Here is a 72089-nt window from a genome sequence, read left to right as displayed (position 1 = left end):
GCTCAACGGGCTTATGCGTAAGGAAGATATCACCTAGAACATATACAACACCTTATAAATCTAAGATGATAACTGTTGAAATCCTGCTTTCCTGTATCACAATCCACACTTTTACAAGTTTTAATACAACTAATCAGATACTGAGTTTTGACTTATCAGATAAGGTATAGTTAATGCTAAATTGCGACCATTCTTTAACAACAATCTTGGTAGGACTTTTAAAACTGCTATGTCTTTAATCTAGTTACTCCTAGAGGCATTCTGTACCAAACATTCAAATTCTGTGCACAACATTTTAAAATTCTGCCAAACAGAGCATATTTTCTTAGTCAAAATAACACAGAACAACCACACTCGTATTGCTTGTCCTGGGTGATGGGGGATGGCCGTGGGAGCCCCAGCTAGCATGTGGGCAGAACTGCTGGGAGAAAGTCTCCTCTTTTCTAAACTAAACAAACCCAGTTATTTCAGTCTTCCCTCAGAGCTCATGTTTTCTAGACTTTTAATTATTCTTGTTGCTCTTCTCTGGACCTTCTCCATTTCTCCATATCTGCATTGAAATGTGGTGCCCCAAACTGGATACAATACTCCGATGGAGGCCTCATCAGCACAGAGTAAAGCAGAAAAATGATTTCTCCTGTCTTGCTCACAACAATCTTGATAATGAAGCCCTGATAATAAAGCCCAGGATCACACTGTTTACTCATATTTAGTTTGTGGTCCACTATGACACCTAAATCCCTTTCTGCAGTACTCCTTGCTAGAGTTGCTTCCCATTCTGTATGTGTGAGACTGATTATTCCTTCCTAAGTGGAGTACTTTACAGTTGTTCTTATTAAACTTCATCCTATTTACTTCAGACCATTTCTTCAGTTTGTTGAGAAAATTTTAAATTATGACCCTATCCCCCAAAGCGGTTGCAACCCTTCCCAACTTAGTATCATCTGCAAACATACTAAGAGTATTCTCTATGCCAATATCTAAATAATTGATGAAGATATTGAATAGAATGGATCCCAAAACAGACCCTTGAGGAATCCCACTTGTTATGTCCTTCCAGCATGATTGTGAACCATTAATAACTGCTCTCTGAGAATGGTTATCCAGCCAATTATGTACGCACCTTATAGTAGCTTCATTGTACAATATACCAACAGTAGGTGACTGAGCAATGTACTTATTTTCAGGACACCACCATACATTCCCAGCTCCTTTATGGAAGAGCCATTACCTGATCCTTGACTAATTAGGATTTAGTTTGCTATTACTGGAAATGGAAATTGGGGGAAAAAAACGAATGAATTAATTGCACACAAATAGAAAGGTACAGACATGAACAATGAAAAATAGGCTCCTGGAGAGCTCAGGAGGGGGTCAGGGCCCTCACCGGAGCACAGGGAGCCCTTTCTTTAGTCCTTGATGTTTGTGTTTGGTCCCCTCACTCTGCAGGCCATGACAGGCATCAACACCATTCTGCATGGATGGTCATCCATATGAGAGTTATGGATCGAGTTTTGTCCAGATTCACTGTCCTAAGGTTCCAGAACTGCATTGGGGCTATCAATGGTACCCACATCCCAATCTGTGCCCTGGAGCATAGTGTGGTCAAGTATATCAACAGGAAGGGATACTTCTCCATGGTGCTGCAGGCCCTGGCCCACCACCAGGGACAATTCACAGACATTTATGACAGGTGGTCAGGCCAGGCACAGGACACCTATGTGTTCCACAGCTCTGGCCTGAGCTGGAGGATGGAGGTGGGCACATTCATCTCCAGCCATGAGTGGGAGGTTGGGGACATTCAGATGTCACTGTGCATTATGGGGGACACAGTGTATCACCTCTAGACTGGTTCTTCTTCAGTCAGACATCCCAGTCAACAGTCCTACCACTGCATTATAAGAACATAAGAACATAAGAACATAAGAATGGCCATACTGGGTCAGACCAAAGGTCCATCCAGCCCAGCATCCCATCTGCCGACGGTGGCCAATGCCAGGTGCCCCAGAGAAGGAGAACAGAAGACAAGTGATTTATCTCCTGCCATCCATCTCCTGCCCTTGTTATGAAGGCTAGGGCACCATACTTTATCCCTGGCTAATAGCCATTTATGGACCTGACCTGCAAAAATTTATCAAGCTCTTTTTTAAACCCTAATAGAGTCCTGGCCTTCACAGCCTCCTCCAGCAAGGAGTTCCACAGGTTGACTGTGCGCTGTGTGAAGAAAAATTTCCTTTTATTAGTTTTGAACCTACTACCCATCAATTTTATTTGGTGTCCCCTAGTTCTTGTATTATGGGAAAAGGTAAATAATTTTTCTATATTCACTTTCTCCACACCATTCATGATTTTATATACCTCTATCATATCGCCCCTCAATCGCCTCTTTTCCAAACTGAAAAGTCCCAGTCTCTCTAGCCTCTCCCCATATGGGACCCTTTCCAAGCCCCTAATCATCTTAGTCGCCCTTTTCTGAACCTTTTCTAATGCCAATATATCTTTTTTGAGGTGAGGAGACCACATCTGCACGCAGTACTCGAGATGTGGGCGTACCATAGTTTTATATAGGGGAAGTATGATATCTTTTGTCTTATTATCGATCCCTTTTTTAATAATTCCTAACATCCTATTTGCCTTACTAACTGCCGCTGCACACTGCGTGGATGTCTTCAGAGAACTATCCACTATAACTCCAAGATCCCTTTCCTGATCTGTCGTAGCTAAATTTGACCCCATCATGTAGTACGTGTAATTTGGGTTATTTTTTCCAACATGCATTACCTTACACTTACCCACATTAAATTTCATTTGCCATTTTGCTGCCCAATCACTCAGTTTGCTGAGATCTTTTTGTAGTTCTTCACAATCCCTTTTGCTTTTGACTGTCCTGAACAACTTGGTGTCATCTGCAAACTTTGCCACCTCACTGCTTACCTCATTTTCTAGATCATTGATGAACAAGTTGAACAGGATCGGTCCCAGGACTGAGCCCTGGGGAACACCACTAGTTACCCCCCTCCATTGTGAAAATTTACCATTTATTCCAACCCTTTGTTTTCTGTCTTTTAACCAATTCCCGATCCATGAAAGGACCTTTCCTCCTATCCCATGACCACCTAATTTACATAAAAGCCTTTGGTGTGGGACCGTGTCAAAGGCTTTCTGGAAATCTAGGTATATTATGTCCACTGGGTGCCCCTTGTCCGCATGTTTATTAACCCCTTCAAAGAATTCTAATAGATTAGACAGACACGACTTCCCTCTGCAGAAACCATGCTGACTTTTGCCCAACAATTCGTGCTCTTCTATGTGCCTTGCAATTTTACTCTTTACTAGTGTTTCTACTAATTTACCTGGTACTGATGTTAAACTTATCGGCCTATAATTGCCAGGATCTCCTCTAGAGCCTTTTTTAAATATTGGTGTTATATTGGTGTTATTATCCCAAAAGAGTTTAAAAACAGTTATGATCTTGAACATATAAATTGCTTAGAGTGTTGATATCCCCAGGAGGAATGATCACCTGCCATTTTAGATCCTGAAGTCCACCCATAACTTTTAGTTAGTCTGTATAATGCTTCATGATGGCCATGTAAATGATAATGTGTGTGTGTGTGTGTGTGTGTGTGTAGAGTTTTTTAAAGCAGAGTGGAAGATTGTGATGTCCTGTACATTACAATCATGTACAATGTTCATGAAATGCTGTACTGTCCTCTTCCCTTCCAATGAAAAGTCTCACTCACTTTCTTGTTCAGTTTCAGTTTTGTAGCCAGAATAACAAAGGCACCACAGCAGACAGTGTTTCTATCAGCTCAGTCTGTGCCTTTCTATGTCCTTCACTGAAGGCTTCAGAAAAGTAACAGAGAGGTAGCCGTGTTAGTCTGTACTCCAACAAAACAAACCAGCAGAAATGTAGCACTTTAAAGATTAACAAAATGATTTATTCGGTGATATGCTTTCGTGGGACAGACCCAGTTCTTCAGATCAATTTTATTTCCAATACAGACTGACTTATATATGTACAGGGGATGAAAAAGAAAAAAAAATTGCAATAAAAACTCAAATCAAATAGGATAGAAGGAAGGGAGTGAGAGGTGGGGGGATGTTAATTGTCCTGTCTGAGCTAATTACGAGCATCAAAGAAAAGGAAGCAGTCCTTGTAATGTGTGAGGTAGTTGATGTCTCTGTTCATACCACGTGTTCGTGTGTTGAATTTGAATATGTAGTCTAACTCAGAAGCCTCACCCTCTAATGTGTTGTTAAATTTTCTGTAATGCAGGGCAGAGATTCTCAGGTCTTTAACAGAATGGCCCACTCCACTGAAGTGTTCACTGACAGGCTTATGTGTGTTGAGTTTTGTGCTGTCTGCTCTGTTTCCATTTATTCTTTGGCGAAGCTTTTGCCCAGTCTGTCCAATGTACATAGTGTCAGGACATTGTTGTCACATAATAACATATATAATGTTGCTGGAAGTGCACTAGAATGTGCCTTTGATCTTGTAACTAGCATAGTTAGGTCCAGTGACGGTATCCCCAGAATAAATACGTGGACAAAGTTGGCAGTGGGGTTTGTTGCAAGGAGAAGTTCCAGGATTCATATTCTTGTGCCGTAGGCTGTGACTGCTGGTGAGAATCTTTCTCAGGTTAGGAGGCTGTCTGTAGGAAAGGACAGGCCTGTCACCTAGAACCTTCTGGAGTGTTGCATACTGATCCAGAATAGGCTGTAGATTTTTAATGATGCATTGCAGAGGTTTGAGTTGGGAGCTATAGGTGATGGCAAGTGGTGTTCTGTTGTTGATCTTCTTGGGCCTATCTTGAAGTAGCTGGTTTCTGGGTATTTGTCTGGCCCTGTCAATTTATTTTTTTTACTTCTCCCGGTAGGTAATTCAGTTTTATAAATGCTTGGTAGAAGTCTTGTAGTTTTTGGTCTCTGTCTGTAGGATCAGAGCAGATGTGATTGTATCTTAGGGCTTGACTGTAAACAATGGATTGTGTGGTATGAGCTGGATGGAAGCTGGAGACATATAGGTAAGTGTAACACTCAGGCTACGTCTACACGTGAAGCCTACATTGAAATAGCTTATTTTGATGTAGCAACATTGAAATAAGCTATTTCAATGAGTAATGTCTACACGTCCTCCAGGGCTGGCAACGTCGATGTTCAACTTCGACATTGCACAGCACCACATCAAAATAGGCGCTGCGAGGGAACGTCGACATGCCAAAGTAGCACACATCGAAATAAGGGTGCCAGGCACAGCTGCAGACAGGGTCACAGGGTGGACTCAACAGCAAGCCGCTCCCTTAAAGGACCCCTCCCAGACACAGTTGCACTAAACAACACAAGATCCACAGAGCCGACAGCTGGTTGCAGACCCTGTGCCTGCAGCATGGATCCCCAGCTGCCGCAGCAGCAGCCAGAAGTCCTGAGCTAAGGGCTGCTGCCCACGGTGACCATAGAGCCCCGCAGGGGCTGGAGAGAGAGCGTCTGTCAACCCCTTAGCTGATGGCCGCCATGGCGGACCCAGCTATTTCGAAGTTGCAGGATGTGCAATGACTACACGGTCCCTACTTCGACGTTGAACGTCGAAGTAGGGCGCTATCCCCATCTCCTGATGAGGATAGCGACTTCAATGTCTCGCCGCCTAACGTCAAAGTTATCTTCGAAATAGCGCCCGACGCGTGTAGCCGTGACAGGCGCTATTTCAAAATTAGTGCCGCTACTTCAAAGTAGCGTGCACGTGTAGACACAGCTTCAGTGAGTTTCCTGTAGAGGGTGATGTCAATGTGTCCATCCATGATTTGTACTGTGGTATCCAGGAAATGTATTTCTCCACTTGCACATCTGTAGGCAGACAGAGTCAAGAGCCCTATCACCACATATCCACTGTATTCCTGCTGTGGCTGCCCCCCCGCCCCTCAGCGGTCACTCTGCAGTATCACTGTTCCCTATGCTGTCTGCCCATAGTGAAGAGTATAAAGTACACCATCCCTCCCATGGTGCCCCTTCCTTTCCACATTCTGGAAAACAGGGGATTTAATGCACTGTTCTGATACATCCAAACCCTGGCCCGGGTTTAAGTTAGAGTAAGAAGCTGCATACCAAATTGCTTGACTAAATATGGCACAGACAGCTAGATAGATAGATAGAATGAGAAACGTAGCTGGTGCACGGGACTTTGAAAAGCTGCATGTGTTCAATGAATATGACTAAATCCAGAACTGATCCAAATCCACTGGAAGATCTCTAATTGTCTTCACTGGACTTTGGATCAGATACTTTATGTTTGTGTCATCACTCTTACATAGGAGTGCAAGACCTTCCAACATGTCATATGTTATTGGTAAAAGGGAAGGAGTGTTACCATCTAACTCTACATGGCTACGTCTACACGTGAACCCTACATCGAAGTAGCCTATTTCGATGAATAACATCTACACGTCCTCCAGGGCTGGCAACGTCGATGTTCAGCATCGACGTTGCGCAGCACCACATCGAAATAGGCCCTGTGAGGGAACGTCTACACGCCACAGTAGCACACATCGAAATAAGGGTGCCAGGAACAGCTGCAGACAGGGTCACAGGGCGGACTTAACAGCAAGTCACTCCCTTAAAGGGCCCCTCCCATACACACTTTCACTAAACAGCGCAAGATACACAGAGCCGACAACTAGTTGCAGACCCTGTGCATGCAGCATGGATCCCCAGCTGCAGCAGCAGCAGCCAGAAGCCCTGGCCTACGGGCTGCTGCACACGGTGACCATAGAGCCCGCAAGGGCTGGAGAGAGAGCGTCTCTCAACCCCCCAGCTGATGGCCGCCATGGAGGACCCCGCTATTTCGATGTTGCGGGACGCGGATCGTCTACACTTTCCCTACTTCGATGTTGAACATTGAAGTACGGCGCTATTCCCATCCCCTCATGGGGTTAGCGACTTCGACATCTCGCTGCCTAACGTCGATTTCAACTTTGAAATAGCGCCCAACACGTGTAGCCGTGACAGGCGCTATTTCGAAGTTGGCGCCACTACTTCGAAATAGCGTGCATGTGTAGACACGGCTCATATGTGTATTTGTACTAATTTTCAAGCTATTTTCACATGCTTAGTGATAAAAGTGTTAACATATTATTGCTCATAAAACATGTTTCCAATTATCTCTCATGTTACCTGGCATGAACTGAACAACCCTGTTATTGAAGAAGCAGCTTGAAGAAGGTCATGCTACTATAGGGAGCTGTCAGTCCAGGGGTGGAGTGATGTCCACCGACCAGTTGAGGAACAGGGGAGGGAGATGGAGAAGCGAGCAATTTCCCCAGGGCCTGATGATTAAAAAAGGCCCAGGGCTCTGGTTTCCATCCTTGCTGTACTTGCAGAAGCTGGGCTATCTCAAACAATTCATATATTAATTTTCAGTGCTTAGCTGAAAAATACAGATGGTCTGAACCATTAAGACTCACCCATATTCATTTAGTACCAGGGATGCAATTCACTTTTATTTAATTTTTAATGAATTATGCAACTCCTTTATGATAATAAAGTATTTACTAGACACACAGGTGTCAGAACAAATATAGTTACTCATACAAATGCAAGGGCAAAATCAATAAAAAAAAGTGAAAAATATGTGCCCTTATTTCATAGATTAAAGAGTTCTGTGTACTGATGGTCTATCATTCCTTCCACTCTGATATGATCTTCATTTAGTGGTTGATTTCCTTTGAGGCATATGAATGGTTTTCATTATGCTCATGTTCATGTACATTAAAGGTAAGGATCTAATTAAGGAGACCAGATGTTCCATTTTTAAAGGGACAGTTTCATATTAAATCCTCCTGCAGGTGTCCCTATGTTTTTTTTTCTTTTAATGGGCATATTATCCCATATTTTCTCTCTGTCCCCTTCCATCAGTACTGGTCAGTCCTACTGTTGTCCAAATCCTTGTGCACATTTTTACATTGCACAGTTCTGTTCAATTTCCATTTAATATACTTGAATGTGAATAATTGTACCAGGTGTCTTGTGTTCAACATATGGAAATATGATGACCCTAGATCTGATAGGCTGTGGCTACACTAGCCCCCGGCTTTCAAAAGGGGAATGCTAATGAGCCACTTCAGCAGATGCTAATGAGGTGCTGCTATGAAAATGCAGAGCCTCATTAGCATAGTGGTGGCAGTGAGCGTTTCAAAAGTGCTGTTTTCAAAATGCACGCTGCCGGTGTAGACAGGGGCCTTTCAAAAGGACCCTCCGGATTTCAAAAGCCCCTTCTTCCCATTTGGTTTTGGGAACAGGGGGCTTTCGAAATCTGGGAAGTCCTTTTGAAAGCTCCCTGTCCACATTGGCAACATGCTTTTCAAAAGTGGCACCTTCAAAACGCGCTCAGCTGCCATTATACTGATGAGGCACTTCATATTTATGGCAGCTTCTCATTAGCATCTGCAGAAGTGGCTCATTAGCTTCCCCCTTTCGAAGTGGGGAAGGTAGTGTAGCCACGGCCATACTGTAGAGCATTTCCATTCAGGAAGAGCACCTAAACAGATACTTAAGTGGGTACATGACTCTGAGCCCTAGAAAAATTTTCATAAAACACAAAAACAACAATACTGGGTCAGACCAAAGGTCCATTTACACCAATATCCTGTCTTCCCACACTGGCCAAAGCCAGTGGCTTCAGAGGGAATATGATCCATTCCCTGTAGTCAATTCCCAGCTTCTGGCATTCAGATGTTATGAACACCCAGATTGTGGTGCTGCATCCCTTACTATCCTAGCTAATAGACATTGATAGTCCTTGGTGCCATTAATTTATTAATGAAGTTAATAATTCTCATTTAACTTATTTATTTTTTTTTTAACTCGATTATAATTTTGGCCTTCGCAACATGCCCTGGCAACAAGTTCCACAGGATGACTGTGTACTATGTGTAGAAGAACTTATTTTTGTTTCTGATGTTTAATGCTTTTGTTGTGTGACTCCAAGTTCTTATGTTCATGATTTTGTCATAATTTTATAGACCTTTGTTATATCTGTTCTTAGTCATCTCTTTTCCAACACGAAGGGTGTGTCTACACTTGTATTCCTCTTTCAAAAGAGGTACACAAATGAGGTAAATCGCAAATGTAAATGGGGTATGTATTTGGTGCCTCATTTGCATATTCTAATTTCGAAAGAGCTTCTTTCGAAAGAAGAAAGCCGGTGTAGACACTGGTCTTTCAAAAGTAAACCCATCTTCCAAAGAATCCTTCTTCCCTTTATTGAACCCTTTCCTGACTTGTTTTTCTGAATGGCTGGAAATGATTCCTATTCCCCTTCCCACTCCATTAATTCAGAGTGGGTATTCAATGAGCAGTTACACACCATCTGATTTATTAAACATAAGCCCAAAACCAAGCACTGAAACCACTCTATTGTTGTTTTTCAGGAACAAAATGTAAAAGATAGAGGGAAGGAAATAAATCAACAAATAACATTACTTTTTCCTCTGGCACCATGGCTGGCTGGAAAGAGCTGTGTCTTCCAGAAGGTATAAAGCCCTGCCCTAGCAGCTATTGGTGTCCCTCATGGTAGTAGGTACACCTCAGCATGGACAAGGAATGGGTACCTGCCAGGGTCTCTTTAAAGGTTCATCTTGCTGGGGCTCCCAGAAGGAAATGCTAATCAGTGACCCTGTCTGCTTGCGGTTCTGGGTGGCCATTTTGTCAAAAGGGTGGCCAAGTACTTTGGCCTCTCTCTGTCAACAGAGCAGATCGAAAGATGGATCCGCTCTGTGGCCTGGATGTGATCAACTGAAATAAAATTCGTCGGAGGATATCTTCCAACAAAAACTTCTGTCAAGAAACCGCTCTAATCTAGACATAACCTCACTTACTCTCCATTGGTCTGTTTGACCATTTGAGGCAGTAAATAATGAACACATCCTTTGTTCTTATGTTACTTCCCTTTCTCTATCAGGATGATTCCTACTGGTTCAAGAGCAACAGCAGCAGTTGGTCGCCCCGTAGCTCTAGCTGAACATGAACTGTGTTTAATGTTATTATTTGCTTACTTCTTGATCAGACAGAAGCAGCACTGGACACACAGACTACATCTACAGTAGCGAGTTTTGTAGACAAAATTGGGGTTTTGTCAATAAAACTTGCAGAGCATCTACACACAAAACGTGTTTAGTTTACTGAAACTGTTAACAAAAAAGCTTTGTAGATGCTCCATGGGGCCCTTGCCAGAAGAGTGGGTCAATTTGCTTGTATGTGTAGATGCGATCTGTCAACAGATTTTTTTTAATAGCTCCTTAGCAATGTAACAAATACAGGGAGGTTGGGTCTACACCGAGCTCCCCTCAGCACCACTGCTGGCAGAGCTACGCAAAATGAGCTTCTCGGTGTGCCATTTGCATACTCCCAAAGGTCATTACCATAGGCCTGAGAGAGTTCAGCATAAGCAGAAGGGGGTGCTGGCATTGCAGAGGCCGTGTAGACATGCCTCTGATGGCTAAACCACCCTCTGTCACCAGTCCCTTATACCTTTATCCCGAGAAGCTAATTTTACATAGCTCTGCCAGTAGAGTCACTGAGGGGAGCGCCATATAGACATAGCTGAAATGTATATGAAAAGTTTAGTCTTGAAGACTAAAATTGTCCAGTGGATTGAGTGATGATCTCAGAATAGTCTAGGAATGGAAGTAGCTAAAACATTTATGATAGTTTCTGTATCTGAAATGAATAACAGTGAAATAAGACTATTTATTTTTAGCTTATTTAGCAAAATGTTTTCTCTGACAGCCATGAAATGTGATTAGGAGGATTCATGATAAATGAAAAGACACAGTCACTTACAGCATACATATGTTTGTAGTGTAGGAAATTGAATGCACGAGCACCCATGGTTACTATCTCATTTGGTAGTATTTATGAGAATATTGCGTTTTGCAGGCTCGATGATAAGTGTATGCTAAAAAACTACCACTCTGTCCACCTTAGCTATATTAATTGTGGATTAAGGACTATATTAATACCTTATACTCATCTCAGCAAAAATGAGACACATGTCCTCTGCAGTATGAATACTTGAGCAGACAAGTAGGAATTTGAAAACTTATTGATATTAATGTGAAAGAGAAAGTGAAAAATGGATCTGTGCAGAATGGAGTCTGATCAGAAAAAATCATCATCTGAATGGCTTCTCATGGTTTTATCATGGAAATCACCACAGACTGTAAAATACTTTAACAAACCTCACAGCTGATCTGGGTTTAGAAATTAGTATGTCATAGTGTATTCATTTTTTTCCTGTTAGCTCTTACAACTGGGTTACAGCCACAACATGCCCAATAGGATTATGGGGACAAGACCTCCTCAGCCATGTGAGTAAAGTTAAACCTCTGAGCCCCAGTGCAGGGTTGATGCACCCAATCATAGTCACATAGTGAACTTGTAAACATCTGCTTTAATGCATCCTCTAACTTTGGTTGATAGCATCTGGTTCAGGCTTCAGATAGCACCAGGCCAGTGCTCCATGTCCTCTCCTTCTCTTACAGTATTAATTTTCACTGAAGAGTATGTTAGGCAGATTCCCACACTGAAGCCATTATTTTTAGATAACAAATCTGAGAAACTGTTCCAGTCTGAGGTGTTGAGAGGAGGTGTTTTAGAACAAATTGGTAAATTAAATAACAATAAATCACTAGAACCAGAGGGTATTCACCCAAGAATTCTGAAAGTATTCAGCTGTTAAACTGCAGAAATACTATCTGAGGTATATCACTATGTATCTATGCTTATAGCAGTCTCTCTATCAGATGGCTAACAGATAGAAAATGTGTATTTTAAAGGGCTCCAGAAGTGATCGTGGAAATTACAGTTCAGTAAGCCTAACTTAAATTTCAGGTAAATTGGTTGAAACTACAGAATGAACAGGATTATCAGCCACATATTAACACAGTTTTTGGAGAAGAAAAAACATGTCTTTTTTTGCAAATGGAAATCATGCCTCACCAATCTATTACAAATATTTGAAAGAATCACACAAATGTGGACAAGGGTGATCCAGTATATATCGTGTACTTGGACTTTCAGAAAGACTTTGACAAGTCCTTCATACAGGCTCTTAAGATACAGTACAAAGTGAATAGCCATGTTATAAAAGAGAAGGCCCTCTCATAGATCAGAAACTGGTTATAATATTGGAAATAAAGCGTAGTAATAAAAGTAATTTTTATAGTGGTATGAGGTAAACAGCAGGTCCCCCAATTATTACATTGGTGACTAAGTTTGTGATTCACTAGAATCACTAGATTCTTTTCTACAGTATTTCCTCCTGAGCATTCATTTTGAATGTTGTATTTGTGCAATTCATTATTCCTTTCTATGTATAGTACTTTATATAGTACTTTGCACTTGTCCTAACTGAATCCTTATTTATGTTCTATTTTTCAATGTCCCTTTGAATTCTAATTATATCCTCCAAATTCTTCACAATCACTGTCAGTTTGATACCAGACATAGTCTGTGTCTACACTACCCCTCCCTTTCGGAAGGGGCATTTAATGACCCAAGTTGGAAATGATTAATGAGGTGCTAACATGGAATTGAGAAGAAGGGAATTTCAAAGTCTGGGGTTTATTTCAAAGTGCCCACATCTACATGGCTAGTTTACATTTTAAAAGCAACACATTTGAAGAGTGACTGGGTGCCATTATGCTAATGGGGCACTGGATATTCACATCAGCATCTTATTAAACAATTCCAATGTGTTATTTAAATGCCCACTCCAAAAGGGAGGACTAATATAGACAAGGTCTTAGAATTTATAAATATCCTCTGTGCCAATATCTAAATAATTTGTGAAGATATGGAACAGAACCAGGTCCAGGACAGACCCCACATTGATAATTCTGTTAATAAAGTTTTCAAATCAATTTCCCAGCTTCTGATTATCTAGGCTAAATTTCCTTTTCTGTGGTCCTGAAGTCACGTGAGTATCAAAAGTACCAAAAGTTTCACCAAAGCTGAGATATATGACATAGAGCCTGCAACTACTGCATTCTGCTGTTGGAAGTGGAATGCAAATGAGCAAGATTGGAAATGAAGAAGAGGTGCAAATTTACATACCTTAGTTCTCACTTACATATTCCTGTGCAATCTCACTTCTGGGAAGAGCCTTTTCCAGAAGCAAAAATAGCCATGTAGACAGGGTTCCTTCAAAAACAAACCCTATTTTTGAAAGAATCCTTCTCCCTGAAACAAAATAGGCGGAAGGGTTATTTTGAAAAACAAGATTTGATTTGAAGGAACCCTGTCTACATGGCTGTTTTTGCTTCTGGAAAGGGCTCTACCAGAAGCAAGATTGCACAAGAATATGTAAATGAGGCATGAGATATGTAAAACCACACCTCATCTGTATTTTCAATCTTGCTCATTTGCATTCCACTTCTGAAAGCGGAATGCAGTGTAGCCGCAGCTATAACGATTCCCATAATTTAACAAGCCTTGCTATCCTCTCAAAGCAGAACATAAGGTTGGTTTGACTTGATTTTTTTCTTGACAAGTCCATCTTGACCCTTATTTATCACCTTATTATGTTCTAAGTACTTACATTTGATTTGCATCAGATCACAAAACTAGCCTTATGAAATACCACTTTTTATGTCTCGCCACCATCAAATTAAACACTGTTATGGAATTTTTAGAACTAAGCAATTTTGTCTTAATTGTAACAAAAGGAAAAGTTAGAGAAAGCAAAAATTTTGACATTATTTTAAGGTACACAAAAATGTCACTCACCGCCCTGGATTAAAATAAAGGATCTGCACTAGCTCAACAATATTTTCTCTCATACTGGTATCTGTATGAGAGAAAATATCTGGGCATCACAAAAAAAAAGTAAGATTTAGAAGGAAATCCACACAAATCTAAAGATAGGAGCTGATAAATATTGACAATATTTGTATCAAGTTGTATTTTCAAAAATAACCCACAAAAAGGCAAAAACAATATTCTGTGTTAAACAGTCATTGTCAGTGTCATAAATGAATGCCTGTAAAAGGCTAAACTGGGTGAAGGAGGAGTTCTTGTGGGGAGCAGCCAGGTAAGCTAATGGGAGAGAAGAAGTTTTGTTTGATTGAAAGCAGTTGCCTGCTGAGAGAGAGGGCCTTTGTCTGTGCTGTGCTGAAGCAGACAGACACAAACAAAATGCTTAACCTTAAGTAAGGTGAATTAATCCAGTAAATATCCTGGCCGTCTCATAATCAGTTTATAGATATGTAAGTAGAAAGGAAATGTTTAGTTAGACATGGTCAGGTTATTTTTATTTTGGATTTGGTGTGGGAACTCTTGGGATGGTTGGTGTATTTTTCTCCTCTATGCTGCAACTTCTAAACTGAATCACAGAGAAGTATTTCCTGTTCTCCAACCTAGATAATTGTAGTTGCTTTAATTCCATCTTCCAAACAAATGTGTTTATTTACTTTCTTGGTAGTTTTTCACCTTCTGTTTTGTGAATAAATTATTTTTAAAGGCATTGATTTAATACCTGTGTCCAAGAGGAGTGGCTGTGTAAATGCCTATATAGGCCAAAAAGGTCAGCTATCAGATTACAGCTCTTTGTTACCAAGCTATCTCCTATGGAAAGGGTGAAGCTTGGGGTTACCCAATAGAAAGATATCCAAGCGTGTCTTCCTGGGTTTTAAGGGGGATTTTTCACTCGGTGGTGCTGACCTTACTTCCCCTCAAGGGTCAGGGAATCTGTGACCTTGGTGAGTTTTTCTGAGCAGTGCTTACAGAAGAAAGGTATTTTTTAGGTTTCTGCAGGCCCCCATTTTCTGTACCCAGAGTATCACAGTGGGGATCAGTCCTGATATTCACCATTGGTGAATGCACTAATATGTGTTTAACAATAATCTTGGAAAATGCCACGGGCAATTCAGTGTCATCTAAAAAATTCTGTGGGTTTTTGTCTACTGAAAGTATACTGGTGATATGATCTGCTTAGAGTAGTGGGCTTTGAAATCAACATCTGTACAGACATATGTGAAAAGACAGGCCTTTCCTCAAGAACTGAAGGGCTATGTCTACATTAGCCCCACAACTTCAAAAGGGGCATGATAATGAACCTAATCAAAAGATGCTAATGAGGTGCTGCAATGAATATGCAGTGACTCATTAGCATAATGGCAATCGTGACACTTTGAAAGTGCAGCTTTCGATTGCAAGTGGTTTGTCTACATGGGGTCCTTTTCGAAAGGACCCCACACACTTTGAAATTCCCTTATTCCTATAACCAAATACATGCATTCCTATAACTAAACAGGAATAAGGGGATTTCAAAGTGTGCAGGGTAGTTTTGAAAAGGATCGTATGTAGACGAGCCGTGCACAATTGAAAGTGGCACTTTTGAAGTGGCACAGTTATCGTTATGCTAATGAAGTATTGCATATTCATGGAAGCTCCTCATTAGCATCTTTTGATTAGGTTCATTATCATGCCCCCTTCAAAGTTCTGGAGCTAGTGTAAACATAGCCAAAGTTCACCTCATTCACAGCCAAGTAGATTACTAATGCATGTAAAATTATTGAATATCAGGTGATATACAAATTTAAAATATATTATAAGTAGTTTTATCCCTCTATTTCCCTCCACTAATAATTAAGGGACACTATTTGTCTCCGTAGGTATATTCCTTTAGTTTCCTACTACATATTTTAAAATTCTTTCTAAGATATTCCTTGCTCTTTGCTCTCAAGCTTCAAATGCAATACTGAATTTAATCACTTATATTATTTTTGTGCTTTCATAGCTCTTCACTCTGCAAAACTTGGAGAGCATATCAAAGTCATGGAATCTAGGGAATACAGATGCAGAAAGCTACTAATTCAAATTCCATTAAGGTTTTACACGACTGCTATATTATCCCCAGAGGTGCTCCCCGCCCATGCAGAGAAAGACTATAGAACATGTCCCAGTATATCAGTGCTGACCCATCGACAGTCTTGCATAGGATCGCTGAAAGATGCCCATGAGTGATCTTAAAATCAGGGAATCTTCCTGGGGCTTCCACTAGAAGCCTGTTATCCAGGAACAACAATGGATAATAATCAAAAAAACTATATTATTATAGTACATAACCTTTTTTGTAAGTCACTCATCATCACAGTATCTGAGGCTATATCTATATTAGAGGTTTCTGTCAGCAAAATGGCCATTTTGCCGACAAAACCCATGAAGTGTCCAGATTTCCAAGGTGTTTTGTTGACAGCTGTGCCACGTGAGGAATAATACCTCTGTTGCCAGAGATCTGTCATCAGAAAGCTTTCCTGGATGTTCTGGGGGCCAGGGCAGCCCTATCTGCTGTGCTTCCAGTTAGCTGTTTTACTGATAGAGTGGCCAGGCACTCCGTCCACTCTTTGTTGACAAAGCGGAATGCTCTTGCAATCCACTTGACAGTTTGGCCACAATCTGTCAATAGAAGTTTTGTTCCAAGATATCTTCCAACAAAAACTTCTTTCGACAAAATCCCTGTAATCTAGACATAGCCTGAGTTCCTTGTAACCTTTACCATACTATCCTTACAGTGCTTCTGGGATGTAGAGAAGTATTATTCTCCCCATGTTACAGATGGAGGAGTGAGGCAGGAGAATACTAAATGATTTATCAAGGATCTGTAGTGGAATGGGAAAGTATGAATTCTGGTATCTAGAATCTTAGTTTAATGCTCAAGCCACTGGACCATCCTTAGTCTCCAGTTAATAAGACCCAGAATAAAAGTACAGTGGGACTTTGGGTTGTGGGGTTTTTTAAACCTTGAATAAGTAATTATAATTGTTAACCTATTTTTCAATATGTCTAATTTAGCCTGGAAACTATGATGAAGGTGTTGTGTATGTAATGTTATGTATTTAGAATGAAAACACCCCATTCGTTAAGCAAGGTCATTCCTTCAGAGATTTCATGTTCAATTCAAGTTTCACGGTTAAAGCTATTGAAGTACCAGCAGTAGTGAGACTTCATCTGGGGGTAAGTGAAATCTCTGCTCTACAGCCTTGACTGAGCGCTAGCTGGCCTTTAGCTCCTGTGGTAGAGTGCAGGGCTTTAGACCCTCTGCTTGCAGGTTCTGTCCCTCAAGCCAGCAACCCAGGTCTGTCAGTGTTACACAAGGAAGCCAAGCTGTAACATTCTTGAGCAGAAGTGTTTCACAGTCTGAAAATTCTCTGTATAAATTTCTGATGGTATTTGACACACACACAAAAAAGGACCTCACGTGTCTGTAACATCTTTGAAAAATCTTTCCTTTGGGTAGGTTGTTTTAAACTTTTATTAAGACACTACAAGGAGACAGGGAACACGGAGTAACTACATTTGACAACAGTGATCTGGAGGTTCCTAAAGTTTGTAGTAGTACATTCTTAAGATCTCCCTGGACAATTTTTAGATAATGCTTATACATCTCAGCTTTCACCCCTTTTCCATGCCTCAGTAAATTCATCATATAAGAGTGGGACATAATAACAAGAAATTCTGATTTATATGGCCCAAAGGCTATGTCTACACTAGACGGATTTGTCAACAAAACTAGTGCCTTGTCAACAAAAACAGATTCACAAGGTGTTCTGATGACAGTAAATCGACAGAATGCAGCACTTTTGTTGACAGTTGTACCCCACTTACCATGAGGCATAAAACCTCTGTTGAAAGAGCTCTGTCAACAGAAAGCCAGTTTGGCAGATCCAAGGGGCCCTTTGTTGACAGACGGGGCTTTCAGGACTCTGGGCAGACCTGCCTGCTGAGCTTCTGGTTGGCCATTCTGTCAAGAGAGTGGCCAAGCAGTATGTCTGCTCTCAGCAGAGAAAGCACATTGCTCTTGCAATTCACTTGGCAGTTTAACCACAATGTGTCAACAGAAGTTTATGTTGGAAGACTGTTTACAAACAGCTGTGATCTAGACATAGCCAAAGACAGATGCAACACTATGGCCGTATCTATACTAGCCCCAAACTCTGAAATGGCCATACAAATGGCCATTTCGAAGTTTACTAATGAAGCACTGAAATACATATTCAGCGCCTTATTAGCATGTGGGCGGCTGTGGCACTTCAAAATTGACACGGCTCGCCGCTGCACAGCTCGTCCCAATGGGGCTCATTTTCGAAAGGACCCTGGCTATTTCGAAGTCCCCTTATTCCCATCTGCTCATAGGAATTTGGGGCTAGTGTAGACGTAGCCTATGAAGCATTAATTTTCAGTATTTCTACAATGAACAGATTCTCTCTGGTGTACTTTTTTTCCTATAGCAATTTTAATAGAAAGTTGGAAACAGAATGCCATTTAGTTTTATTTCTTGAGTAAAACTGAGAGAAACATGCACCTTTTTGGCTCCCATGGCTTTCAACAAACTTCAGTTTTCACGCTTCAGTTTCAGTGGTTTCATGTCCTTTGAGTTTTACTTTAATAATTCCAGTTTGTTCAAATGCAGTCTGGGGAAAGTAAATCACAAAATGTAACTGAGTTTTAATAAGCTTTGCAGATTGCACATGAGCTCAGTAATGTTTGTTCATTCTTCCCAGGACCAAATGAACAGCTCTCACAAGTTTCATTATTTGAAGCAAAGAAGCCTATCAGTACAAAAAAATTGTTGAAGAGTTTGACCTCATCCAGAGACAACAAAAAATGTCACTTTGAGTTATGATGAAAGTTTTCCCAGTGCCTAGAGTTTCCAGCACTTTAGCCTTGTTCAGTTTCTGTTTTACATTTAAACCTTAAACTAAGTAAGTTTCACATGATCAAGCCTGTGTTGCAATAAATTTAGCTATGGAATTAGTGTTTTAATTGATATTAAATGATTTAAACTAAATCACTTATGTTTAGAGTCCTACAAAATTCATGGAACATTTTCATAAATTTCACAGTGATAGCATTTCAAAAGTCTTTAATGTCATGGCTTCATATATTAAAATCTTAAATTTCAAAGGATTATAACATAGCATGAGTACATATTTAAAATAGTAAAATAGTTAAAGGCAGGTGAAGAAAAATCTAGTTACAAATGTCATAGTGGCTGTGTCTATACTAGCACTTTCCTTTGAAAGATTTTTCAGAAGAAGGGGGCTCTTTTGAAAGATCCCATGGAATGTCTACACACAAAAAGTGTTCTTTCAAAAGTAAATCAAAAGAATGTGTTGTTCCTTTTCCATTTCAGGAAGAGTGCCACCTTTTGAAAGCTTCTTTTGGAAGAAAATTGTGTGTAGACCCTCCACAGGCCCTTTTTTTTGAAAGACCAGTCCTTATGGGGCCTAATTTTCCTATCCCTTGCTTGTTCTTTTGGAAGAGTGGGGCCTGTGTGGATACTTTCTTTGGAAAGAGCAGATCACTCTTTTGATTGCTTTTCTGTGTGTGAATGATCTCTTTCAAAAGAAGTCCTTTCAGAAGAGATCTCCTGGAAGAGCTTTTGAAAGATCTCAGTAGTGTAGACATAGCCAGTCTGACAGTAATTCAAAAACTCTTGTGAAAAGTTGAGCATGAAACAAATCACACTGTTAATTTACTGAAAAGAGTGGTTGAATGGGAGCATGAATCATCCTGCAATAATGTCTTTCTGTATTCTCTGTCTCCATCCTGAAAACACATGTCTGTGCTTAGACAGAGTTCTTTCTTCACCCACAGAGTGCACTGGAATTGTCAGAATGTGGCAGAGCGAGCATTGCAAGATGGGATAATTTTGTTTTCCACCAACATCCAAAACTTTAATACAGGCAACGTAAAGGCCATTTCTATGGTGATATTTTTGTAATCCGGAATCTCCGTCCATAAGTCTTTTAAAAACCAGGAACTGTATTAAATGGAGTTAAATCCACCATCAATGAGTGCATTGGTGCAAGTACAAAAATATCCACAGGTTTAAGGAAAGCTGCCACAGATTGCTGAAGTGTCTCACTCCTTTTTCTCTGGATTATCTGAGCTTCTTTGCCTTGCACAACATTGACAGGAGACTTGTCAGCAAGACATGAGAATTAATTCTTTCACTCTGCTCTGCACTGATTAGGCCTCAGTTGGAGTACTGTTTCCAATTCTGGGCACCATATTTCAGGAAAGATGTGGAGAAATTGGAGCATGTCCAAAGAAGAGCAACTAAAATGATTAAAGGTCTAGAAAATATGACCTATGAGAGAAGATTAAAATAATGGTTTTTTAGTTTGGAAAAGAGAAGGATGAGAGATGACATGGTAGCAGCTTTCAAGTACCTAAAATGGTATTACAAGGAGGAGGGAAAAATATTCTCCTCAGCCTGCAATACTAGGACAAAAGGCAGTGGGCTTAAATTGCAGCAAAGGTGGTTTAGGCTGGACATCAGGAAAAATTTCTTAACTGTCAGGGTGGTTAAGTACTGGAATAAATGTCTTAGAGTGGTTACAGAATCTCCATCCTAGAAGATATTTACAAACAGGTTGGATAAATATCTAACAGGGATGACATAGATGATGTTTGGGCCTGACATGAGGCCAAGGGACTGGACTTGATGACCATTGAGGTCCCTTTCAGTTCTACTATCCTATGATTCTATGAAAACACTCAGCATTATCAGAGTCATTTTCATGTGATTGTGCTTCAGTCCATAATGGTACCTCCATTGCTTTGCTGTAAGCTTCCTGGTTTGAATTTTGACATGACAAAATCCAAGTGATGAAGTCCATCAGTCCTTTCACATTGCTGGCAACAAACTGAACTTCCTCATTCAGCTGAACATTGTTAAGAAAGGTTGAAAGGTCTATTAAATTGATTGTTTTCAGTGTCGGTGTGAGTTCTTCTGACAAACTATTCCATGCATACTCACTTCAGGTGAGCTTCATGGTATTTTACAGGTAAAGGCAGGAATTCCAAAGAGTAATTAACAGCTCTAGGAGAAGTGCAAATTTTGTTCCTGGACTTCAGTCACATTTGCAATGTTCTGCCCATAACAAAGTTTGTCACTGGGACAATGTGTAAATATCATTTTAAGTAGCTGATCAAGTTTATTAACTTTATCAAACTCACATCTTCACAGCTCATTGACAAGTAAGTTATATGTAGAATACATGTAATATAGACAACATTTCACATTAAACCTTGGAGAACTAATTAGAAAGATTTAATCATGTAAACTACATTGTCATTTATGAAAGTAGATAATTTGTCAAAGTCTGCACTGTATTTTGAAAGGGTTTTAATTATCATTTGAGAAACTGTACTTTACTTAGGAACACCTAGGTGAATGTAGTTGGCAAGCACTGTTAGCTTTTCTGTCTGTACTTCTTCAGCCTTGTCAAAAATAATGTGAAGCAGAATATGCAATACATGATTGTTATGCTCATCAATGGACTCATCTGAAATAATTGCAAAAGACGCACATGGTTTAGAGACTTCCTCTCCTCAAAATGTGGAGCAGAAGCCTTCAGAAGGTTGTGCAGTTATAGCTTATTTGCACTTGGTAAGCAATTGACATTTTGTACATTCTCTTGAATGAATTCATGCAGCTTTGGGTGACCAAGTTTTTTCAGCATTATATTAGCACTTGCAAATGCAGCTAAAAGTTTCATTACAGCCACATAATGGGTCTCAGATCTGTCATCTTAAAAAAAAAGAGGTGTTTTATTTTTAGTTTTTTATTAGTTTTTTACCTGTTTATTTTCCAGCAAAGAGCTATCCATAGCTTTCTGTTTCAATGGCTTTTGGAGTCTAACGCACACTGAACTATTTCCTGCAATGTGCAAACAAACAAAATATTACAGTTTGCACAAAACAGTTTCTCACCACCAGCATGTTGAATTTGTCTTCCAAATTCTTTCAAATGATCTGCTGCAGTTTTTTTTTTTAACTTTGGACAGTGATTTATACTCAACTAACAGTTCAGAACACTACAAAACTGCCCTGCGTGCCTATGTCTACCATTCAGTGAGTTGAGCCCTGAGAGTTATTAGCTGCTATAAAACATCAATTACTAAATACTGTCAAATTCATGAACCTCCTATTTTTTTATATTGAAACAAGCCAATAATCACTTCTGGAACATGTAATGGTACATATAACTGCATTGCATTTTAGCATAGCATATAAGTACACAGAAGTCCCAGTTTCAAAAGGAGACTAGATATCATGGTCCACAACATGTTATTCACAGTTGTGAATTTGGGAGGATCCTACATATATTGTATTTATTTAAAACATACAGGATCAAACCCATCTCAACTTACGACAGATCAGGAAAGGGATCTTGGAGTTATAGTGGATAGTTCTCTGAAGACATCCACGCAGTGTGCAGCGGCAGTTAGTAAGGCAAATAGGATGTTAGGAATTATTAAAAAAGGGATCGATAATAAGACAAAAGATATCATACTTCCCCTATATAAAACTATGGTACGCCCACATCTTGAGTACTGCATGCAGATGTGGTCTCCTCACCTCAAAAAAGATATATTGGCATTAGAAAAGGTTCAGAAAAGGGCAACTAAGATGATTAAGGGCTTGGAACGGGTCCCATATGGGGAGAGGCTAGAGAGACTGGGACTTTTCAGTTTGGAAAAGAGGCGATTGAGGGGCGATATGATAGAGGTATATAAAATCATGAATGGTGTGGAGAAAGTGAATATAGAAAAATTATTTACCTTTTCCCATAATACAAGAACTAGGGAACACCAAATGAAATTGATGGGTAGTAGGTTCAAAACTAATAAAAGGAAATTTTTCTTCACACAGCGCACAGTCAACCTGTGGAACTCCTTGCTGGAGGAGGCTGTGAAGGCCAGGACTCTATTAGGGTTTAAAAAAGAGCTTGATAAATTTTTGCAGGTTAGGTCCATAAATGGCTATTAGCCAGGGATAAAGTATGGTGCCCCTAGCCTTCAGAACAAGGGCAAGAGATGGATGGCAGGAGATAAATCACTTGATCATTGTCTTCTGTTCTCCTTCTCTGGGGCACCTGGCATTGGCCACCGTCGGCAGATGGGATGCTGGGCTGGATGGACCTTTGGTCTGACCCAGTATGGCCATTCTTATGTTCTTATGTTCTTATGTTCTGTAGTTATCGCTCTGCTAAATCAGTTCAAAATGGTGTCAAGTGCAACCAATCCAGTTAGGTACCACATAAACTCACATTGACCTGAGGTAAATAATTATACAGGTTGAACCTCTCTCAGCTGGCACTCTTGGGACTGGACCAGTGCCAGATGAGAGAATCTGCTGGACCACGGGAATTTAATACTGTCTAGTACATTGCTTACACTTCCACTGCCTACTGGGCTATTAGAAAACATTTAGAAGTAAGTTAGAGCTAAATAACAGCAAAGAACACTGAGACAGGACTGGCGGCTGTAAATAAACTCTGTGGGACCATGGGAAGGTTGGCCACACCCAGGATAAGTGATTATCCAAATAAGTAAAACCATGTTGGATTATGAATGTTGCCAGACAAGAGAGTGCCACAGTAGAGAGGTTCGACCTGTACAAGTTACAGAGCAACAGTAAATTAGACTCGGGATCTGTGTTGAGTAACAGAAAGTTTAATACATAGGCATTCTTCTTTTCTCACTGAAGTGTAAATCCAAGTAAACTCCATTAAAAGGGTTTTACTAATAGGAATCTCGTGCAGGTGAAAGATTCAGGCCCCTAATTTTCTAAATGGTAGAAGATATAATGACAACTCAAGGCTCATTCAATGATGTTAACAACCCTCTACTATATCCTGTATGTCCTTTACAATGTTATTAGGCCAAAAAATAAAGATTACAACAAACATTTTCAGAAACTAAGAATATTTTCATCAGACTTCGCAAAAACATATCTGATAGCATGCAGTCACTATGTTATTAACTTCAGGCTAATGAACCATCCTCACTTTGGAGGGTTTGACTACTAACTGATATGTCTCATACTGTGCACCTAGGCAGAATAGTCTGAATCAAGCTCACAGCACAATGAATAATATTTTTATAGAGACACAACATTTTGAAGAGCTAATCTGACAGTCAGACTCCTGGGCACATTAGTAGCAACACGGAAAATTCAAGACATTCCAGGAAGTGTCCTTTTATTAATAAACAGTACACAGATTTGGGGCCAGACCTTTAGCCCCATTTACCAAATCTGCCAGAACAGTGATTATGGCCAAAGCACTTTTGTGTTCCAGCCATCTTTAAACCTGTCCCTGTCCCTATGACCCTGCCCCAGTCTTCCTTGAGAGCACCCACTTAAAAATTCCCCTCTGAACTATCACCTCTGTCAGGAAAACTGATGAACTTTATTTTTTTATATATATTTAAAAAAGCTAATAATCATTTCTGGAACATGTAATGATACATAAAACTGCATTGGATCTCAACTTGTCCAGACTAGTCATTCAGGCTTGCAATCCTTCTGCATCTCTTTGTGATTCACCCAGCAATTTTTACCAGTGTAGCATCTTTGGGTATCTTTTCTCTAAGGAAACAGCAGTCATGTAGCACTAGTAACAAAATAATTTATTAGGTGATGAGCTGTCATGGGACAGATTCACTTCTTCAAATCTATAGCATTTCCAGTCCAGACTCAGTTATATAACACAGAGGTCCAAAAAATTGCAATAAAAACTGACAAATCAAATACATGGAACTGAAGGAGAGAGGGGAGGGGTGGGTGGTGCTAAGTGTGTTGCCTAAGATAATAACAAACATCAAAGGAAGGGAGACAGTCCTTGTAATGCGTGAGATAATTGCTGTCACTGTTCATACCGAATGTTAATATATTGAATTTGAGTATGAGCCTCAGTTCACAAATCTCCCTATGTAATCTGCTTTTAAAGTCTCTTTGTTGTAGGATGCATATTCTCAGGTCTTTAACAGAATGGCCCAGTCCACTGAAATGCTGTCTGACAGGCTTATGTGTGTTGAGATTCCTAATGTCTGCTCTGTGTCCATTCATTCTTTGATGAAGTTTTTGACTGGCTAATCCAATATACATAGCAGAGGGGCATTGCTGGGACATTGATAGCATATATATAACATTGGTTGAGCTACAGGAGAGTGAGCTCCTGATCTTGTAATTAACGTGGTTAGGTCCGGTGATGGTATCCCTAGAATAAATATATTTATTCTCTCTCTCTCTGGCTGGGTCTACACGAGCCCCTTCCTTTCAGAAGAGGCATGTTAATGAGCGGGTTCAAAAGATGCTAATGAGGCACTGCCAGGAATATGCATCACCTCATTAGTATAATGGCAGCCACGGCGATTCAAAAGTGCGGCTTTTGAATCGTGCGCTGCTCGTGGAGGCGGGGACCTTCCAAAAGGAACCCCCAATTTTCGAAAGCCCCTTCTTCCTATCTGGTGTTAAAAGAAGAAGGGGCTTTCAAAAACTGGGAGGTCCTTTCAGAAGGTCCCCATCTCCATAGGCGGCACGTATTCAAAAGCTGCACTTTCGAATCACTGCAGCCACCATTATAATAATGAGGTGGTGCATATTCATGGCAGTGCCTCATTAGCATCTTTCAAACCTGCTCATTAACATGCTTCTTCCAAAAGGAAGGGGCTTGTGTAGCCACAGGGTCTGTGTGTGTGTGTGTGTGTATATATATATATATATATATATATATATATATATATATATATATATATATCGTCACTGGACCTAACCACATTAATTACAAGATCAGCGGCTCATTCTCCTGTAGCTTATATATCATATATATCAGAAATAATTATATTATATAGTGCTATATAAATGAGTATGGACTGGAAATGCTATAGATCTGAAGAAGTGGGTCTGTCCCATGAAAGCTCATCACCTAATAAATTATTTTGTTGGTCTTTAAAGAGCTACATGACTACTGTTTTGTTTTATTAGAATACAGACTGACATGGCTAGTTCTCTTTTATTTTGTCTAAGGGTTACAATAGTTTTTTATCAGTGACCAACCAACCTTCAAAAAGCAAAATGCATTTATTTTAGAGTACCAGCATTAGAGTGAAAACATGAAACACAAGAAACGTTCCTATAGTGGTGCTTAAAGCTTACCAGAGGCCACTTGTCAGCCCTAGTAAACTAATGTCTTTCCAACCCTTGTGCAATGATTGTGGCCCCTTTTAACAGAAGGTCCTGTCTCTTTGCTGAATAAAAAAAATAATTTTAAACTCAAACTTTATGTACCAAAAGCTGTTTGTCTGGTGGTCTCTAGGAAACCCAGCTTGGACTAGTTATTCTACACATACCCACGGGGTGGTAACTTGCTGCAGGTGTTTTAAACCGGAGTGATTCCCCTTAATTTTCTCTGATTGTACTGGGTTCCTGGAGGAGCCAGGGGAATCTTCCCCACCCATTGGAGCTGCATACTCTCTCCACTCATAGGGATGTACAAGCCATTCATACACACAGCACAGTATGCTCTCCATACTGTAAGAATTGTCACAGCATTTATACCCATATGCTAGGTGCCACAGTGCAGCTCCTCAAATGAGCCTTGCTTCAGAAGCTGCTACCGTGCATCACAGGCCCAGTGTAGAAAAGCAGAGGAGGAAACTTTAAAACAAACACACCGCACTTGTTATGCTTAAAGGAAAAATATGGGATCTTTTTCAGGCAGATAAAGAAACATGCCACATTTATTAATAATATAACAAAGTAGCATATGTATTCACGCGCGCACGCACACACACATCCTGCATACGTTATAATTACCAGTCTGTTGCCCACCCTGACATATTGGTCAGATAAATCAGGCAGGGGGTGAGGTTGAGCTGAGTCCTATCCACCTGGACTGATGCTCTACTTTCTAGCAGGATGGATCCCAAGGAATCATACAAGACACTCCCACCCTTTATAGGGTTTTTCCTTCATGCAAGTCCATACATTTTGCTCTATTTGGACTTGGTCAGCATTACAATCACTCCCTTCTGCAACATGTGTTTACGTGAATGTTGTTCTTGCATTTATCTGATATCAGTATTTTGATAACCCCACCTGGGTGTTGTTCTCTGGGAAAGTCATTACTAGTTTCCCATCAAGCAGTGATTGTCCCTAACTTTGAGGGTCCTCAATTTCCCCAGTCTGGTCTTCATAGTTATTTGGTGCCCCCAAGTCTTTGGCCTTGCCTCTTGTCATCTGGTTGTCCAGTGTTTTTTATGCCTGTCTCTCGAAAAACATTCTTTCTTTCTTTCTTTCTTATAGACATCACTTTTACATAATTGTAACATGGAATGAAGAGTAACAAAGTTTCTTCCTAATGCTAACATTACTATGCATTACAATTTAACATCAAAATACACCAACACCACATGAAGCTGAAGTTAGGTTAACAAAGCTGACGGGTGCTAAGACCTAAGGCCTACATCTTGTATTTAATTAGCATCACATCATACATTCACTATAACTAACTTACTGCCTACAAAACTATAAGGTTAAATTGTGTATAAGGCTTTATTGATTAAAACTAACTCATTTATTAGGCACTACTACACTATAAGGCTACATACCTCTATGCCAAACAGCAGCTCCAAATCTTGTCAGGTCCAGGACCACCCTTCAGAATCAGGGAGCTCAAGTCTGCTGCCTGATAATTCCTTCTCTAACTACCAGATCCTTGTGTCCTCCTCTGGCATAGCCCACCTCAAAGGGGTCAGTTTCCACATTTACCATGAGGTTTTGTTCTTCTCCCTTGCGTCCTGAACGGGGCTATAATGAATGTGACAGACTAGCAAAAGGGAAAGTTTCTGAGGGGAATAATTAGTCCTGGAACTTTGTTATACTATTAGTATCCTAGGTGCAAACATAAGAAAAATCATTAGTTCATACAGGAGCATTGAAACAATTTTTACAGTGGGGGTGCTGAGATCCTTTCAACCAAATTCAAAACTTTGGATATAATGGAAACCATTTCAAGCCAGGTGGTGTTGCAGTGCCCCTGTGCCCCTAGTTCAAGCACCTCTGAATTCATAGCCAAAATGAGGTTCTAAGTTGCAGACGTTCCCAAGCTAACTTTCCTTATCATGTGGGATCTGAACTCCCTCAAAGCTGCTCTTCCTCCTCCTCTGCTCCTGAGGGGAGGACTTGTCAGGCAGGGGGAATCGGAAGAAAACCATTAGACAGACAGATTAATCTAATTTAATCATTATAAACCTCTCTCTGACCTACTTCCAGAGGTGTCCATAATAAAATTTAACAGTGGGTTACCCCTGTTTTCCAAAAATATGTTTCCTAATTATACTTATCTTTTAGACACATGTTTTTTTCAGTTATATTCTTGTTAATTATATTTACCTTAATATTTCAGAATGAAGTTGCATTTGATAGGCATTATACAGTGTGCTTTTGTTGAGGACCTCCACAGCTGCACTAGGAACCACAGTTTTCAGTTGTTAATCACACATCCTGTAACTTTATAAGTAAATTTCTCCTGTCATCAGTCTGGTGACAAGAAAGGTGAAGATAGTGACAGCTGGCAAGGGAAACAAGAAGACTACATTCCATGTGTCAGCCCATTCACTATCACATACCTATACTGAATGATCAAAAATGTCATTGATAATTCTATTCATATCATTATTTGCACATTTTAAAATTCATAAGATTTATTTTTTTTAAATTACACTTTTTCATGAATATCAGAACAAAAGTGGAGCTGAACTTGTGTATTACCAAGCAATCATATAGAACAATGATTAGTTAGTGATGTATCCATAGGTGATAGGAATAGAAAAATAGAATCTCAGAATGGTCATTGAGCCAAATTCAGAACTGGGGAAAAGGGAGGCAACTCTATAGAAGTCAGTGGAGCTGTGTCCCTTACACCATCTTTGTCTCTTTATAAAGTATCCTGTGCCTGTACCAGAAAATCTTGTTCATTTGGAAAGAAGATAAACAGTTGTCTAGTAATCATCATTACAATGGGCAACACTTCTCAGCCATTTAATGTTGCAAATCGCTATATTTCATTAGCCCCTTTCATTAGTAAAAGATGTATTAAAGAGAAAAATGCTCAGTCTATAAAACCCCTGTGTGTGTTTTTACAGGTTGATAAAGAATAGCTGTGTCCTTGAAAGGTAAGGATGTGCAGGGAATGGGGGAATAGACTCTCCTTTGCTTTAGTTTGTAATAAATTTTTCAATGCCTCACAGCCCCCTGGAGTAAAACACCTTTCATAAACCCTGAGAGGGTCATATCACTTGCTGAAATAAAAGCACTGACACAGGGCACCAGACATGTTCTAATAAAATATAATGATACAACAATATCCTAGGCACATGAGAGGTAGAATTTTCCACCAAAACTTTTTTTTTTTCCATTAAGGCTCTGGTTCAGCAAAGCACTTATGGACATGGCAAACTTTTAAATATTCTGAATAAAAGTCTGCGGAAGAATATTCCTAATCTAATAGATAAACAACGGGACATAAAAAATATGACATTCAGCATCATGCAAGGAGAGTTAGGAACGGATAGATTAGGGAAAAAGTCACAGTTATAGAGTAAATTCTGTCAGATTTAATTTTACTTGTAAACTATTGCTCCAATTTTGAAAACAGAATTTAACATTAGGCACAGGACTACAACTACTACTAATACTACTACTTCTATTACTACTTAACCCTTGTACTCCACATGGAGCATAGGTCATCTACAAGTCTCTCACTCTGTCTTGGGACAAAACTTTAGCTGGCTCCAGGAGTACCCCAATTGTTGTTCTTTAGTCTCAGTAAATCTTCTCCCTGTTGTTGGAGGTCTTCCTCTTTTGTGTTTTCCTTGGGGGTTCCATGTCACGCACTATGATGGATGATGGTTTTCTGAGAGCATAGCCTAGTCATCCCCACTTTCTTCTGTTGATTTCAATGTCAGTTGATTCTCGTCCTCCTCTGTTCCAAAGCTTGTTTGTGACAAAGTCTTGCCATTTGATGTGAAGGATGTACCTCACTCATCTGTTTATGAATGTCTGCAGCTTTTGATTTTAAGACTTTTTAGTATGCCAAGTCTTGCATCTCTACAGCTGTGTCTACACGTGCACGCTACTTCGAAGTAGCGGCACTAACTTCGAAATAGTGCCCATCACGGCTACATGCGTCGGGCGCTATTTCGAAGTTAACTTCGACGTTAGGCGGCGAGACGTCGAAGTCGCTAACCCCATGAGGGGATCGGAATAGCGCCCTACTTCAACGTTCAACGTCGAAGTAGGGACCGTGTAGACGATCCGCGTCCCGCAACGTCGAAATTGTGGGGTCCTCCATGGCAGCCATCAGCTGGGGGGTTGAGAGACGCTGTCTCTCCAGCCCGTGCGGGGCTCTATGGTCACCGTGTGCAGCAGCCCTTAGCCCAGGGCTTCTGGCTGCTGCTGCTGCAGCGGGGGATTCATGCTGCATGCACAGGGTCTGCAACTCGTTGTCGGCTCTGTGTATCTTGTGCTGTTTAGTGCAAGTGTGTCTGGGAGGGGCCCTTTAAGGGAGCGGCTGGCTGTTGAGTCTGCCCTGTGACCCTGTCTGCAGCTGTGCCTGGCACCCTTATTTCGATGTGTGCTACTGTGGCGTGTAGACGTTCCCTCGCTGCGCCTATTTCGATGTGGTGCTGCGCAACGTCGATGTTGAACATCGACATTGCCGGCCCTGGAGGACATGTAGACATTATTCATCGAAATAGTCGCCACATCGAAATAGGCTACTTCGATGTAGGCTTCACGTGTAGATGTAGCCTACAAGAGCACCTTCTTCACATTTGTTTGAATATTTGCAGTTTCATCTTTGCTGATATTATTTGTGAACTCCATATGGGATGGAGAGTCTTAAATGCAGCTGTTGCTTTTCCTATCCTGGCACTGATAATGCACGGGTTTAGTGCAGGCATAAATGTTTCGTTCAGGATCAATGATTAATCTATAAATAGTAGCTGCAGAATTGAGTCTTGGTGTTTGCACATAAAAAAGATGGAGACAAATGTATGCATTTTAAGGCCAGACAGGACCATTGTGATGATCTAATCTCAAATCCTATACAGCACACGCCATAGGTGTGGCCCAAAAGAAGCCTTAGAGCAGATCTTTCAAAACAAAACCAACCTTGAAGCATTAAAGCACATGCATTTTACAGCTATCATGTGGGGATAATAGAACTCACCATTATCTTAATTTAAAACAAAGGCTGCTTCACGTGCTGTTCTGTGTCAGCACATCAAGCTCATTAGAGAGACACCATAGTATTCCACTTTCCTGTAATGAAATAATGTTTCTCAGTAATAAATATTAATTAAGGCTGTCACCTGTCTTTGACATTCTAACACCAGGAGAAAAGTCACTCAGGCATTGCTAACATATTTATGATCACACTTTCTGCCAGATCCTGACTCCCAGCTGCATATCTTTTGCTGTTGCCGTGCAAAATAATGGAGAGTCAAGGATTCCCTAATAAAGGGGGAAATTTCTGGGTTACCTGAAGGTGGCAGAGCCATCTCCATATCTCCCACTTCTCTCTTGTTCCCTCCTTCTCTCAGGAACAGAAAATATTCCTTTGTCAGCTTGGGAAGGAAGAGGTGGAAACATATTGCTTTAGTCTTTACTCCTTATTCCATCCTCTGTCAGTATAGCAGCTCTTTTGGAATGGGTAGTTTTTCTGGGGCCTGGTTTGGTCTCTGCTCAGTGTGATAATAAGGATAGAAGAAAAGTAGATTAAAGCTACATTTACTCCAGAATTAGGCCACATGTTAGACAGAGTTCACAGAGATCTGGTCTATTACATTTATATATAAAACCTTTCATTCTGAAAATATTTTAAAAATATATAGGTACATACCACATAAATGAGACACCTATATCTCTGGGAGACAGCCAAATCAGCATGCTGCTTAATACCATGGTGAAAGAACAAAATCCTGATGTTATGGAAATGACCACAAGAGAAAAAGACTCGAGTTTTGTATGGGGTTAGACCCGTTGACCCTTGCAGTCCCTTCTAATCTAAGGTTCTGTGATTACATAAACACTCACACAGTAATACAGGTTTGTATTTAGGTTTTCACTTGTAATATCTATATAGAGAGAGTTGCATGTCATTACATTCAACTAATAGCATTTGAATGTGGTCAATTTTGCTAGGATCTGAATATGTGGTTTTAGGTTATCAAATTCACAGCTTCGCTGGCAATGCAATCGCACACAATTTGTGTTCTTCTGCTTTTGTGATTCTGTCCAATTGTCTTCTTTCCCTGGACCTCTCTGGCAGCATGTTGTTCAAAAACTCCTCCTTTTTCACCTTTCAACTTTCTGCCAGAGTTCCACAGGACTCTGGTCTTGGCTTCCTCATCTTTTCCCTCTATGCCTTGTCTCTTGGGCTACATCTGGACTGTAGCTGTAACTTGAAAAAAACTATGCAATTTGCACAATGTAAACTGCATACAATCAAAAAGTCAGCCTGTCTCTCTGATGTCACCTTTTCCATGTCCTACTGATGAAGTAAGCTCAAAATGACCCAAACTGACTTTAATGTTTTTTCCTCAGTGCTGCCTTCCTTTTTCCTTTTCCACAATGGCATGGACAGCAAAACCTTCCTTACTGCCTCTTAAGTCCCTACTCGAGGCACTGTCTTTGACTCCACCCTCTCTCCCTATTCAGGACATATCTAAATCTTGTACTTCTTTGGTAATGTCTCCAAAATATAACCTCTCTTCTCTGCTCAGAATGCTAAAACTCTGGTCAAGACTCCAATAAGCCTTGAGTCCTGGAATCTCTTCCTTTCTTCCATACTGCCCTCTTATGCACTAGAGGAACTCACTGTGAAATCTACAAGGCTACTGCATTTGCCTCCTTCACATCTGTTCCTAACACCTCTGCCATGATGCCTTTAAAACAATTAACAAACAGCTGATTACATTTGTTATAACAATCTCATTTTTACCTTGTTTTCCCTTCAACTACTTGTTAAATATACTTGATGTCCTTCAACATATACTAAAGTCTGTAAGTACTTCATAGAAGGGACTGTCCTTTCAGTATGTAGTTGTGCAAGGCTTAGCATCTAGTGCCCAATTTCCAGGCAACTGCTGATAAGCACTATTGTAATAATAACAACAGGCCTAAAAATGCTGATTCCATAACCAATAAACATAATATGGGTTGGGATATATAAAAGTTAATAGAGGTCTGGGAAAGCAATCCAATAGGGTTAGAGGTCCTGACCAGGGTAGGTTTTTTTCTTGCTAATCTATAGACTTGTTTTCTTTCTGATGTGAGGCCTGAACAAACAGATGAGCACATAGCTGAATCAAAACTGTAACTTGAAGACTGTAACTTGGCAAATGCATCCTTTGTTAACAATATCACTTTGTATACTCTTGTTCAGTTCTCACTCACTCTGTAAGAATACTTTCACGGTCACATCTTCTGTACTGACTGTGTAATCTGCTGACTCAGGAAGTATGTAATGTAGAAGAGTGCTGATCTAACTGAAAATCCTGTCAACAGTAAACATGGATGGGTAAAATAATATTCATCACCTGCCTATTAATAGTCATTGTATGGAAGCTAACTTTACTAAACAAGGGTGTTACCAAAGTAGTGACAGATAATTGAATTTACATACTAAGCTAGATAGAAGAGTTTAGCTGATGCCAAATCATTGCCAGTTCAAATGTGTGTTGAGGGTCCAAGGTAAACATGCCATGGCAATAAAGGGTTCTGTATATCCCACCAAGCCTAGGAGTGTTGGCAGACTTCTCATTTCACTCCAACAATATGGAAAATTCAAGCAAAGTAATAATAAAAGTCACAATATGGTCTAGACAAGGTCTGAGTGATGCTGTAGTCTCCCGGCAATTGGGCACTAGAGGCTAAGCCTTGCACAACTAGTCCAGCAAGGTGTTTGGATGACAGATTCATTGTGCACTGGATTATTAGTGCACATCTAGGAGTGATGTCTTCTGGTAGTGTTGGATTTGGGCCAAACTAGGAGAGAAAGGCTGGAGGAAACAAATGCTCCAACACTGGAAGGGAACAACAATACCGAGAAAGAAATAGAATCACACAACAGAGAATTATTCCAAATATGGGAACTTAGACAACTGTGCTGCGTCTACACTAGCAAGTTCTTTTGAAAGATTTTTTGAAAGATGGGGCCTCTTTCAAAAGATCCCACAGAGCATCAACAGACAAAAATTGTTCGTTTGAAAGCAAATCGAAGGAATGTGGTGTTCTTTTTGAACTGACTCTTCCTGTCCCATTTTAGGAAGAGCGCCCCCTTTTGAAAGCTTCTTTCAAAAGAAAATGTGTGTAGACGCTCCACAGGACCTTTTTTTTTTTTCAAAACAGCACTCCTCGTGGGGCCTGATTTTTCAATCCCTGGTCTGTTCTTTCAGAAGAGTGGGGCCTGTGTGGATGCTCTCTTTCGAAAGAGCCAATAACTCTTTTGATCCACTTTTTTGTGTGTGGATGCTGTCTTTCGAAAGAAGTTCTCTCAGAAGACATCTTCTGGAAGAATTTCTTTCGAAAGAGCTCTGTAGCGTTGATGTAACCTTGGAGATTAAAACTTGAAGTGAAAAGCTGTGTCTATGCTACAAAGTTTTGTCTGTAACAGAGACCTTCTGTCGACAAAACTGGGGAGTGCCCACACTACAAATGCATTCTGTCTAGAATTTGTTGACAGAACACAACCTTTACCTGGCAGAGTTATGTCTTGAAAGTTTGAGGCATAGCACCTCTATAGACAGATTCTGTAGACTGAAAATGGTGTAGACTATCCAGGGGGCGGGGGCTCTAAGTACAGAGAAGGCTTTCAGTTCACCTGGCAGCCCTGTTTGCAGAGCTTCAAGTTGGATGTTCTGTTGACGGAAGGGGGGGCAGTCTGGCCTTTCTCTGTCACCAGAGGGCATAGATGAGGGAGACCCTGTTATGTGTGGACATATTCTGCAGAGAGAGGTTCTTTTGGCAAAACTCTGTCAACAGTGGACTTCTGGACACAGGACTTTGTATTGTAGACCCAGCTAAAGGTTTCTGGTGTTGAACCTTGTGTAGACATATTGGTAGCAGCAATTAGATATATGGAAGAAAAATTGAGACCAAATATGAGGGAAATAGCACATGAAAAAAAAACATAGTAGTATGAAGGATTTTTTGATTGACATCATGCAGAGTGTAATGGAAACTGAGCATGAACTAGTGCTGTGAAATTGGAAGATCAGGAAAAGTGGGTGATAGGCAGCAAGCACTGAATGAAGTGCTCAAAGAGGCTATAAGACCTAATGAGTATTATCCAGTTAAACAATATAATTTATGCTACAACAATAGTAATAGATCATTGGTTTAAAGTCAAGCCAGTAGAGAATGTGAAACCCCCAAAAACTCAATACATCAATTAATCACCACAGAAACCACGGTTAATCCACAAGATGATTTTTCATTGAGCTACCAATTCATTAGATGAATATGAGAAGTCATTTGAAGATAAAACAGAAGCAAAGAGCCCGGGGAAGAAATATCAATTGAATTAGAGGGATGTGTGAGTGTGAAGAAACAGTATAACCAGAAGCTGATTTCCCCCAAGAGATTAACCTGGATCTGATAAAAATTAAAGCAGGTGAGAAAAAATACAGAGAAAAAAGAATTTCAACACCAGTGGAAGGAAATCTGATCTAAAAATAAGAATGCAAAACATAATCAGACATGGACTGGATTCAAAATGCAAGACAAAATAAGAAAACCCCTCAAAATACAGGAATATTAAAAAAATAAATAGATGAGGTACTGAGAGAAATGGAAAATTGAAAATCACTCAGACCAGACAAAAGTACATAATTCTGACTGAAACAAACTGCAAGTCTCCATGATTATTTATTTTAACTTAATAAATGTGAGAATTATATGGGAAATCCAAGAACAAATGCGTTGCAGTGTCTCAAATGCAGGAATTCTGTGGAGAGTTTAACAGCACGCTCAGCTACCCAAAGCCATAGCATTCATTTTTAACACGATCAGGATTTATTGTGGAATCATGGGGGAAAATTTTTGACAGTGGCTTTTCCCTTTTTATGCTTAGAGGCTTTTTTTTTTAACATTGTGAAGAATTTGTGTTTAAAAACAAAACAAAAACATACCCATGACATAATACATAAGCATGAGAGGGAAGAGGACAGTAGTCTCAGTGAGTTCACTTAGACTCTTTAGGAGTTGCAGGATCATTACCAAAAGCAAAATGACATAACACAGAAACTAAGTTATTGAATAATACTTCCAGAGAACAGGAATCATACGTGATGGAAATCACTTGTTCCCAAGTATGATCATTTTCCACGGAAGCTGTAGCTCCTCAGGTGGCTAATAAGGGCTATCTTTGAACCAAAAGTTCCATTACAGCAAGGACAGATGTTTCCAGGTATGTCAGGAGACGTTGAGCATGACTGAAAGCCAGTCACTACTTTCTCCTGTGCCTCTTGTCCTCCTCAGCTTGTTGGAGGGCAAGTTCAAAATGTGGGAGACCACTGTGTATCCCTTCTCTCCATTTTGAGTGATCCTGGGTGAGTATCTCCCAAGAGGCAAAGTCAATATTGTACTTCATTAAGTTTTCCTTCAGTAGGTCCTTATAAACACTTCTGTTGGCCTCCTGTGTTATGGTACCCTTCTTTCAGCTCAGAGAACAGGACCTGTTTTGGAAGGTGATAATCTGTCATCCGGACAATATGACCAGTCCAGTGAAGTTACTGATGGATGATCATTGCCTCAATACTGGAGGTCTTTGCCTCTTCCAGAACCCTAATGTTGGTGCATTCATCTTCCCTTTTGATCTTCAAGATCTTGCAGAGGCAGTATTAGTGATGTCTCTCAAGTACTTTCAAGTTTTGTCTGGAAGTTGTCCAGGTTTCTGATCCCAGCAACATTGTTGGGAGGATAATGTCTTAATAAACAAGAAGCATGATGGTTTTTTTTGAATATTGCTGTCTTCAAAAACTCTGTGCTGTAAATGAGCAAGGGCTGCACTAGCACAGCTCTGATGGCGTTGGATTTCTGCGTAATATCTGCCTTGAATAAGAGATGACTTCCAAGGTAGAGGAAGTACTTCTCCATTGACTTTAATAGTTGGAGTGTGCAATAGCTTATTTGGAGAGGGCTGATGGGGCACTTTGGTCTTCTTGATGTTGACCGAGAAAACAAGATATGTGTAAGCATCAGCAAACACAATCAGGAAAATTTCAAAATCTTTCCCAGAGTGGGCAAAAACTGTGTTGTCATCAGCATACTGAAATTCCACTATAGATGTTGTGGAAATCTTAGGATTAACTTCCTTCCATTCTAGAAGTGATTTCAAGGTCAGCTGAGAGCTTCCCAAGTAAATAGATAAAGAATGGTGGGAATAAAAATGCAAACATGGTTGAGATGATGGTGAAGCCCTGTTTGTCTCTTGTTTTTACTTTGAAGATTCTGTCTGGGAGCCAGTATTACTCAGAACAGTCACATTCATGTTGTCAGGAAGAAGCTTTGGAACTTTGATATATTTATCAGAACATCCAATCTTTGAAAGTACTTTTGAAGGAAGCATACATATTTAATAAACAATAGAAAAGTAAGTAGAAAGAATATGCATGGATTTGCTGATGTTGGAAAAGACAATACCTGATCTTTTGTGCTAATATTCTGAAGCATACTTATGGAATAATCAGTTGTTTCCATTAAATGATTAAATGGGAGTGTTCATGCTATTGTTGTTCACCTATTACTTTTTCCAGCATTATCTAAGTGAATGAAACTCTTCATATGAGATATTTTGATGATTCTTTCCAGAAGGACTGTTCTTCTAACTGAAGGGTCATTTTAATGGAGTAACTGTGTTTGAAGTCAAGACTAAACAATGGTTTTGCAGTTATAAAAAATAAAATTTCTTTTGCCTTACATTATTTTATTCAAAGTTAAAAAAGGAACTATGAAAAATACAAAGAATTTGACTTTTCACATATTTAACCTTTCAGGCTATACTTAATTAACTGAAAATTTATTTATTCAGTGTCAGTATCTTCAAAAATATACTTGAACTTGTGGGCTGGTGTTTAATCCACCTATGCTTTATCTGCTGAATGGAATGTTAAAAACAAGGCTGTATTCAATCGGATTGGTAAAAGTTGGGGTCATTATGATACAAAGTAAAAGTTATCATGGATTTTCAACTTGCATATTTAATCTGTCTTTTTAAAAAAAATGATCATCTCGTCTCCAGGTATAGCTAACTTTAGTTTCCCATAGTCATTTCTTGACAACTGTTTTTAAATATCCTTGAATTAAGTTAAAAACTTCAGAGTGATTACTGAAAAAAAGGAAACAGACTGTTTTTGTGTCTCAATTAAGATAATAAGTGGTTAAAATATGCAACTAAGATTAATTGTCCTTCAGGAATATCAAAGAAATTTGAACCTGCCATCTCTGTTACAGTCAGGTTAACAGACACTGTCTTTAGTTAGCAGAAAAAGTTTCAATTTTCCACTGTGTAATGTTTGTTATGCGAGTCCTATTTTAAGTTGTTTTCATTCTCTTTAAATAGAATGAAATTTGCAGCATTTAAAAGGTTGAATATGAAATAATTATATTTAATTTCTAAATAAGAAAATATCCTCTATCATTCTTATTTGAATTACACCAATACATAGATGCCTCAGCTAAAATTGTGGTCTCCTTATTTCAAACATTGTACAGGCACAGAACAAGAGACAACAGCAATATCTTTTGACCCTTCAGCTATATATTGTATCATAATCTGAAAAAAATACAAACTGGCTAGTAATATCATATTCTACTTTGGGATGTCATGAAGTTTCACAGAAGGTGGCTTTTGTTGCCATTGCCTATTGTGCATTAGTATATTGATCTAATTTTCTCGAAAGGTTATTCCATCCCTACCTATGGATTGTCTTCTCTTTGTCCAATTACATAGAAAAAAATGTTCAGCTGAAGAAGAAATCATCAGTTTCAACATGTCTACACTATCTACAAACAAAAGATGTTTCCCAGCAAGCTTAGTCAGACAAATTTGGCTTTATGTAGTGAAAGACACGATCTGAGGAATTGGTTCAAATTGTCATTCCCATTTTATTCTGATATTTTCTACAACACCCTTAGCTGTGCAGAGGGATATATCTGTGGATTGAGCATTGACTTGCTAAACTCATGATTGTGAGCTCCATCTTTGAGGGAACCATTTAGGGATCTTCTGGGGCAAGTAGATTTTTCAAGAAAAAAAAGTGGGGGGTGGGAAATAGATTTAGAAAAAAACAAAAGAGATGGTGTGTGGTGCTGCCGAAAGGGGCAGGAGACTGGACTTGACCTCCCAAGGTCCTTTCCAGCTCTGACATGTGTATCTCCATTTATTTGTTGAAAGATATAAATATTTGCCTGTCATTGTTTCTTCCACATCCTCTGTATGTTTTAAAAGTAGCATATTAAAAAATGGAATTTTGTATCTAATGTCTAGTTATGGATCAGCACCATACTCATTGCAATGATCAAAGGGAGCACTTCAAAGATTAACTTTTCCAATGTTCTTTCTTCTGCCTGCAGTATCAGACTTTTGCATATGAATAAGATATGAAATGTTACTAGAATAGTTAATTCTACACTGAGCATTTCAATGCAAAACGTCTGACATTTTAATATCTTTATTATTTAACATTTATTTTTGGACTAATTTGAATTGGATTCTTCTGGAGATATATTCTCATTCCTGTTTTATAATATTCAACAGTGACTGGATTTTTTAGATGAGATAACAGCCTCCCCTGAGAATAACATTGCTTTTTGACTGCCCTTTCCATTATGAAGCACTTTGGTGGAATTGAAGACAGTAGTGCTTACATCTGACGCACTCACATGATGGAATCTCTGGGAGTTAAGGTGATTCAACCTGGAGCTGTGCGACAACTGTGCCTCCCTTAAATCTCCAGCCTGGGCTGTCTGTCACAAAGTGATGTCAGTGACAAGAAGCAAGCCACTCTAGGTGTTGTGATCAATCAGCTATCAACATGTGGATCAACACACTCAGCTCACTTACATCTCTGAATCACTCACAAACCATATACTAAGAGGCAAATCACCTAAATGCCCAGCCCTGTACTCCAGAAATATACAATCTTACAGTCTTGGACAGTGAAAGCTAATTAATAAACTTGCCTCTTCTTCAGAGGCAAGTAGACATACACCAGCTTTTGTAATCTCATCTGAGAGTTCCCAGACACTTCTACAAAAATCCCCACATTGTTTTAGGTAAAATATATACAGATTAACTATAGCAAATCTTTTTTAAATGATTAATAGCAAGACAAAGATCAAAATTGGTTAGCTAAGTAATAAAATAGTTAAGTGTTAGAAGGTTTATCCCTTCACCCTCCTACTTCTATGGTCTTTCTCAGGTTAACACACCACAGCAATATCCAAAATCCAGAGAGTCAAACAATTCAATGTTAATCGGATTTAACTTCCAGCAAACATGAATCCAGTTTTCTTTCCTTTGTCCCTTATGTTTTCCCCACCTAGTTCCTGTTTGCCCCAATGTATATAGCAATAGTCAGGTATACATTAACAATCATATGTTAAAATTAAACTAACCATTCTTAACATATTACAACATGATTTTCTACTACCACCTTAACGTATTCACATCCATAGTAGTTATAGAGGAGATTGAAACAATCACAGAACCATACTGATACAAAATAGAAAGATGGGCAATGCATCCTAACCAGGCAGAAAGCCATCAAACTAAGTTTCAGTGACTGGGATTGATTGCACTTCCTTTCTGGTTTGGCATGTGCTTTACAAGACCTCATACAAATAGGCTGTGATATAGATCCTTTGTTAATGCATCTAAATTCTTAAACTATAGGCTTATACAGACTAAATTCTAACCATACTAAGCAAGATTTGAATTTAAAAAAATATTCGGTGTCCCATATTTTTACAGTTCCCAGCATTCAGAACGAACTTACTTCCAGCCTGTGAACAACCTACCCATTTCAAAATCTTTGACTTCCAGATAATCTTCAAGGTATTGAGATGGTAGGAAGAGGGGCTAGTAATGACATCACTATCCCTTGTTTATGCCTCCTTCCAGGGGCTAGAAAGATGTTTCCTGTGATTTAGGGCTCAAGCAGTCCTCCAGTGCATATACATGCTTCTGAGAAGCCTCTGAGATAGTGGTTTCCTCCTGATAAACCATTGACACCTCTCTGGCCAATGGTGGTTACGCCTTTGTTGTAACAGAAAGGCCAGATGTGGGCATTTCCCAACCTCACAACATATTTCAGTAATGCTTATAGCAATATTTCATAAATTTACATACAAGGGTAGCAAACTTAATCCAACAGGCTATTACTATTCACCAAATCAAAACTTTTTAAATGATGCCTCTCAAGTCATAGTTTGTAGAAAACATATAATCAGACAACAGTGGGCAACATGAGGGTTCTAGGTTGCTACCTTGTGGTACAGAGTGTCACAGATAATATCAAAGTACCTATGCCAGAACTACAATCTACATATAGCCCCATCCTTCTTTCATTGGCTACATCTACACTAGCCCAAAACTTTGAAGTGGCCTTTAAATGGCCATTTCGGAGTTTACTAATGAAGCGCTGACATACATATTCAGATCCTCATTAGCATGCCAATAGCCGCAGCACTCCAAATTGACACAGCTCGCAGCCACGCGGCTTGTCTAGAAGGAGCTCCTTTTTGAAAGGACTCTGGCAACTTTGAAATCCCTTTATTCCTATCTACTGTTAGGAATAAGGGGATTTTGAAGTTGCTGCGGTCCTTTCAAAAAGGAACCCCATCTGGACTAGCCACGCGGCAGCGAGCTGCATCAATTTTGAAGTGCCGCAGCTGCCAGCATGCTAATGAGGCGCTGAATATGTATTTCAGTGCTTCACTAGTAAACTTCAAAATGGCCATTTGCATGGCCATTTCAAAGTTTTGGTCTAGTGTAGACACAGCCATTATGATCAATCTCCTATGTCTTTTAGAGAATGACTGTTCAAGAACTCCTGATAAAGGGTAAGAACTAGGAGCCCCAAATTTAATGTGCAGCTTCCTCTTATCATAAATTAAACTAAAATAAAGATTTGATAGTGTCAGGAAAACGGAATATGCCTGAAATGGAATTGTTTCTCATAAAACCAGACAGAAAAGAGACAGAATCACCAGATCAAGAACAGTCCTCAAAATTGACATAACTGAGCAAATGTTAGAAGAGACTTAATCAAGATGAGCCAGAAAAATAGGATGAACCTGGAATAGGGTTGCTTCTTAATAAACCTTTCAGAAAGAGATAAAATAGAAAAATTTGGACCAGTGCTTAATTTTGGCCTAGCTGATGGTTAAGGATTGAAAAGTAGAAGAAAATGTAATTGGAAACCAAATTAACTGTAGCTCTTTTTTGTTCTAGCATAGTGATAAGAGTTTATAGAGATGAAGAAAATAACAAAGTTGATGGAATTTCCATTTAAAAAAATTGCTAAACATTTGGAAATATTTTAACAATCCCTTTAAGAAGTTGGAAATAAAAATTAACTTCATGAAAATAACACTGCATTTTTGAAAAATACAATCATTTTAGCAGAGTGTACATTTTCAGCAACAACAGGGGAATCTTGTAGTGTAGTGTGAGTATTTGTACATATACATGACATTTTTCACACTATTTTATCAGAATGAAACTCAACATTATCTCAGGATTACATGACGAACCACATTTTCTACTGACTTTGATTGGGCTTGCGTTTAATGTAAATTTTAGGGTGATTCCAAGATAAAAATCAAACTGGGCCGGACATTTTTGGAGTTTTACCATCTCTCTCAATTTTTTCATGAGTACTTCAATATTCATAGGGTTTGTTTGTTTGTTTGTTTGTTTTCTTAAAGACCCTGCCACTGCATCTTCTGAGCTCCTCAGGGATTTTAAGTAACTGTTAAACTCTCATGGTTATGCAGGAAAGCATGAAAACTTGATCAACACATACCTTAATGGGAAAAAAGGCAAACAAGAAGTTCATTTTTTTAAAAAAGTCATGATTTTTTAAGTCAACCTCATGGAATTTGGGGGCCTAACTCATAATTTTTGAATGTTTTGGATTGATATTAATGGAATGTTTTGATAGTGGTAATGTACCACCTGGAATACATATAGACAAGATGTTTGCACTGAATTTACTTAAATGTTTGACAATAATTATATAAAACCTGGAGGCGTTATCCTGTGGGAAAAGTAGTATTTTAAATACATGCCAGCTGAAATAATATGATGTATTCTAAAGGCAAAACCCAAGATCTTACTAAGATTTTATAGCCACTGCCCATATGTTGGGTTTTTATCTCCTTTCTTATTTCCCCAATCTGTATTATTGATGAAGTAGTCAATCACTGTTCTAGGAGGAGCAAAAGAATGGAAACAGAAAGTAAAACACCAGTGATCAGGAAAAGAGCAAGAGAAAGGCAAAGAATGTATGTGGTGTTTGTCATTATCAGAAATTTCTGCCACAAATGCAAAAAAAGTTGTGAATTTAGGCCACAAAACACCATGGCTACGTCTACACGTGCAGCCAACATCGAAATAGCTTATTTCGATGTTGCGACATCGAAATAGTCTATTTCGATGAATAACGTCTACACGTCCTCCAGGGCCGTCAACGTCGATGTTCAACTTCGAAGTTGCTCAGCCCAACATCGAAATAGGCGCAGCGAGGGAACGTCTACACGTCAAAGTAGCACACATCGAAATAGGGATGCCAGGCACAGCTGCAGACAGGGTCACAGGGCGGACTCAACATCAAGCCGCTCCCTTAAAGGGCCCCTCCCAGACACACTTGCACTAAACAACACAAGATACACAGAGCCGACAACTGGTTGCAGACACTGTGCCTGCAGCATGGATCCCCAGCTGCCGCAGCAGCAGCCAGAAGCCCTGGGCTAAGGGCTGCTGCCCACGGTGACCATAGAGCCCCGCAGGTGCTGGAGAGAGAGCATCTCTCAACCCCCCAGCTGATGGCCGCCATGGAGGACCCGGCAATTTCGACGTTGCGGGACGCGGATCGTCGACGTTGAATGTCGAAGTAGGGCGCTATTCCTATCTCCTCATGAGGTTAGCGACTTCGACGTCTCACTGCCTAACGTCGAAGTTAACTTCGAAATAGCGCCCGACGCATGTAGGCGCGACGGGCGCTATTTCGAAGTTGGTGCCACTACTTCGAAGTAGCGTGCACGTGTAGACGCAGCTCATAAGATTAGCCTATAATAAATAAATTAATGAATTTGGCAATTCATTGTTTTTTTTTCATATCTGACTTGTGATTTCTGAGACACTGTAACATACACACAACCCATGACTTCAAGACTATTTCATAGAATCATAGAATCACAGAGCTGAAACAGATCTCAAGAGGTCATTGAGTCCAGCCCCCTGCCCCAAGCAGGATCAAGCCCAACTAAGTCATCCCAGCCATGACTATGTCATGCTGAGACTTAAAAACAACAACCACAAGGGGTAAAAGGACGTTAGTTGGAAATATTTAAGAGTGGGTTAGATAGACACCTATAAGGGATGGTCTAGACGTTGTTTGACACTGCTGTGAGGGCAAGGGACTGGACCCAATGACCTCCAAAGGTCCCTTCCAGTTCTAGTGTTCTATGATGCTATGATTCTAGTTATTATGCATATTACTATTATTAATGAAAGTTGAGATTCTCACATAATCACTTGTCTCCAGGAGCTGGGATTTTGTTTAAAACATCAGGTATTGTGTGGAAGCATGAACTGAGTACACTGGAGTATTTATCTCTTTTGAAGAACCTCTGACTTTTAGATATAGAAAGGAAAACCTGAGGATGTGTTTTCTTTCAACAGAAGAGTTTTCAGCACATACAGGGGTAGACAATAACTTTTGATTGAGGGGGGAGCATTCCAAGATTTTGACAAGTGGTCAAGACCACACTTTTCTCTGCAGGGGTGAGGAGTCTGGGATGGACGTTGGGTTCAGAAGGGAGCTCATTGTAGGGAACTGTGGCTCAGGATAGGCTGTGGGGTCCAAGAGTTTTTGAATGAAGGAGGGGTCAAGAGATTGGGGTTCAGAGTCTGGAAGGAGATCTGGGTGTACAAGTGGATTTTGAACTGAGGAAAAGGTATAGGAGAGGGTGCAGGGAGCATGTTGTGACCCCGGGGTAGAGAGGGTTTGGGTAGTAGTAGTAGTAGCATCCTTCAGGCTACGTAGACTATGGATCGCGCCCTTCGTATTTGCATTTGGCATCCTTATTTGCAGCGTCAGCTGTGACTGTGAAGACCCACACGAGAGTGACAGTCCTTGCTGCATCTGTTGCATATGTAATGGGTGTCTGGCACGTCCTTGCTGTGCTTTCTGTGGGCTCGCTTCTCCTTTGCTAGCTGTCTGATCCTCAACTCACCCTTCTGAAGGACCTTCTATAGTTCCTGCCTCCATCTGATGCGATTGTCTGCCAGCTCCTCCCAGCCGTCTGGTTTGATGTCTACTTCCCTGAGGTCTCTCTTGCAAACATCTCTGTAGCACAGCTGAGGGCGTCTGGGAGGTCTTTTGCCAGAGGCTAGCTTTCCATACAGGATGTCTTTTGGAATCCTTCCATCATTCATCCTGTGAACGTGGGCAAGCCAGCAGAGCCACCGCTGCCTGAGGAGGGTGTGCATGGTTGCGATTTCAGCTTGCTCAAGGCCGGTAGTGTTGGACACTCTGTCCTTCCACGATATTCCAAGGATGTGCCTGAGGCAGCGCAAGTGGAAGATGTTCAGCCTCTTTTCCTGGTGGGCGTACAGGGTCCAAGTCTCGCTGCCATAAAGGAGGGTGCTGAGGATGCAGGCTTTGTAGACTTGCATTTTGGTGTGAGTTTACAGCTTGTTGTTATTCCACACTCTCTTGCTGAGTCTGGACAGAGTTGTGGCTGCTTTACCAATCCTCCTATTTAGCTCAGTCTCCAATGACAGAGTGTCAGTGATGGTGGACCCGAGGTAAACAAACTCGTGGAGGACCTCGAATGTATAGTTTTCAATGCTGATTGATGGAGAAACAGCAACAACCTGAGCAAGTACATTTGTCTTCTTTAGGCTGATGCAGAGCCCAAAGTCCTTGCATGCTTTGGAGAACCGATCAAGCAGCTTCTGAAGCTGGTCTTCTGTGTGTGACACAACAGCATTATCATCTGCGAACAGCATATCTATGATGAGGACTTCCCACACCTTCGATTTAGCTTTCAGCCTTGCAAGATTAAACAGTTTCCCATCAGATCTTGTGTACAAAAAGATGCCCTCTGTTGAAGATCCAAAGGCGTGTTTAAGGAGGAGCACGAAGATCCTGAACAGTGTTGGAGCAAGGACGCATCCTTGTTTGACGCCACTCCTGATTCTGAAAGCATCCGATAATGTGCCATCGTGTTGGACGGTTCCTCTCATGTCTTCGTGGAAAGACTGGATCATCTTGAGTAACCGTGGCGGACATCCTATCTTGTGGAGCAGTTTGAACAGTCCATTCCTGCTGACCAAGTCAAAGGCCTTGGTTAGGTCGATGTAGGCAATATAGAGTGGCTTCCTCTGCTCCCTGCATTTCTCCTGCAACTGCCTCAGAGAGAAGACCATGTCGACGGTAGATCTCTCTGCACGGAATCCACACTGTGATTCAGGATACACCCTCTCAGCAATCTTCTGGAGTCTGCCGAGGATGACGGGAGAGAACAGTTTACCAGTGATGCTTAGGAGGGAGATTCCATGGTAATTGTTGCAGTCGCTTCTGTCTCCTTTGTTCTTATACAAGGTTATGATGTTAGCGTTGTGCACGTCCTGCGGAACCTCTCCCTCTCTCCAGCACAGGCACAGTAGCTCATGTAGGGGTTCCAGGAGAGTGTCTGTAGCACACTTGATTACCTCTGGTGGTATACCATCCTGGCCCGGGGCCTTTCCTACTGCAATGTTGTCGATAGCTTTCTTCAGTTATTCCACAGTTGGTTCCTGGTCCAGTTCATCCATTACTGGTAGGAGTGCGATGGCATCAAGGGCTGAGTTGACTACAATGTTCTCGCGTGAGTACAGCTCGGAGTAGTGCTCGACCCAGCGCTCCATCTGTTTGGCTTTGTCAGTGATGACATCGCCATATTTGGATTTCAGATTGCCATCTTGTTCTGGGTGGGTCCTAATGCCTTCTTGATGCTCTCTTACATTCCCCTGAGGTTACCAAAGTCAGCACTGGTCTGGGTGCTGCTGCATAGCTCAAGCCAGTAGTTGTTGGCACAGCACCTGGCCGTCTGCCGTACTGTTTTTCTGGCTGCTCTGAGTGCTTGCAAGGTATTCTGGCTCGGCAAACGTTTGTACTCCAGGAGCGTAGCGTGCTTTTTTCCAATGGTTGGAATCATCTCATCGGAGTTAGCTTTGAACCAGTCATTTGTGTTTCTAGCTCTTCTTCCAAACACCAACAAGGTCATGTTGTACATTGTATCCCTCAGATGCTGCCATCTGGATGTCACATCAGCGCCCCCAGGGTTGCAGCACAGATTCTCCTCGAGGGTCACTCTGAACTTTTCAGCTCTCTCTGAGTTAGCTGTATTTCTGGCATCGATGTGGGGTCTTCCAGTTGGTTTAGAGTGGTGCAGCTTCTTGGGAATCACCTTGAGTTTGGAGCAAACTAACAAGTGATTTGTATCACAGTCAGGACTATGATAGCTGCGTGTCAGAAGGACATTTTGAGGTTATCATGTCTAGCGATAACCACGTCTAGTTGATACCAGTGTTTTGAGCATGGGTGTCTCCATGACACTCTGTGCTGTGGCTTGGTTTGGAAAAATGTGTTTGTGATGCTCAGATTGTGGTATGTGCAAAGTTCGAGAAGACGCTGACCATTTTCATTCATTTTTCCCACACCAAAGTGGCCTAAGCAGGAAGGCCACGAGTCATGATCGGCTCCAACTCTCGAATTGAAGTCATTGAGAATGTACAGTTGTTCATGAGCAGGTATTTGCACTATGGCAGCACTAAGCATGTCATAAAATATGTCTTTTACTTCCGGTGCGGCGTACAGGGTTGGGGCGTAAGCGCTGATCAGGTGGACAGGACCGTAGTGAGTTTGAAGTATGACCTGAAGGAGTCTTTCTGATCCACCCATGTGTAATTCCACCATTTGTAGAAGGGTGTTTCTGATGGTGAAGCCAACACCATGCTCCCTGGGTTCTTCTTGGGCTTTACCCTGCCAGAAAAAGGTGTAGTCCTTTTCCTTTGCAGATCCTGAATCTGTGAGACGTGTCTCTTGCAGAGCAGCAATGTCAACTTGGAGCCTCTTCAGTTCCTCATTGATGACAGTGGTCTTTCGGGTGTCGCTGATGTCCTGAAGATCTTCAATCAGACCTGTCAGCATGGTCCTCACATTCCAGCAAGCAAGCTTAAAGCTTTGATGGTTTCCTTTTCTTGTTGATTTTCTTATTGGTTTGCCTGGTGCTCAGCTTTCAGGTCACTTGTCAGGTTTGGGAATCTTTAGCCGCACGCACCCAGTGAGGAAGGTGACCTGTGGCGGACAGTACCCTAGTGGCTGAGGGCTGCACAGCTTGAGGTGGGCGGTGACTGTCCAGTGAGATGCGACAATCTCTCCCACTGTCTGAGGCAACCCCTGGCGCTTGCTCTCTATGCCAATCGAGCAAGAGCTTATAACCGGTATCTGTTACCTCCCATGTTGGTTCAACACTGTTAGCGATGCTGGAGTACCTCTCCAGGTGTGAACTTGGGCGATTATTGGGACCCTGGGCTGCCCAGATGCCAGTGTTCCCCTCTCAGCTTTACTGATATAGTCCAAAGGAGAGGATAACCTCTATGTCTGGTACCAGCTCAGCTGCAGGAGTTGCCGGGTCAATGCCAGAAGTTGGCACAGAACCGCCTTCGGACTCCCCTCTGGATTTTCTGTCAGGGTTTACGCCCTTAGCCTTGCTCCTTTCCAGGATAACCCACAAGGCAGTGGGGCATGGAGAACGTGGGTACGGTCCCACTACCTCTTGCACCTCCCTGGCACCACATGTCCCCAAAACTCCCCGTGACTACCACCTCGCCTCCCCAGGACCCTCCTCCCCACCCCTCTGCCTCTCATCAGCTACCATAATCCCCCAGATCCTCCCTCCCTGTCCCCTTTTCCCCCATCCACTCCCATGTCTCCCAACCACACCACACTGCCCCATATCAGTTCTCATTGCCCCCAGGTCCCTCTTCCCCTGGCCTCTCCACACCTGGCCACACGCTGCTGCAGCCCCACGTCCTCGAGGAAGGCGCCGATCTCGCAGCCCAGCCGCACCCTGGGTCCCAGCCAAAGCCACCAACTCTTCATCTGGTTACGGCTGTCCCTGGAGCCCCACAGATCTGGTGCGGCACGTGCATGCAGGAAGCTCAGAACTGGGCCTGGAAGCCATGCGATCTGAGCCAACACGCCGCAAGCAGCCTCCGTGGGTGCTGCCATCCTCACAGCCATACCAGACACCCCCAAACCACTTGCCCACCACTGACATCCCTCGATCTCGCCCTCCCCTGCTCCTCATGCTGCAGCGGGTCCCTCAGCTCCAGCCAGCAGTTGGGGATGATGCTGCCTCTGACACTTAGAGAACCACCAAGTGGTACCCCTTGCAGTTTATGTAGCATTCTGCTCTATGGTCAGGGCGTGGATAGCTATGTGGGTGCCATAGAGTGCGCCGAAGCAGGGTTGCAAATCCTGCCATGGCATTGTCCAAGTAGCTGAGATGGACGGCCCTCCGCAGGATGGTGTGATTGATGGCCCAGACCACCTGCAGAAGGGGGGGACACTGACATATGGGGCCAGCACCTGAGGGGGCCCCCTGTTCCCTACCCCTACCCCTGCATGCCTCCCACCTGGGAGCCCCCTGCCCCTTCCCCCTTCCTAGGGTGGGTGTGGAGATCTGGTCTGACTTACCTTCAGGAGAACGGCTCCAAGGGTGGCCTTGCCCACACCATATTGGTGCCCCTCTGCAAGGTGGCTGTCTAGGGTGGTGAGCTTCCAGAGGGCGCTCCCCACATGCTTCTTGACTGGGAGCATGGGCCACAAGTGGGTGTCTACACGCTGCAGGGTGGGTGTGAGCCATTGACACAGCTCCAGGAATGTCTGCTTTGTCATCCTAAAGTTCTCGAGCCAATTTTCATTGTCCCATTAGCACAGTACCAGCCTCTTCCACCAGTCCCCACTGCTGGAGTTGCTCCAGAGGTGCTGTGAGGGATGGGGAGCAGTGGTTGCCACATTGACAGGGCCTGCAGGACCCCAGTGGGTGAGGGGGAGGGGGAGGTGGGCCCCAGGGCATCCACCACACCCAGGATGGTAATCACCACCTGCGTCCCAGTGTGGGTGGGGTCATCGGCCTTGGGCAGCTGCTGTTGCTCCATTCTCCTCCCGTTCTTGGAGCACAGTTCATGCAGTTCTGTGTATTGCTCTGCAGTGCTCTGTTTGTGCAGGGTGGGTGTGTTTGGGAGGGGCACTTTAAGGTGGCTGCTGGTTGTGGGACCCAGAAGAGCTTGTTGGCCATGTGACCCCATGCATGGTGTTTCCAAGCTGCTTATTTTGAAAGACCCCGTGTTCCTGTGTGAATGCTCCCTTTTGAAGCATGCGGGGGGCGGGGTTCTTTCAAAATAGTGGATCAGTACAGCGATCCATTTTATGTGTGTAGCCACGCTATTTCAAAATCCCTTATTTAGATTTTGTTTTCGATGTTCCCCCTTTCGAAGTTTCTTGGTAATGTAGGCACACCCTTACTGTTGTAACTTGAAATATGAGACATTAAGTTTTTTCTTTTTTAAATTGACTTCAGTGGCTTTTTGTACAAGTAGGAATTTGCATATTTGGCTCTTAGTTCTTTGGTCATGATCTTTTACTTTCTGCACTGTAATTAAAACTTACTGGCTATGTCTACCATAGCATTCCTCTTTCAAAAGAGGCATAAAAATGAGGCAAATTGAAAATGCAGATGAGGCTCCAATTTACATATCTGGCACCTCATTTGCATATTCTTCTTTCAAAAGAAGGAAAACAGTGTAGACACTGCTCTTTCTAAAGTAATGTCCATCTTTGAAGTAACCTTTCTTCCTATTTTTTACAGTAAGTATTCAGACATTGCTTAAAAACACAGTAGTCAAGTAGCTACATGATTTCTAGTTTGTTTTGATAGAATACAGACTAACATGACTACCTCTTTGTTACTATTAAACACACAGATCACCTAATCCAACCTTTCTGTGAAAACTCAGCTCACTTCTTTTCCTGTTGAAAGTTTTTTCCACATTCTCCTTCTTCACAACATTCTTGACTCCTTACTGGATGCTCAGGACCTCTCTGTAGTTTACATTTATAGCATAAATAAAAAAGTTTCTGTTGAAGAACATTACTAGAGTTTACTATTTCAGAGAGTATTTAGCTTGGAGCCTTTCCGAGTTATGATGACTAGTCAGGTTATCCTTCAGTACTTCTCTGATGCACAATCCAAGGCAATCAAAGTAGAAAACACCATTTTTGTTTGAATTTAAAATATCCAACTTTTATGCAAAAGACTGAAACCAAATGAAATCTCCTTCCATCTTCTCTTCATATATGCAAATCAGCAAAAGTTCATTCAATTCGCCCTTTTCCCCAGAGACCAACAATTTCTTCTTAGGAGTAATTTTTGTGTTCTTTTAGAATCTTGTAACTTTTCTCGCTGTCCAGAATACCCCTCTTTACTCTTAGGATGTAGGAAAACTAAATTCGGGACAAGGGAAATGTAAATATTTTCAATGAGTTATGTATCTCTTATGTTGGAATAGAAAACATTTAAGATCCTAATTCGAAACATATTCAAAGTTCACACAAACTTGGTTATACAAAATGGTATTTTGAATGGCAAGGCTCTCTACATATTTTTTCTCTTATGAAGAGACAAGCTACATCCATAAACCAATTACCAAGATTTGAAAGTCACTGAGAGGGATTTCATCAGCTCAATTTGGCTGAACAGTTTTGTAAAAAATAGCTTTTGTAGAACAAAATAAAAATGCATCAATAAAAATAAAATAAAAATCCAAGAAAAATGAATTTTAGCTTGGATTTTGTATTTCCAGCACAAACATTACAAAACTGTGCTCTTTCAATAAAACCAGAAAGAAGAAGATTAAGTAAAAATGAAGCTAGCTCCACAAGTCTATTTCTCTTTCTCCGAGAGGAACAAACAGCATGTATCTTTTTTATAAATATGTAATTACTAAGTTGCTAAAGTCTATGTTAGGCTATCCATACCCCTGTAGGTAAAGCCAACAGGGGAAGAACTCACTGAAATCATATTTTATTTACAAAGTCTTTTCTAAATTTTGTATTCCAGTGCTGTTCAGTGATAAAATATTAACTGTATCAACACTCCAACCTCATTCTCAATCTCTCCAAGAAAGCAAAGTTTGAAACACTCTTGTGACATTCAACAGAGACCACTACGTTCAGGTATGGAGTGGATATAACACCATATTGATGATGGAAAAAAAGAGTTTTATTACTGAGCAAGTGAAACACTTTGAAAAAAAACAAACACTTGTTAGCTAATCGAAAGGAAGCAGGTACTTGGCAACTTCTTAGGTGAATTTTAAAAAAAGATGCCTAAACAAGTGGAGTTGTGGTAATCCTGAAAAATTCACAAATAGACATGTCCAATGGGAAAAAAAATACAGGTTGAGATTTTCACTTTCTGATGTTATTTAAATTATATCTCTACAAAATGTCATCTCGTTTAGTTTTGTGTGTGCGCTAATAAAGTGTTTCAGGGTGAACTCTCCCTTCATGTATTCCAGTATAAAGCTAAATACCACTGTTACTCGGAGTTGCACTGATGTAAGTGGGAAGGCCCTCTGCCTTGCACGTGTGTCTGTCGACAGGTTGAGGCTGCACACAACTTGCTCTGTCGACAGAGAACTGCCAGACTGCACTGCCCTCTGAGATAGAAAGCACAAACAGTAGCTGTGCAAACAGGACTGCCCAGTAACCGGAAGCCCTCTCTGTCAACAAAAGTGTTTACACTTCACTGGTGTGTCTACACTAGAATTCAAGGTCAGAGTACCAAGCCGGACTACAAAATAGAGCGCACCATATCTACACACAGCACACGCTATTTTGAAGTTGAAATCGAAGTTCGATGGTGAGACGTCGAAATTGCTATTCCTATCAGAAGATGGGAATAGCGCCCTACATCGATGTCTAACATTGACGTAGGATGAATGTAGACGTTCTGCATTCTGCTACTTCTAAATAGCGAGGTCTGCCATGGCAGCAATCAGCTGTTAGGTGGAGACGTGCTATCCAGCCCCTTCCGGTCTCTACGATCTCTGCACCCAGTGGTTCTTAAAGCCACATGGACCCTGAAATCCCGTAGCAGGAAGCTGACACCTTGCAGGCAGCAGCCATGCCACGAGGTGCCCCTGTATGGCCCAGAGAGAGACCATGGCAACAAGCCAGCCCCCACGAGCACCCCAGAGCTCCCCCTCACAGGCCATCCCAGGCCTACAGCTGGCAGGGCAGGAAGCAGGGCCCTTCTTGGACTGACTCCGAGCTCCATGACCTGCTGGGGCTCTGGGGTGAGGAGGAGGTGCTCCATGTAATGGGGAGCAAGCGGCGGAATGCAAAGGAGTTTGCCCGGCTGCCTGAGGGCCCAGACTCCCAGGGTCACCCTGTCCATACTCCTGACCATGTCAAGAGTAAGGTCAAGGAGTTGCAGCAGGGTTACACCTGGGCCCGGGACTCAGTCAGCCAGTCTGGGGCTGCCCCCGCTGCTTCCCCTATTACCAGGAGCTCAGGGCTATCCTGGGCCCCCGGGACACCTCCTTCTCCCCCAGCCACTCTTGACACCATGGCTGATGAGCCCCAGCAGGCCTAGGAGCCAGTGTCAGCTCCAAAGGCCAGCCCTGCACCCCCAGGGTCAGAGTCGGGACCCTCCACCCCCGCCACGGAGTGGTCCATTGAGGAGGGGAAGCTTGTGCTGGACACCCCTTCCTGCAGTTCCAGCTGGGCTTCTGCCAGACTGGTCTCCCCTGACCATGGCAGTGGACTGTCGGGTATGTACCGCACAGGGCACACACCCCCAGGGCATAGGGCAGGGGCACCACTTGACCGGGGGGCCCCACATCCCCAGAAGACCCCAGCCTGCCAGGGCCTGGACAGACCATGTCCTAGGGATGGTGCCACAGTCACCTGTGTCCATCAGCACCTCCACCCATGGACAGTGCCATGCCCCACCCCCAGTGGGAGGTGGGAGGGGAGGACCACTGGAAGGGGTTACTGCATGCACCAATGGGGGATGGGTACCAGATGCCCTTGGGGGATAGGGGTGGGCCACGGGTCAGGGCTCGGAACTCACAGCCTCCCTCCCCCCTTCCTCCCTGTTTGTGCAGCCACACCATCCGTGGTCCCAGACTGCCCCCCGAGGCCCTCGGACCATCACCGCCCAGGGACACTGCCTGCACTGGGATGGGCCCACCCCTGCAGGGGCCAGAGGCATGCCACCCATGACCCTGAGGTGGCCGCTGCCCTCCAGAGCCAGGTGGACATCATGGAGCAGAGACTCCACTTTGAGGAGCAGGAAGCTGCCTGGTGCCTGGAGGCATGGTAGCACTATATGACCACCTTTAATGGGGTGACCACCACATTCGAGGAACTGGTGGCCCGGCTGCCCCCCCGCCTCCATTGTCCTCCATGCTGCCCTCCCTGCTGCCCTGCCTGATGTCCCAACTGATGTCCCACCTGCTGCCCTACCTGATATCCTGCCTGCCGCCCCGCCTGATGTCCCGCCTGCCACCCCACCCGCCAGCTGTGCAGGGCAGAAGCCCACTTGGGCCAATGACGAGGCCGAGGACACACCTCAGCTGTACCTCCCCATCCTCCTGGCCCCCAGCCGGCCTCGCTGGGGACCCCGACTGAGGGGGGGACCGGTCATCCGAACATAGCAGGGGTCATGCCCATCCACCCCCACCACAGAATGATAGGCCGATGTCTGGCCTGCCCACATCTCCCCCGTGTATATAGTTGTCCCCACCCTGTATTTAGTTATTATAGTTGTCCCCCCTGTATATAGTTTATTATATTGTCCCCACCTGTATATAGTTATTTTCCCATGATGCTGCTTGTTATTGGTTTATATGCACAGAGGTGAGGTTTTTGGTTATTTAAACAATGAGGCAGTTTTATTTTTCAAAAACCCGTGTCCCATGTGCTTTCAGTGAGGGCGATATGCGGGTGCTGGGACGGTGTGCAGGTGACCCACCAGGGATGGCCTGGGTGGCACTCACTAGGCCCCTGGTCAAAGTACTACCTCAAGGCCTCCTGGACCTGGACCCCATCCCAGGGTGCCTGGCAGCTAGGGGGAGTGGCTTGCTGGGGGTAGCCTCTTCCGGCCTCCAGCACCCCGCCCTGCATGAAGGCCTCCTCCTTGCTTTCCACCAGGTTGTGGAGTGTGCCACAGGGACCCACAACCTGGGAGTTGTTTGGGAGGCCCACATCCAGGTGGGCCAGGAGGCAACACCACCAGCCCTTCAGGTACCTGAAGGCCCACTCGACCATTTGGAGGGTGTGGTTCAGTCATGCGTTGTAGCACTCCTGGCTGGCATTGAGGTGGCCTGTGTAGGGGCACATAAGCCAGGGCTGGAGCGGGTAGGCTGCATCTGCCATGAGGCAGTGGGGCACAGTGGTGTCCCCCAGAGGGATCTCCCTCTGGGGTATGTAGGTCCCCACCTCCAGTTGGCGGCATAGTCCCCAATTGCGGAACATGCAAGCATCATGGGTACAGCCGGGCCAACCCATGTATGCATCCTGGAAGTGGCCACAGCTGTCCACCAGCGCCTGCAGGACCATGAGTGATAGCCCATCCTGTTTACACAGCACCCACTTCTGTGGTCTGGGGTGTGGATAGGGATGTGGGTCCCATTAAGGGCCCCAAAGCAGTTAGGGAATCACATGGCGGCGAATCCCATGACGGCCGCGTCCAGGTCCCCAACTCTGATGACCCTCTGCAGCAGCAGGACATTGAGTGCACACACCACATGCAGGGAGGGGACAAGAGTGCCTGTGAGGGTATGCAGAGTGTGCACCCCACCTGGGCCCCTCTCCCGGGCCCCCCTCCTCAGGCCCCCATCCTTAGGTCGCCCCCCCGGGCCCCCCCCCGTGGGTTCAGGCCCAGGCCTCCTTACCTCCATCACGACAGCCTCAACTGTGGCCTTGCCAACACCAACCTGCTGGCCCATGGAGTGGTAGCTGTCTGGAGTGGCCAGCTTCCAGACTGCTATTACAACCCTCCTCTCAAAGGTGAGGGTGCACCGCATCCGGGTGTCTGGTGCCTCAATGGCGGGGGGTGAGCCACTGGCAGAGCTCAATGAAGGTCTGCCAGCTCATGTGGAAGTTCCACAGCCGCTGGTCATCATCCCATTCCCCCATAACCAGCTGATCACATCACTCAGTGCTGGAGGGGTAGCTCCAGAGCCAGCAGGGCACCTGGCAGTGGGGGAGCAGCAGGGCCCGATGGTCCGGGGCTTCCCCTTGTGCCCCGGTGAGGGCTTCCCTGCCAGGAGCTGCTAGGTGGCTTCCCATGCATCATCTAGCAGGGTGCCTGCTCCATGGGAGGTGGCTTGAAGGTCTTCCAGCTGCTTCTGGATGTCCCTGTATGCAGGCTCAAGGTCTGCGAGGCTTATGTCACCAACGCAGGGCTCATGAAGTGCAGACCGGGTGTCTGGGACGGGCCCTTTAAGGGGAGGGGGAGATGGGAGATCTAATCTGCATTTCAGGATATTTTACCATCTTTTCTTAAATTTTCTTTCTTCAAATTCAAATGTCCCCAATAATCTTATATTTTATTCTTACTATCATTGTCAGCAACAGAAAAAATCTCCAGAAACTGGTCCTTTAGTACGACTGGTCAAAATCTTTTCACTGAAAACAATTTCTTTTATTGAAAAACAGGAATTAGTGAAAACATTTTGGGATTTTTTTATCTGTGATGTTTATGCTGGGCACTGAACTCTACCTCATATTGCTTTACAAGGAATTTGATGACAAAATTTTGCCCTTACATCTTGGTGTTCCTTTGTCTGAAGTCACAGCTATAATAAATATAAGACTTAACTTCTGTGTGTTAGCCCATTCAAAAATAAAAGCGGCCTGTTGCAGACAAGGACCTATAATTTTACTACAAACCCCTTAAGCCTCTGTATTACAACATCCTCGGGACCTGACTGGTGCTGAACAAGAGAATTTGCCAGACCATGGGAGGTCAATATTTTCTAGCAGCATTACCAACTCTTATACTGCTTACTGGGATCTTGGATGATACTTAGGGGTAAATGAAAACTAAGTAGCAGCATCAGACACTCAGAGTCAGGACTGGTGAATATAAACAAACTTTATGAGACCATGGAAATTTTGACCAGACCTATAATAAATTGTCATCTAGCTAACTAAAATCTTGCCCAATTACACAGGTTGCCTGAAGAAAAGCCTTGTCTGCACTACTAAGTTTTTTCAGAAAATCAGGCTGTTTTTCAAAAGAACATGTGGGATGTCCACACACAAAATGCGCTCTTTCTATCTGAAATTGAAGGAACATGTCTCTTCTTCCAGAAGTCATCTTTTTCTCGTGAATCAGGAACACCACTTTGTTTTGAAAGTTTCTTTAAAAAAAACACATACAGACACCCCACAGACCTTTTGCTCAAAAGAGCAGTCTTCATGGTGCCAGATTTTTTTATCACTGGCCTGTTCTTTTGAAAGAGAGGGAGTTGTGTGGATGCTGTCTATCAAAAGAGCGGATTGATCTTTTGATCCATTTTTTTGTTGTGCGTGTGTATGGATGCACTCTTTCAAAAGAAGTTTTTTCGGAAGAGCTGTTCCAGAAGAACTTCTTCTGGATGGCTTCGTCTACACTGGCCCTTCTGTTTCAAAAGGGTCATACAAAAACAGCAGATTGCACATGCAAAGAAGGTGCTGGTTTTCATATTCAGTGCCTCTTTTACATAATGATGGTCACTCACCATTCCGGAAGTGCTGTTTTCGAGAGCCAAAACAGCTGTGTGGATGGGGTTCCTTCAAAAGGAAGCCCTGATTTCAAAAGCACCTAATTTTTTTTCAGGAAGAAGGCTGCTTTCAAAAGTGGGGCTCCATTCAAAGGAATCCCATCTACACAGCTGTTTTAGCTTTCAAAAACAGCGCTTCCAGAATGGCGAGCAGCCACTATTACGCAAATAAGGCACTAAATATGCAAATGAGCACCACATTTACATTTCAAAAAGCTGTTTTTGCCCATCCCGTTTGAAGGGAATGGGCCAACGTAGACGTAGCCAAAGATAGCTCTAGTGTAGACATAGTCAGAGAGTGACAGACTACAGAGATTCAACCTGCACAAGATCAAAATATAGCATCTTCAGTCTGAAGGAACTGTATATTTCCCCTCTATAAATCTAGGAGTTCTAGAAGTAAAACCTTGCAAAATGAACACTAGCAGCTAAATCAGAGCTCATAATTTAATTCTTGAATTCAATTTCAAGTCAGATGCTTCCCCATTAGTGTCTGGCTTCAGAAAGTTTATCTAGAATTAAGTAGTAACTTAAAGAGATTAGATGATATCACACAGTATCATGTAAGCTTGGTATTAAATGGCTAGAAGCTTCATCAGTCTTGCACCAAAAATACAAAAGTTAATCTCACAACTGCAAAAATAGCAAGGCAATGAATAAAAGAAATCTGTCCTGCACATTTGTTTGACAGAATTCAGTAAACCTCATCAACCTAATGCCCTTGGAAAATTCCTTCTAATGCTTTTACAATTAGTTGTGATACAACACTAACAAAATAACTCATTGTCACCCCTACCCTCACCAGCCACAAAGACTCTCACATGGAGGTTACCTTACAGAATAAAGTTATAGGGATACCCCAAAATTCAGGAGATCCTATAGGCCTCTGTGCACCTGACTCTAGCCCCTAACAGTCATTGCCTCCCTAATTGTGTAACCACAAACAAGCTATGTGGCCAGGGACCTCCCCTGACTGTCGCTCACCTGGGACTCACAGGTGTATACAGGGAAGGCCATAGAAAATGTAACAGACATCCTGGGGCTATAACGTTTCCATTTATGTTCTGTGGACGGGGAGGAATAGTAGTCGTCTCTGGCTTCAACTGGCTCCACCTTTTCTCCTTATATGGAACACCAAGCTTCAATTATCTTTGAGATGGAGAACAGTGCTGCTCTTCTTTTTGATAGTCTTCTTTCCCTATAGAGGAAGAGAGATCTATGTATGATGGACCTCTCCAGGGATTAGCATGATCCAGCCCTTGATTTTCATTATTATTCTTGACACATTGAAATGGTGGCTCTCAAGAAGAGGTAGCTGGCATGATGGGATGGCTCAGTGGTTTAAGCATTGGCCTTGTAAATCCAGGCTGGTAAGCCCAAGGCTTGAGGTGGCCTTTTAAAGTTCTGGAGTAGGTTAGTTTTAAAAATATATATCTGTAAAATTCCTGCTGTGAGTGCAGGAGACCAGACTTGATCAGCTCTCAAGCTCCCGTCCAGCTCAATGAGAAATAGAGAGGTGCATGTGGACCTGTAGGGGTATTGCAGGGTCTGTGAAAAAAATAAATAAATAAGAATGACCATAGAAAATAACTTTTAAATGAATTGCAAAGTTACAATCAACTATTGTTTCTAAATGAAATATCCTCCAATAATATTATTTATTATTTATTGCTGTCTGAAGATCTGTGTTGTGGTTTAATTTTTCATGTAATGAAGTGTGCATAGCATTTAGAATTGGCTTTGATGGGGGTTCCCAAATGGTTTTGGGTGTGATTGGGGGTCCATACTAGTGAAAAGGTTGGGAACCACTGCATTAAAATGATCAAACTGAGGACACCTTATAGGACAGTTTTGTTTCCTGCACTGAACCCAGAAGACCTTAAGAACTTTAAATGAAGAATAAAACATGTCCTAATAAAATGTGAAATGACCCTATAAAAGATTAAAATAGTCAGCCAAGTTTTGTCATTAATAATTTAAAAACTGCATAATTTAACTGGGGCTATGTGTTCATTGGGAAGTGAATAAAATCCCTCATCTTCTAGAAATACTAAGGTAAAGATAATTCTTCCCTCAGCCTGGCTTTCCACCATCATCTGTAAGGACTATTTCTCACAGGGAAAACTCCACAACAAAAGCATTTTTCAAATGCGGCGGTCCGCAAATGACAAACCACAGCAGTACGTTTCTCAGTGGTTTGTGCAAGTAAGGACATAGATTCTGCACTCGTGGTGCCAGCAATGCAGAAGAATGAGTCCAGCAGCATAGGCCAACAACAGAAACCTTTCTGTTATTCAGGAGCATAAAAATGATTGACAATAGATTCAATTTATGAACATAAGCTTGGGAAATGTGTGATAATGTGGTAATTAAATTTGAAACAACAGCATAATCCCCTGAGCATGGGCCTGCATAATGTTATCACTATTCTGGCAAAATCATTCTGTCTGACATATCACCATCCAGGGTATACTTCTATGCAGGAGCTAAATTTACCCATCTCTAACCCAAAAGAAGAAAGCAATGAATTAAAAATGCATTTTTTCTGGTTTTAGACTTCAGCTGCCCTGTCCAAAACCTATTGAAATCAAAACAAAAAAGCAGTCCAGTAGCGCTTTAAAGACTAACAAAATAATTTATTAGGTGGTGAGCTTTCGTGGGACAGACCCACTTCTCTGTTACTATTGAAATCAGTAGGATTCTTTCAACTGATATCAATAAATTTTCATTCAGGGTCCAGTTGAATTGATGTGGATTCATCAAGAAAAAACACTAAAGTTCAGAAAGCTTGTCTGGATTGCAAATGCTAGAGCTCTTATTCAGCCGCTTCCTTATTTATTTTGATTAAACATAATGACAAAACAAAAAGTATATACCACCTATTCAGTGACATGATTAACAGCCTTAACATGCTAGTTTTTTGTATTATTTCAAATTAAATTTAAGTCTTTTGCAACACTGTAGTCTGGGAAGTTAACACAATCTGCTATGACAGCCAGGGCTTCCTCACAAAAACTGTGTTATCTATGGATGTGATAAGATGTTGTGGCTTGGGAGAGAGAATTTGAAAGCATAATAAATATGGGCAAATGTTTCTTTTCATTTTCTGGGAGCTAATGTGTTAGGAAACAGTAATGTAAGTAATTTTTCATGTTGACTTACAAGTTACAGAAACAACTGTATTAAATGGAAAGGCACATATGCTGATTATCATAATTCAAAGCAGAGCCCATTAGATCCTAAATCTTTCTCTGCATTTTGTACTTCCAGAATGAAATCTGAAAAAAATACCTTGGGAAAAAAGAAGACTAAGTCATTACAGTGCCACTGATTTGTAAATTGTGAACTAAATCTGAACCCCATAAGTATACTCACCTTTCATTTCAGATATCCAATGTAATGAATAACCATTTTTTCTACCGTAAATGGCATTACAGTGTTTTTTAAACTATAGGAAGAATTCTACTGTGAGATCCACACTCTTGTATTTTCCCTATGTGGGTCTGCCAATAAAATGAGACACAGAAACTCCAAGGGTTTGTCTACACTTGCTCCCAACTTCGAAGAGGGGCATGGTAATCAGGGTGATGGGAGATTACTAATGAAGTGCTGCAGCGCATAAGCAGCACTTCATTAGGCTAATTCTCCCCCATGGCAACTTTGAAGTGTCAAACACTGAAGCGCCGGCATGCGTGTAGCCATGGGAACTTTGAAGTGCCTGAGCTACTTCCACGTGCCTTTACTTTATTGTCAATAATTTTTCCGCTCCCGAATAACAGAAAGGCACAATTTACAGTAGAAAACATGGTTATCTGTTACATTGGATATCTGAAATGAAAGATAAGTATTACATATAGGGTTCAGATTTAGCTTACAGTTCATCTTATCCTGGGGAGTAAAGGCACTTGGAAGCAGTGTGGGTACTTTGAAGTGCCTGTGGCTACCCGGCACGCCGGCACTTCGAAGTTTGACACTTTGAAGTTGTCTCAGGGGAGAATTCCCAGGGTGTTCTGTTGACAGTAAGTCAACAGAATGCCGCACTTTTGTTGACAGATGTACTCTGCTCACCACAAGGAAGAATGCCCCTCTGTCGACAGAGATCTGTTGAAAAAAAGCCAGTCTGGATGGTCCGGGGGCCCTTCTGTCATGGGCATCCAGGTCACTGGGAACCCTGTTTGCTGTGCTTCCAGTTGGATCTGCTTTGGCAGTCTGGATGCAATCTTTTGACCGAAGTTCTGCCACAAAAATCTTCCGACAAAAACTTCTGTCTACAAATCGCTCTAGTTTTGTTACAGAAGCACAGTTAAGAGTTCTGGATGTTTGCTTTTAAACAGTGTTGGTTTTGCGGCACAAAGCTTATTCTCAGTCTGTTATTAAATTCATCATGTCAAAGAATTCTCCACTGAAAATGGGCTAATTAAACATTTACATCCTTGCTCTTCAAGAAAGCTCTTTCAATGAATCCAGTTGACCACGAGTTACAAACTTTTTCCATTGCTTAAATGAAAATTTTTACCTTTATATGCTTTGAAGGTATGGTTAAGAAGAGTTAAGAGTTAAGAGTTAAGAACTGTTTTATATAGAAAATTCATTCTTAATTCCTGAATGGCAGCACTTCTACTCATGTACAAGCCCATGAGATTTAATCTTATTTAAAGTTCATATTTTATTTTTCAAAGGTTTTGATTCTCTGCTGATTTGGATTTCATCAAAGAGAGACATAAAATAATCCATAATATTTTATATTAAAGAAAACAAATTCCATAACTTTTGTAATTAATAAGCATCACTTCACTGGTAAATGGCACTGAAAATGACAACTTTATAGTCCTATTAATATCAGTGGAAAATGTCAAAGTATCTAAATGTCAAGCCATTTTCTTTATGTAACTATTATACTTACAAAAACGGTGAAATCCCTATACTTTGATAGCAGAAAGAATATCTAGATTTTATTTTGATACTATCTTATTCTATTATACTATACTATCTTATTCCAAAGGTAGTTCATTGGTTTGAAGAAATTTTAGAGGGGTAGCTATATTAGTCTGTTTAAGCAAAATACAGGGAGAGGTCCTGTGGCTTCTTAAAGATTAAGGAATTTATTTGGGCATAAGCTTTTGTGAGTTGGAACCCACTTTATCACGTACATCTAAAGACTAAATTTGCTAGTCTTTAATGCACCACAGAACTCCTCATTGGTTTTGATAGAGTTGCTCTTGATTTATCTCTTCTCTTGGTGGTCACTCAATAAGAAGTAGAATGCCTTCATGAGCAAGATTAGAATATGTACCTATATTTTGGCTCTTGAGAAACTTTCTCTTTATTTCATGCACAAGGTTACATGACCAAAAAATCACAAGCATGACCACTGTGGCAGCTATATAGAGTAAATATTCTAACATAACATGGAGGCCCTAGAAATGTATTGAGCAATAAAAGTGCATTTAAATTATTATATCTAGACTTGTATTTGATGTAAAATGCCCCAATGTTCTGGGATGTTTGAAATCACCCTAGTAAGGAAACAGACCTGCACAGTGAAATTTACATATCTGTGGCAGATTTAAAGCAGAAGAGAAAGGAAGAAGACAGCCACTCATTCCCCTTTTTAGTATTGTGAGTAAATGTAATATAATTGCTTCTTTTCCAAAATATCTTCTCACTTGTTAATCCCTGAACTGATTTTCATCTTTGTTGTTAATGTACCACTAAGAGGTCCACGTGTCAGCATTTTACAAACAGGACTGGGAAGTGGGGAGGGTGAGGTAAAAAGGGCAGCTGACCTGGGCATGGTGATTCCAAGGTTCCTGGGAGTTCTAGGCCATTTAAATCACTGCTGGAGCCCCGTGAGCTCCTAGGCAGCACTAAAGTCTAGGAGGAGGTTGCTGTGGTGCACTTCAAGGGACACTCCGGGCTGGCTGCCCTTGGCCTGTTCCTTAGGCCCTCAGCCTCACCCCTTCTGGGAGTGTGGAGCTAAGCATGCTGTATCCCTTGCCCAGAGGACCCTGGAGGCTGTCAGCTCCCCTGACCAGACACAATACATATCTTTATTTTCAACTAATTGTTTTCACTATTAAGAACGAATTTGATATACGCTAATAATAATAGACGTAGGTAGCCAAATTGCAGGAACCAGGTGGAGTCTGTCTTCCTTCATATTTCACTTTGCTTAGGAAAATAGCCTTTGAAAACATTTTAAGTTACCAAAAAAGCCTTCATGAATGCTTATTTATACAATATACGATAATCAATCCAGAAACAGCTTGTTGCCTTTTCTGTTATAGTCAGCATCACTAGGGGACAGTCCGTTCATTCACACAGTACATTTCCATATGTTGCTCATCCCAGAATGAGAGTTATGCCTGTATGTCCAAAGACATTTTTGGCCCAATGCTGAATGCTCAGGGAAGACACTGAGTGTATTTGCCAGCTGTTAAAAGGATGAATATTCAAATGAGTGTATTTAAAAGGTTTTCTTAGGATACTAATTCATTATTTCATTCACATGTATGAAACATGTTTCATTGAAGCAGAAACCTCTCATCAGTGAACCTCAAAAGGAATTTTGTGGGTTTTGAGTTTGGTGTTTGAGTTTGGTGTTCAGAATACACAAGTTGAATTTTTCAGGAAGTGCATCCTCCCATAAATATACTGGGAAGCAAATAAGCTGGAAAGCTGAAGCTGGGAATGTGGACAGGGTAGGGTAGGTTTAGAAGTTGAAATAAGAAAAGAACAAATTAAAATTTACTTAGAAAAATTAGATGTTTGCAAATCACCAGGGCCTGATGAAATGCATCCTAGAATCCTCAAGGAGCTGATAGAAGAGGTATCTGAGACTTTAGCAATCATTTTTGGAAAATCGTGGGAGATGGGAGAGATTCCAGAAGACTGGGAAAGGGCAAATATAGTACCCATTTATAAAAAGGGGAACAAGAATAACCCGGGAAACTACAGGCCAGTCAGCTTAACTTCTGTGCCACGAAAGATAATGGAGCAGGTCATTAAAGAAATCATCTGCAAGCAATTGGAAGGTGGTAAGGTGACAGGGAACAGCCAGCATGGTTTTGTTAAAAACAGATCATGTCAAACAAATCTAATAGCTTTCTTTGATAGAATAAGGAGCCTTGTGGATAAGGGAGAAGCGGTGGATGTGGTATACCTAGACTTCAGTAAAGCATTTGACACGGTCTCACATAATATACTTATCAATAAACTACGCAAATACAACTTAGAGGGGGCTGCTATAAGGTGGGTGAACAACTGGCTGGATAACCGTACCCAGAGAGTAGTTATTAATGGTTTTCAATCCTGCTGGAAAAGTATAATTAGTGGGGTTCTGCAGGGGTCTGTTTTAGGACCGGTTCTGTTCAATATCTTCATTAACAATTGAGATATTGGCATAGAAAGTATGCTTATTAAGTTTGCAGATGATACCAAGCTGGGAGGGGTTGCAACTTCTTTGGAGGATAGGGTCATAATTCAAAAGGATCTGGATAAACTGGAGAAATGGGCTGAGGTAAACAGGATGAAGTTTAATAAGGACAAATGCAAAGTGCTCCACTTAGGAAGGAACAATCAGTGTCACGCATACAGAATGGGAAAGGACTGCCTAGGAATGAGTACAGCAGAAAGGGATCTAGGGGTTATAGTGGACCACAAGCTAAATATGAGTCAACAGTGTGATGCTGTTGCAAAAAAAGCAAACATGATTCGAGGATGCATTAACAGGTGTGTTGTGAACAAGGCACGAGAAGTCATTCTCCCACTCTACTCTGCGCTGGTTAGGCCTCAGCTGGAGTATTGTGTCCAGTTCTGGGCACCACAGTTTAGGAAGGATGTGGAGAAATTGGAAAGGGTCCAGAGGAGAACAACGAGAATGATCAAAGGTCTAGAGAACACTACCTATGAAGAAAGGCTGAAAGAATTGGGCTTGTTTAGTTTGGAAAAGAGAAGATTGAGGGGGGACATGATAGCAGTTTTCAGGTATCTAAAAGGGTGTCATAAGGCAGAGGGAGGGAACTTGTTCTTTCTTGCCTCTGAGGATAGAACAAGAGGCAATGGACTTAAATTGCAGCAGGGGAGGTTTAGGTTGGACATTAGGAAAAAGTTCCTAACTGTCAGGGTGATCAAACACTGGAACGAATTGCCAAGGGAGGTGGTAGAATCTCCATCACTGGAGCTATTTAAGAAGAGGTTAGATAGATGGCTTTCAGGAATGGTCTAGAAAGTGCTTGGTCCTGCCATGAGGGCAGGGGGCTGGACTCGATGGCCTCTTGAGGTCCCTTCCAGTCCTACTCTTCTATGATTCTATGACTCTATCATATTTAAGACGCAATCTGAAAATCAAGATAAGGTTCTGATGATGCAGGTTTTTGCCCATAAAAGCTTATGCTCCAAAATATCTGTCAGTCTATAAGGTGCCACAGGACTTGTTGTTTTTGCAGATACAGATTAATACGGCTATCCTTCTGATCCTAAATTAAAATGAAGTCTTGATCTGTACTACAGCTGTATACAAACTTCGGTCTACTTTGGTCCCTACTTGGAAAACTCAGTCATATGTTGGCAATGATCCAAACAGCTGAAGAAAGTAATTTTATTACATGAAAACTGAAAAAAAGAATAAAAGCAATTTTACAAAAATCAATATTTATCTTCTTCATGGCTGCTATATTAGTGAACTGAAATAAGTATGAAATCAAATATTTCATCCGTTGTATTTATTTTCAATTACTAACAGATTTAGAACTGGAAAATTCAAAACGATATGGCTTTATATCACATCATTGATAGAATTTGCTAGTATTATTCCATGGTATTTAGAGTACATATGTAAGGGTTCAGTTTCATTGTTTTGCTTGTACTGCTGAGGAGCAGGTATGTACAAAAAATTGCTTTTAATTGAAAGATATTAAACAAAAATGTCATTATAGGAAAAAAACTGCTTTTTTAAAATGACTCTTTGAACTTCTCCACTCAGAGCAACGATTTTTTCAGGCTCAAGCCTCAACTAAATAATAAAAAATAAAAGTTAAAATAAAGGTAATAAATATATTAATTGTTGCTGAGTAGTACCTCAAGGATATTAAGGAGTTCATAACCTAAATACCTTCGAGGGTCTTTCTTCATCAGTCATCTGGTGGCAGAAGGAGTTTTTGACAGCAGAACCACAACTGCACTGCTGGTTTTCTGTCATGAATATGCAAATAGGCATTCATCTGCAATTTCATGAACCCCCATTTGCATCATTCTGCTGGAAGCCAGACTGAATCTAGACGCAGCCAATGAAATCAAAGTGCCAGTACCTCCTTTCTTTCTCAGGATAATGGATTTGCTTTCCTTTCCTGTTCTGAGCCTGAATACTAGATATTGACCACATCATAACTGGTAAAATTCTGTCCAGCCGGGTTTCAGTAGTTAGTTTGAGTGCTTAATGATAAATTAAACCCTTTGCTAGACGTGTAATATTTTAAGAAACTGAGAAAAAAAACGAAAACCTGGACATCCATGTGGATTCTGAAATGTCTGTCAGGTAGTATTTTCCTGTTTCATTTATCTAATCTCTGCTTTTCCAGAATGTCTCTCTCTCCAGATCATTCTAGCTTATTTCATAATCAATCAGAATTTTACAGTATGTCTACACTAGGAGACTAAGTCAAGGTTGATTGTTGATTGGTCAAAGTTGTTAAGCTTGATTTTTAGCATCAGATTTTGTAAAGCTGAGGGTGCATTTTGACATTGGCGCATGAAGTTGATGGAGTGTGTCCTCATTAGGGTGGGCAACTTCAACTTTGTCAGCGATACACTATTGATACCTGTCCCATAGTTCCTGCTTCCCCCTTGCACTGTGGATTTCTGTCCCAGTGTCTGACAGCACAAAAATGTGCCATGAGTAGTTCTGGGTGTGTGTCATCAGGATCTCACAGTGCACCTCTCTCCTCCCCGTCCCTTTGGAAAGCAATGGCAAAAAGCATTACAGCACCCTTTTTTCACGGGGTATCCATGAAGATGCCATTGCAAGGTGAGCGTGGATCTCATCCAAATTCAAAATGTTGTGACAAGTATTGTGAGAAGCTCACACATTTTGCTGCAGTATGCGCAGGATCTAAGCATCTTTGAGATCAATGAAGACTGAGGAGGACACGGATATACGTAAATGTTAAACATGGGAGAAGAGGTACAGGGAGATGTTGGCTGCAGCTGATGCTTTGTACACAGTGGAGCGCTGGTTGTAGTGCCATGAAACAAGCCCATACTGGTGGGACTGCATTGTTCTGCAGGTAAGCGATTATCAGCAGTGTCTACAAAACTACCACATGCATAAGTCCAGGGAACTTCAAAAATTGCTTTCACCTGCTCTAAAGTGCAGCAATACCAGAATGATACCGACAGTTCAGAAATGAATGGCAATAGCTCTGTGGAAACTTGCAATGCCAGACAGCTATTAGTCAGTGGGCAATCAATTTGGAGTGGGCAAATGTACAGTGAGGGTGCTGTCTTCCAAGTAGCCCAGGCAAAATATACCCTTCTGCTATGAAGAACAGTGGCTATGGGAAAATTGAAGGACATAGTGTATTAGATTGCTGTGAGGGAATTCCCAAACTGAGGCAGGGTAATACATGGAATACACATCACTACCTTGGCAGCAGACCACTTTCCCACAGAGCACATAAACTGCAAGGGTTACTTTAAAATGGTGTTGCAGGCATTGGTGGATCACAAGAGCCATTTCCCCGATGTCAACATGGGATGGTCCATAAAGATGCATAACAGTCACATCTCTAAGAACTCTGGTCTGTTCAGAAAGCTGCAGAATGGAACTTTTTTCCCAGACTAGAAAAATTACCATTGGAGACACAGAGTTGACAATAGTGATCCTGGGAGATCCAGGTTACCCCTTGCTCCCTTGGATCAGGAAGCCATACACAGGGAGCCTGGACCATGGTAAGGAGCTGTTCAGCTATAGGCTAAGCAAGTGCAGAAAGGTAGTAGAACGTACATTTGGCCATTTAAAAGCCAGGGTCAGAAGTCTGCTGACTCAGTTAGAACTTAGCAAGAGCTACTTGCCCCTCATGGTGGCAGCCTGCTGTGTGCTCCATAACTTATGTGAGAGTTAGGGGAGAAATTACATGACAAGCTGGAAGGGTAAAGCAGATCACCTGGCCACTACTGATGAGCTAGACACCAGGGCAATAAGCAGAGCACAGTGGGGGGCACAGCTAATAAAGGAGGATCTGAAACACAGCTCCATGAATGACCGGACCGTGACATGACTGTCATGTCTGTTGCTCTTAAGGAAGTGCCCTCTACATGATGTGCTCTGGCCTGAAAACCTTGTAACACTCCCTCATGCCTTGTGCAACACAAGCAAGAAAGACATTGTTTTTGAGAGTTCATGCATTTTTTATTTAGGGAACAAAATGAAGCACACAGCAAAGGAGTTTGTGGAAGAGGCTATGGATCTGTGCCTATCTAACAGCTGGGAAGGGGGTGTGCCATCAAAAAGCCCATTACTGTGCACACTGCAACAAAACATAAGTGAAGGCCAGACATTTACAACCCACAGAATAGTTTCTTGAAAGAGCCCCTGTAGCAAACAATAGGGATGCATTATGTACAAGGACAAATTTTTGGTTTTGGGTGTCCTTTCTGTGACAGGTACTACACAGAAATTTTCGAGGACCTGCTTGCCTCAGTTCACTTAAAGTCATGGTAAGGCACAGAGTAAGGCATGCTTTCAAGCCATATGCAGGTCTATGGATTCCAAAAGCAATTTCTGCCACTGTGCATGCTGCAAGGGGCTGAATCCAGGTGGTGTTCAGGACTTTGGCAGTCATGGTCACCTCATGCTTCCCATCCCTGCTCTGGGCCAGGACACTAACAGTTTCCCTTTCTCCATGAGCCCAATGAAGGGGGCTGCAATGCCTGGCATTGCAGCCTGTGCTATCAGGACTGTGTGGCTCTTATGGTCACCTTTTCCTCTTCCCAAGCTTGGGACACTGAGGGTCTGCCTACACTTGCATTCCTCTTTTGAAAGAGGCATGCAAATCAGGCATATCAAAAATGCAAATGAAGTATAAATTTTCATATTCAACACCTCTTTTCCACATTCTAATTTGGAAAGAGCGTCTTTCAAAAGAGTCTCTTTCAAAATTAGAATATGCAAATGAGGTGCTGAATATGCAAATTTATACTGCATTTGCATTTTCAATGTCCCTGATTTGCATACCTCTTTTGAAAGAGGAATGTAAGTGTAGACACACCCTGAGAGTTTCCCTTTCCCCAGGAGTCTGGGAAAGGTTGAGGGATGGGGCAGGCATGCAGCTTGTAGTATTGGGACTGTGTGGCTCTTGGAGTTACTGTATGCTTCCCATCCCTGCTTTTCTGGGGTAGTGAAAGTTTCCGTTCCACCAGAAGCCCAGGGAAGGTGTCTGTGGGGGGAGGGGCAAGGCATGGCAATGTTGTGTTTGCTACTTTATCCCCTACCCTGGGACAGTGAGGCCGTGTCTACACTAGCCCCAAACTTCGAAAAGGCCAAGTAAACGGCCATTTCAAAGTTTACTAATGAAGTGCTGAAATACATATTCAGCACCTCATTAGCATGCGGGCAGCCGCGGCACTTCGAAATTGATGCAGCTCACCGCCGCGCGGCTCGTCCCGACGGGGCTCCTTTTCAAAAGGACCCCGCCTACTTCGAAGTCCCCTTAGTCCCATCTGCTCATGGTCATTTTGAGTTTGGGGCTAGTGTAGACACGGCCTGGGGAAGGGCAGAGATGGGTGTGGACAAGAGATGGTGGTGCGGCTTGTGCTATCATAGCTTAATGTTCTTAAGTTACATATACCTGACTTTGCTTCCTCTTGGTTGTAATGCATGACATTAGCCTCCTTAGAATAATATGCATTGATAAGGAACGGATGCTGACTGAATGTGGGCGGAAGGCTGGTTGGTGTGCTGCACTGCTCTGTGCTGCAATGACACTATATTACTTACTGCTGGCTTGATGTGGAAAGGTGTCCTATTGTGGAGATCAGAATAAGGCAGACCTTCGAGATACCCTGTGAAAAGAATTGAAAAGTACCTGTCTAGAACTTCATGGAGGTGGGCAAGAACAGAGGGGTAGCCGTATTAGATTTTTTGGAGCTTCAGCTTTCACGGGCAAAGCCCGCTTCATTAGATGCATGTCATAAATAACATTAGATGTATGTTGATAATATTATTGCTTTTGTAAAGTGGAATTACATCTTCATATTTTGGAATTACATCTTCATACGTGACTTCATGTGAAAAGTTAATAGAGGAGGAGAATCAGTTATTTGGTATGCACTCATCACTTCACTCAGCACCTGTCTTACCCCAGAGTCTTTCCTAAGTCTAAAGGCACTATTCATTTCACTAAAAAATAAAGACCTATAAAATTGCAGCCTCATTAGGTTTTAAGATGTGGAAGTTGATTTTTATGTCATATTTCAACTGTCTTGCAAGAGAGTGAGAGATACAATTTCCATAACCATTTACAAATTTGGAGAATAATTTGTTAATCTTTCCAAGCAATGTACCAAACACCCCAAAACCTTGAGGGCAGAGAAGTTAATGCTTTGCTGGTTGTCTCAATCTCTTTTAATTTGTCATAATGTCAGGAAAAAATCTGTTAGCATATAATGGTTCTAGTATATATAACAAATAGAGGTAGTGTTAAACTGACTGTATTCCATCTGTTCAGGTTGCTATTCATAGCACTATATTCATTCAGAATCATAATCACATTATATTATGCTATTTTATGTGGAGTCACATAGTGACATTATTACGTGTCACATGACATTTCACAAATAGAGATGCTAAGAGATTTATTAGTCTAACTATATATATAATCAGATCTGTGTTCTTGGGGAGCCAGGGCACAGTACTCATGGAAGACTTTCCGGGCCCCTGCCTCTGCTTGAAGCAAAGCAGATAAAAAATACAATGAAAAGTCAAGCAAAGATACACCTGAACCTTTCCAGACAAGGTGAGAGTATTAAGGAAACACCCTAGGATGCAAAATGGAGA

Source organism: Carettochelys insculpta, chromosome 1 (genome assembly GCF_033958435.1).
Source record: "Carettochelys insculpta isolate YL-2023 chromosome 1, ASM3395843v1, whole genome shotgun sequence".
NCBI classification, from domain to species: domain Eukaryota; kingdom Metazoa; phylum Chordata; order Testudines; family Carettochelyidae; genus Carettochelys; species Carettochelys insculpta.
The sequence above is the reverse complement of the archived record's forward strand: the minus strand, read 5'-3'. Positions refer to the sequence as shown.